General features: G+C 44.9%; 2 protein-coding genes across 2 annotated transcripts in view; one reads left to right on the forward strand and one right to left on the reverse strand.

Moving 5' to 3' along the window:
* Positions 1–12,215: 12,215 nt before the first annotated feature.
* On the reverse strand, positions 12,216–48,945 carry LOC142495252 (lamin-B1-like). The gene is made up of 11 exons (XM_075600473.1): positions 48,127–48,945; positions 28,026–28,182; positions 26,952–27,077; positions 24,943–25,113; positions 24,487–24,612; positions 23,543–23,763; positions 22,496–22,721; positions 22,219–22,323; positions 21,861–21,980; positions 21,425–21,532; positions 12,216–12,839 (listed from the first exon to the last, which is right to left on the reverse strand). Exons 1-11 carry the CDS (start codon positions 48,483–48,485, stop codon positions 12,807–12,809), a joined length of 1,752 nt encoding a protein of 583 aa, XP_075456588.1. The 5' UTR covers positions 48,486–48,945; the 3' UTR covers positions 12,216–12,806.
* An 18,491-nt stretch (positions 48,946–67,436) lies between these two features.
* The window catches only part of SPMIP10 (sperm microtubule inner protein 10), a 6,446-nt gene continuing 1,793 nt past the window's right edge, over positions 67,437–72,089 (forward strand). Inside the window, exons 1-2 of the mRNA XM_075600487.1 lie at positions 67,437–68,573; positions 69,701–69,809. Of these exons, the coding sequence (XP_075456602.1) occupies positions 68,152–68,573; positions 69,701–69,809 (531 nt within the window). The 5' untranslated portion in view covers positions 67,437–68,151. The remainder of the gene's footprint in view (positions 68,574–69,700; positions 69,810–72,089) is intronic.

Here is a 72,089-nt window from a genome sequence, read left to right on the forward strand (position 1 = left end):
GATTCCCAAGAGGGGCATAATGCTGGTTTAATTTTTGGAAAATGTGAGTGCACATTCATTTGGTACTACATTTTGCAAGTCAGTGCTCACCATACAACAGTATTGCACTATTTTTGTGTTTTTCTGTGTTTTTTTTATGCACCTACCGGTTCGTTGAGCTCTCCGCATTCTTCATAATCAGTATCACTAAAAACCTAAGAGGAGGATTGTAACAGGGGACTTATCCCTTTTCACAAATGTGCCTCTAATCCAGCAGTGTGGTGGTTAACTGCTGGTAGGCAATTAACTAACACCACCTGCCTGATTGCTTAGAAAAGCCTGTCTTTTGAGACAGGAAGTGACTCCTTAGCTCACACCTGAGCTGAACTTTGGAGAGAGCAGAGATTCCTTAGTCCACAATGGGGTTGAACCAAGAAAGGACAGATGTCTTGAGCAACAAGCTGACCACAAGACAAAGGGGACAAGATTCTAAACTTGGAGCCTGACATTTTCTGTGCACACAAGGGTGCGGTTCCAGGAGAGCAGAGAAGCTTCCCCTACAGCAGCCCAGCTAACACTTTTTCGTATAAGACTATCTATGTCTATTTGTATTGATAAATGTCTCCATGATTTGGGGCTGGTAAAGAGCCTAGCTAACCAACCCAGTCAGAGAGGGCTGAGCTACATGTGTAGATAGTCTCCAAAGCAGAGATAGGTTTTCTTTGTTTGGCTCACTATTTCGCTTATGTTGATTTTTTTTGCTGTGTTTTAAGCGACAGGCACAATAAAGCCTTGTTATAATTTCACCTTACAGCAGTCTCCATTGTGTACCTCTGCACATGTCCTCCTACAAGGATTCATCGTGGGTCGAAGCGAACAAGCCATCGGTCATATTATATATTTATTTATTCTATATCACATTGAATTTACATTTGTATATTTCATCACCACTATATGTCACTTTTACTTTTCACTTATTTATATGATTTCTTTGAATCTAATTGGTATTATATTCACTAAATATCACTAGAGCGCCGGGTGATTTTCGGTTCACCATCATGGTGATGTCACTTACCTGTCTTTCCAAGGCATTGACTATGTGACACTAGGAGCGAGGAAAGGTGATCTAGATACAGCCCTATTAAGAAAGGAGGTGAGGTGGATATATACCCTAGGGACACTAGCACCCAAAGACCGCAATGAAGGATTTGTCTACTCCGCCTTTCCTTTGGTCCCCAAAATAATATGGGATTTACCTGGGCCTGGACATATGCATATTCTCAACCAGTGATCACAGCCTGCTAAGTCTAGCGTTAATCTGCTTAAATAGAAATCATGATCAAATCATCATGATTCCTTATATGAGAACTATAATCAATTATAGTTTGCTTTTTTTGCTTTTGCAAAGTTTTGCAAGTTTGCTTTTTAGTGTTTATTCTTACTTATTATTTCATATACCAATAAAGGTTAAGTTTTATTCTGAATATATCATACTATTATCACGAGTGCTAGTCATATAGGGGTCTTTTTCACTTGTTTAGGCAAGTAGTTTTGTCCAGTATTCTTCCACCCCTGGCACCATCCCAGACTGTAGCAAGAGCTAGCCTTCTTCCCCCCTTCCCCTATTTCCCAGTCTTAATTTAAGTCTATATAACCATGAGAACTAGGCCGTTTCATTCACATTTTAACTTACATGTATTGATCTTTAGAATACCTCTGTTTTAAAGGGTATACACGGCATGGTTTGTCAATTTCTTTGTTGACATACCTTCCTATTGGCTGGCTCCTTCGCGCTAAATTTATCCTGGTGACTCACTTGTTTATAGGTAACTATGGCAACAGTGGAGTTAAGTAGCCGCCGGTAGCAGTGACCCGCCCACCCCCTAAGAAGTTCCGAGTAAGGAACGAAACGAGCGTCGGGTGATGACGTCAGGACGTCAGTAGCGCGACTGGGACACAGGTCTAGTCAGATGTGTGTGTAAACACCGGACAACTTGCTCTGTGCACGTGTACTATATATCCTAGTCAGCTAAACCATGATGTGGGCTGATTGAGGAACCCACTAGATTCAGAGAGACACCGGTGCCTATTTATAAAAAGAACCATACTATACGAATCCATAGATGCTCTAAGGCAGTAAATATACAGTATGCCAATACTCTGAGGATTCACATGAAAATAGTTGAATCTTGAGATACAATATCACAGTGAATATAAGGGATATTTGTAGGCATCTTTTTCATTGAAAACAAACAGATTGTTATCCTTGTGGCGCTTAATTATAATCAGTGATATTCCTAAACATACACTCTTATTTGAATATGTCACAATATATCCATGTGGTGATAGAATAGTATTATTTAAACGGCGCATATATACTATTATCACCATATGTGCCGTTTAAATATCATGCGCCATTTAAATATTACTATTATATCACCACATGGATATATTGTGACATATTCAAATAAGAGTGTATGTTTAGGAATAGCACTGATTATAATTAAGCGCCACAAGGATAACAATCAGTGATATTCCTAAACATACACTCTTATTTGAATATGTCACAATATATCCATGTGGTGATATAATAGTAATATTTAAATGGCGCATGATATTTAAACGGCGCATATGGTGATAATAGTATATATGCGCCGTTTAAATATTACTATTCTATCACCACATGGATATATTGTGACATATTCAAATAAGAGTGTATGTTTAGGATTTGCATTTAATCTGGATCATATCTCAGTAAGAACACCTGAAACAAATCTTATTGATCAAATGTTAATTATCAACCAATGAGATAGCTAGCCGGGGTATATATATATATATATATATATGTCTGTGGCAGGCCACTAAAATCATTCCTGATGAAACCTCAGCAGAGGAGAAATGCGTTGAGTGTATTCTGAGTACCGTGAGGGAAGCTGAATTCCAGTGCGACCTGTTTGTTCGTTGTACCCGCCCCTGCACGTCATCCGGGGATTGCACCGGAACGGAAGGAGACGGGGACGTGAGCACAGCTGAGCGTGCAGACGGAGCAAACCACTCGATTACCAGGCTCCAAGTTGCTGGTGTGGATCATTTTTGATCAAATTGCTGTTAACCTACTGACACCATGTGAGTGTGTTTTACCATATTTTTACTATAAAGTTTATATTTTTTGATCGCACTATGGTCGGTTCTCTTGTTCCATTTTCCATTAAGGTGATCACATCTGTGGAGGCGTTCGGCCCAGTGCCATAAAGATACCATTACATACACTATCTGAGGGGGAAATTTGTGCGTACACATTTCATCAGACTTTGAAGAAAAGAAACACTTTATTTAAATCACATACATATTGCACTATAGTATAGTATATGTGTTTTGTTTTTCATGCATCTGTGCTCCCTTAAACAACTGGACATCTACATCTTTTTCATTGCTGGCATTAATATTTGCTTAAACATCTAGCATGAGTGCTACATTCCAGCAATTAGCAGCAACATCAGGCACCTATTTGCAACTCTCCCAGTTTAATTCATGATGAGAACCTAAACACACTAATTATATATGCTCTAAGGGAGTAGCAATATACCATTACTCTGAGGATTCATGAGAACAGCTGAATCTTGAGATACAATGTTGCAGGAAATACAAGGGATATTTGTAGGCATTCTTCTCATTGCTGACAGCAATATCCGTCTAACATCTATCATGAATGCTATGTTGTAGCCACTAGGAGCAACATCAGACATCTTGTGGCAACTCTCAAAGCTGCATCCCTTGTGCACACAAACGTAGGGACTATATTCCCCTTGGTCTGCACTAAGCAGGATGTATATTCATATAGGACTTAGTCCCGTGAACTAACGTAGGATATAAGGTTATATCCTTTGTATATGAAAATTTTTCGTTTCCTTTTTCGCTAATGGCGAAACACACAGGCGCTTATTTCTGAGGTTTTCAAACTAGTTGGTGTTTTCTTCAAATATCATTAAAATTTATTTATTTTCTAATGTAAGTGCAACACTAGGGATTCGTTCTCATGTTGTTTATAGTTATTTATCCCTGATAGCACCTTTTCAGAACGTTGAATAAAAGCTGAGCAAGGATCCCCCCTCCCCTAACAGATGAAAAGACACTCACAGTGTAAAAGAAAATATATTTGCCTGGTTATAGAGGGGATAATACTCCCAATGGAAATGACTACTATAATCCTCCTCTCTGTCCACCACAATCACTGGGATGCAGATGGAGTCGATGTGTGCCACTAGTCGCCAGTCTTCGGTGGAAAAGGTAACCTCTGGGGATTCCCTGGGCGGCAGCCTCACTGGTATTGCGTATCCAGGAAGTGCGTCACTGTGTGTACCGTCGGTGGAAGCGGGGGCGATCAAGCAGGCGCACAAAGTCAATGTAACTGGTAGCAGAGTCTCTTTTCGTTCAGCTATGGGGAATCCAACGCGTTTCACCCTAGACTATGGCTTTATCAGGAATAATCTACACAGTGACCACCCCTTACTTTTAAACCGAATTGCACAACTAACTGATTGAAGAACTTAATTGATGTAGCTTTAATATGTAGCCTAATTCTGGGGGGTAGTCACTACCAGTGATTCAGATGGAAACAAGAGAAACATATGTACATATACACTGCTTCTCAACCAACAATCAAAAAGAAATGAATGTAAATAAATACATAAAATAGCATGTGTAGACAAACAATGTATGAAAGTCTAAAACTTATATAAACAGTTTTAAAAAAAAACGTATATACTTTATATATAAAAAAACAAAACAACAGGGTGAACCCCCAGGCGAATATAAAGCAAGATAAATATTTCCATGAATAAATAATCTAATGACAATCCTCCCAATCAGCAAACCATATGGGCAGCAATCCTGGAGGACAAAAGAACTCTGAAATCACAGCTGCATTCATTCTGAACCCCTTCAGTCTACATCCGTGTCGCCCCAAAGGCAGACACCCGATGGGGATCCCAAGAACTGCTCCCCTCTGTACATAACCAGCATGCCAAGAGTTCAACTCTGCGTTTGCTTACTGCCGTTTTGTCTGCCCCACCCTCTGAAATTCTAATACCCTGGAGAACAAAAGGACTCTGATGGGGATCAGAATGAATACAGCTGTGACTTCAGTCTACATCTGCGTTGCCCCAAAGGCGCAGCAAAAGGGTGTGAGTAATTTGCTGATGTTTGTTGGTGTTAAACTTGCTGTATTTCAATCTGAAACTCTCCAACCCTTTTATCCTCTACACCGAATTCTCCAACTGTAACTGTCCATGAAATGTCTGTGAATTGACTATATAACCCTGTTCAATTAATGTAACTATGTATTGTTATAACTCTGTTCCCAGGACATAATTAAAAACATATATATGTGTGTGTGTGTGTGTGTGTATAGACAGACAGACAGACAGACAGACAGACAGAGACACACACACACACACACACACACACACACACACACACACACACACACACACACACACACACACACACACACACACACACACAATGTGCCACTGCCATATGGTTCCAAGAAAAGAAAATTATGGAAAGTTCTATACATTTTCTCTTCTCCTGTTCCACATGGCAGCGGGGACACATACCCAAGCAATAAAAGGGAGGACAATAATAAAGAACACAAATATCAGGTTCAACTAATTTATTTTGTTACTACAGACCCAAGTACTTTGTGACCAAAGCTTGCGTCAGCTGACGCCTGAATGCCCAGTCTATAATATTTAATGAATGTGTTGAATTACATTACGGCTGCCTTACAGATCTGTGCAGGTGATGCCTGTGCTTTAAATGCCCAGGATGTGGGCCTTTCTGAAATTAACCTTTAGACTTAAAAGTGCATTATCTCCTTTTTGTTCATACGCTTTCCTTAAGTATGAAACGATTCATCTGGATATTGTTCCCTTGGATGCTTCTTGACCAGTCCTGGGTCCTTCTGGAAAGATAAACAGTCTGTCCGACTTTGACAACCTATATCAACTGGGTGCAAGGTATCAAACATCGAGATTGTGCAATTCAAACGCTTCTTTCATGGTTTGGGGCAAAATGTAAAAAAAACTATTCTTGCGGAAACTGTACCAATATCAGAGGTTGGTGAGAAGAAATTGTGTTTCCGTTTTTCACACCAGTCCCTGAAACAAAGCCAAATCCTGTTGTAGACCGTTCGACTTTTTTCTTGTTTCGAACAGAGTCCGTATAGTCCTATCTGAACATCCTTCATTTACTCTTAGGACTTTCCACTCATTCTCCAGGCCATCATAACTAGTCTGTGTGTTTCAGAGGTTCTTGCTGTAGTAACCCTCGTACATTCTGCAAATGCCAGTGTCTATTGCAGTGTTTATTATACCAAACCATGGTCTCCAGCATCCTCTACTTGGTCGGTTTTTATTTTCCTCAATATCTTTCCAATAAGAGGGATTGGAGAAAAGTTTAAACTGAAACTGGGAGTTTAAGTTGAAACCAGTGTTCATCTGTCTGCATCGAACAGAGCTAAAATCATTTTGTGCAGAAACATTCCCCCTTTTTGTGGCAATGTTATACTCATGCAGGTCTACTTTGGCTTGACCCCAACGCTTCACTATTTAGTGAAAATACTTGGGCGTCCAAGGTGCATTTTGTGGAGTGAGAATGTCGTGTTTTGTGGCCCTAGTATATGAATGGCTGTGATATTTGAGACCACTTTCTGCCCATGACAGGATTTCTGATGTCAATTTCATCAGCCTTCCCCTTTGCCCGACTATATACTTCCCCACGGTGCTGTTGTTGGATCGTATTTGTATGTTTCCACGTCATGTGTTCTTGAAATGCTTCTAGCTCTGTCTGAACTGCCGTGAGCTCTAGCAGATCTGCTGATCTTTTGCTGACCAAGTACCTTTCGCCACTAGATCACTCATCTGCGCTGCCAAACCAGCGCTGCTGGCATGTGGCAATAGGAGTCAAGCGAGCTTACCATTCATGCCATTTTGCTTTTGAGAAAGGCCATGTGTGGCCAAAACGTCAACTCATTTTGTTGGCAATAAATTAGTGTATTAAAAATCCGTTGAGGCCTGTTCTTTAAACCTTTCGCTGAATATTGGATTATCACAGAGAATCCTGAACCAGGAGCACCGCGGTATTTGTATCCTTTTTATTTCATATATTTTGGTGAGCAGCAGTTTCCCTATATTACTTGGCTAGATACCAACATGGTTGCTATCGCAGGTTTGCACGCTGGATGGGACAGCCGCCAGATAAGATTTCTTAAGAAGGTTATCCATCACATCTTTGAATGATGCTGCATCATCAACTGATAGGGTGGTTTTCCTTGTAACTAGATATTGCAGGCTCCATTTTCCACTTTTGTTCAAAAGGATACATTTTGTTGAATTTCTTGAGCATCATTATTTTTTTTGTAAAGTTTTTTTTTTTTTAAATCAGGCTGAGCCCATTCTGAGCACACTGTGTCCATAATCACTTCGTGGATCAGACAACATCGTTCTTTGGCTTCCAACAAATTATTTATCTGCTCTCTTACCTTCTAATTCCAATGTTTTCCTCTGCTTTTATTAGAGGTTCAACCACTTCTAGATTGAACTCTGATTTCTCAGCAAGCGATTCAGACAAAAGAATCACAGTATTTAGCTTCTGAGAAATGCTGATATTTTACCTCTGATTCGTCTGACTGAGATCTTTATCACTTTTGTGTTTAGTCACTTGTTATGCTGCTGACTCAGAGTTACTGTATCTTTCATCCATGACAGAAATATGTGTAAGTTTTATTATATTCACATCAGGGAATTTGTGCATCCAGTTCCTCTACAGTAAGGTAACTATGATGCAATTAAAAGCTGGCAAAACCTTGTATTACTCACCAAAGCATATGCTTTATTTAACCCCTTCGGGGCCCATTTTTTTTTTTTTTCACTAGTCAATTTTTCACAATAAATTACATATATTTAAGTGTAGGTACCTGAAAAATGTGGTTATGCCTTGACGTGGCTTGCAGGCTTAACGCTTTGGCAAAAAGGGTTTAACAAAATAACCTTATTCATTAGATCACTATTTTTGCCTAATTGGAAGGAGTGCAGGAATCGTTCTTTGTTCTTCTATAATTAAGACCTCTTTTTACCAGCAGCAAACGTCTATAGGGAGGAGCGCAGTAATATGTACAGTCTCATCCATGACATCTAACATGCTATTCAAACAAGCGAGAGACCCAAATAGAAATAGCCAGTGCACAGCCAGAATAGCAAAGCTAGGATGTGGTGACCAAAAAGTTAATTGGTAAAAAAAAAAAAAAATATATATATAAATATAAAGGTACTGGTAATCCTCTAACATGTTTCACACTGGAAGTGCTTTATCAAAGAGTGGTTTAGTTTGCATATATACCTCACATACCTTCACGATCACAGTGTGGACACAACGCTGCGCTATCCGTTTATGGACTTTGTGATCTCTGCTGCTGCAGCTGAATACAGGTAAACCCCGTTATAGCGCGGTCCTCGGGGTCCACCCCGAGACCACCGCGTTAGTAACGGGGTCGCGCTAATTTTTAAAAAAAATTACCGCCGCGCGCCTGTTCGGGAGGGAGTGAGGAGGGAAGGAAGGTGTCCGGAAGCCCTACACCAGGCCTGCACAACATGCGGGCCACATGCCTCCTCCCTCCCTCTCAGGGCAAAAAGCCGTGCCCGTTAATTTAATATATGTAAAAAAAAAAAAAAACTGCACCGGCACTGGTCTCCCTATCGACAGTGCCGGAAGTCAAGTGGCTTAAGCTCTGGCGCGAGAGGGAGCAGAATTGTGGAACAGGTGCCTGCTGTGATCAGCCGCCTGGACCCCCGCAGCACCAACCCCCCCATCCCCAGCACCGTCACCTCCCCTCCCCCAGCACCATCACCCCCCCTCGCAGGACCGGGCCCCCACACAGCAAAGGATCTCTCTAGAAGACCGCTCACCCCCCCGCCGCAGCACAGGCTCTCGCGCCGCAGTACAGGGCCCCCTCGCCCCGCCGTAGCGCAGGGTCATCCTGCCACTCCGCTGCAGAGCAGGGCCCCGCCATCCCTCCACAGCACAATGACGTCCCACCCCCCGCCCCGGGCCGTACCGCCAACCTACCCCCACCTACCTGCCCCCCCGCGCTGCACCAGGCCATCCCACCAGCATCGGGGCCCCCCGCAGCCATCACCCCCACCGGCACGCAGCGCCCCCCCCCCCCCCTGTAGCCACATGCCTCACCAATCATCCCCAAGGTAAGGCTGATTTGTGTATGTGTATGTGTGAGCAGTGTGCAGTGTCAGTGTGAGCAGTGTGCAGTGTCAGTGTGAGCAGTGTGCAGTGTCAGTGTGAGCAGTGTGCAGTGTCAGTGTGAGCAGTGTGCAGTGTCAGTGTGAGCAGTGTGCAGTGTCAGTGTGAGCAGTGTGCAGTGTCAGTGTGAGCAGTGTCAGTGTGAGCAGTGTGAGCAGTGTCAGTGTGAGCAGTGTGCAGTGTCAGTGTGAGCAGTGTGAGCAGTGTCAGTGTGAGCAGTGTGCAGTGTCAGTGTGAGCAGTGTGCAGTGTCAGTGTGAGCAGTGTGCAGTGTCAGTGTGAGCAGTGTGCAGTGTCAGTGTGAGTGTGAGCAGTGTGCAGTGTGAGTGTGAGCAGTGTGCAGTGTCAGTGTGAGCAGTGTGCAGTGTCAGTGTCAGTGTGAGCAGTGTGCAGTGTCAGTGTGAGTGTGAGCAGTGTGCAGTGTCAGTGTGAGCAGTGTGCAGTGTCAGTGTGAGCAGTGTGCAGTGTCAGTGTGAGCAGTGTGCAGTGTGAGCAGTGTGCAGTGTGAGCAGTGTGCAGTGTGAGCAGTGTGCAGTGTCAGTGTGAGCAGTGTGCAGTGTCAGTGTGAGCAGTGTGCAGTGTCAGTGTGAGCAGTGTGCAGTGTCAGTGTGAGCAGTGTGCAGTGTCAGTGTGAGCAGTGTGCAGTGTCAGTGTGAGCAGTGTGCAGTGTCAGTGTGAGCAGTGTGCAGTGTCAGTGTGAGCAGTGTCAGTGTGAGCAGTGTGCAGTGTCAGTGTGAGCAGTGTGCAGTGTCAGTGTGAGCAGTGTGCAGTGTCAGTGTGAGCAGTGTGCAGTGTCAGTGTGAGCAGTGTGCAGTGTCAGTGTGAGCAGTGTGCAGTGTCAGTGTGAGCAGTGTGCAGTGTCAGTGTGAGCAGTGTGCAGTGTGAGCAGTGTGCAGTGTCAGTGTGAGCAGTGTGAGCAGTGAGCAGTGTGAGCAGTGAGCAGTGTGAGCAGTGAGCAGTGTGAGCAGTGTGCAGTGCGAGCAGTGTGCAGTGCGAGCAGTGTGCAGTGCGAGCAGTGTGCAGTGCGAGCAGTGTGCAGTGCGAGCAGTGTGCAGTGCGAGCAGTGTGCAGTGCGAGCAGTGTGCAGTGCGAGCAGTGTGCAGTGCGAGCAGTGTGAGCAGTGCGAGCAGTGTGAGCAGTGCGAGCAGTGTGAGCAGTGTGCAGTGCGAGCAGTGTGCAGTGCGAGCAGTGTGCAGTGCGAGCAGTGTGCAGTGCGAGCAGTGTGCAGTGCGAGCAGTGTGCAGTGCGAGCAGTGTGCAGTGCGAGCAGTGTGCAGTGCGAGCAGTGTGCAGTGCGAGCAGTGTGCAGTGCGAGCAGTGTCAGTGCGAGCAGTGTCAGTGCGAGCAGTGTGCGCGAGCAGTGCGCCTGCAGTGCGCCTGCAGTGAGCAGTGCGCGTGCAGTGAGCAGTGCGCGTGCAGTGAGCAGTGCGCGTGCAGTGAGCAGTGCGCGTGCAGTGAGCAGTGCGCGTGCAGTGAGCGTGCAGTGAGCAGTGCGCGAGCAGTGAGCAGTGCGCGAGCAGTGCGCGTGCAGTGAGCAGTGCGCGAGCAGTGAGCAGTGCGCGTGCAGTGAGCAGTGCGCGTGCAGTGAGCTGCGTGCGTGCAGTGTGCTGCGTGCAGTGTGCTGCGTGCAAAAAATCTGGAGCCACGGGAAAACCGCGTTATAACCGAATCGCGGTATAACGAGGCGCGTTATAACGGGGTTTACCTGTATATGTAAAACATTGAACAGGACTAATCATCACTGTATTATTTGTTTGTGTGGTATTTTGAGTACCAGATTCTGGATTAGCCTTAATCCTATCCATCAATTATTCAAACAAGTGGGGCACCATGCAAAAAGCATCATGTCCCCGCATCAGGTGTTACCGCTGGGTACCGAGATGCATCTATGGTCAGCCCGGTCGCATGGGCTCCCTGGATTAACTGTACTAGCTGCAGTCTGGTAAATCCTTTACAAAAGAACAGCTTTTATGGTACTACCTGCAGAATTCAATTTCCTGTCCTACTCAAGCTAAGGGTGGACTTAATCCTACAGTGCCCACTACCATGGGCAACCGTAAAACAAATGGTCATGAGCTTATCTTCCAAGTTCCCAAATGTAGAGCGTTTAAGCTAAATAAGACATTCCAGGTCATACAAATAAATCCATCAACAGGGTGCTACAGGTGGCTGGCTCTAGGAGTTGAAAGTTCAGCATGATGTGGTTAAACCATTTCAGTAAGCCACACCAATAACCAATAACCAATTTAAAACTATTGTAGTCACATGGTGGAAATATATGAAAACAAAACTTGCTCATAATAATAATAACAATAACAGCATGTTCTTGTATAGCACTGCTAGTTTTACACAGCGCTTTACAGAGACATTTCTGCAGGCACAGGTCCCTGCCCCGTAGAGCTTACAATCTATGATTTTGGTGCCTGAGGCACAGGGAGATAAAGTGACTTGCCCAAGGTCACAAGGAGCCGACACAGGGAATTGAATCAGGCTCCCCTGTAGCAATCTCAGTGTCAGTCAGTGTCTTTTACTCACTGAGCCACTCCTTCATTAAGTCAATTGTGTAATGTTATGGGAAGCAGTGTAAAGGGAGCAGCATAAACTGCAACGATGAACCCATCAGCACCAGTTCACATGGAGTAGAGCTTCAGTTTTATTCTGTTGACAAGGGTACGGCAAAAAAAAATTTGGGGTGACATTTTATGTGCATAGCAAGTTAGGCCCTTCAATTTCAGGTCTAATGTCATGCAAGCACTAAAAGAAACATGGGACAAACTACTACTCAAGCGGCAAGCTAAACAGGACTGTGCGCAAAGTCAGGTCCTGTCCTTCACTCTGCTGTACAACAGCGCATTTGTTTTTTGTTTTTAAAAAAACAACAATTTCATTCAAAATACTCAACAACCGCAAACAAAGCAGTATACACACTCCATTAAAAACATTTTATTTCTGTCATTTTACGTAGGTAAACAATGGTTTCATTATCTTTAAAAAAAAAAAAAAACTACAATAATCACCCAACACACAAACCTAAAATGTTCAATAAAACAGCTGCATTTTTTTCTCAATTCAAATAACTCCTTAACAGTTTTATAGAAAAAAATTCAAATTTTGATTTCTTGGTAGTAGAAAAAAAATAAAAGTGAGTCAGTACAAAAGTTGGAAGCATCGACATTCCATATTGCTCATATGGAACAGCACCGTTGTATAGTTGTATACAACCGACAGGTGGCAAACAAAAAGCAGTGTGGCTTTAACCACATTGAGTGACATGTCACTTCCAGGATCAGTCCTCAAGAGCCAGACAGTGCACAAACTAGTCGTCAATTCACATTTTGCAAGTTACAGGTGGTTGCTAGTACAAAATGTCCTTGCGTTTTTTTTTATTTTTAATATAAAAGAAATTAAGGCAGTCAATATTGACATGTTAAAAGTGTACCCCGATAGAAAAATAATGTTGTGCTTCCAGAAGGCTCAGATCTGTAGGCCACGATCAGCTGAAGGGATGATGATTCTACATGATTGCACAGTTTCTATTCTCTGCTCCCTGTAAAAAACAAACAAAAAAAAATAAAGAGTGATCGTTTTCCTTCAACACTGCATAGCTTTTATGGTGAAAACATGGTTGGTTCCCTCTGGTAGAGGGCAAGTAGCCATGTCGCTGGTGCTAGCCTTTGAAGTAGAGGACCAGTGGGAGATGTGTAGAGGAGTAAAATGTGTCAATGGAAGCCACAAGTTATTAGCGGGTCTAACAAAATTAAATTTGCAGATTGATATTTGCAGGCAGTTTAGACATTTGAAACTTGAGCAAATGTTACTGAAACCACCATAGTTTTCCCTTTGTGTGAATTTTGATAGATTTTCCCCAGAAGTTCCAGACCCTAAAATAGGGGGTGTGGGGGCTAAAGAGGGAGAAGGAGCCTTAATTTAGTCCTAAGTGAATATATATTGCACCGGCGCTCAATGATATTTGAGATACCTGGGCGATTCAGCTGCCTTCCTTTAGAGCTATATTCAGGGGCGTTGCATAAAGATATTTATCTTATATAATGTACTCCTCACAATCCATCAACTTTTAAGCGCAATATCAGGTGGAGCTTTGTGAACTCCGCTTATTTTCATGGGAGGATAACTATTTAGTCACTTGCAGGGCTCGACACAAACCTGGTCACATGCGGAGGTACATGGATGATGTCCTTTTAATTTGGAAGGGAGGGTCAGAGAGCCTGAATGACTCAATCTAATGAATGAAAATAGTTTAAACTTCAGATTTACCTCCAAAATGAGCAATATTGAAATAGATTTTTTGGATATCATAATATATGTGACCAAAACTTTTCTAAATGGTAGACAACAATTTTATATTATAATCAAGTTGTCACCATCCCAAATGAGTTGAAACCATTCCATTTGGGCAATATAGAAGGATAAAAAGAAATCCTGCAACAGTCAGAAATCCCAACAATGGGGTTCTTAGAACGAGACGAGACTACAAGAGAACAAAATGAGATGAAGCCATGAACAAAATAGCCCTGGGTAGACAGGCATTTTTGAAAGCAGGTAAAGCAAAACAGTCAAGTGCCAAAATAGGAGGTATAGCTTTTATTAATTACACCATACAATGTAGAAGCCAGCAGTATAAGGAGGATTCTGAACAAACACTGGCATGTATTGAAAAATGATCCAATTTAAAAAAAAATTACATATGAAACAAACCAATTTTTCAAAAAGACCCCAAATCAAATAAACTAGCAACAAGTGCTCTAAAGATGGATAAAATAAAAAAACAACTGATTAGATGTGCCCAAAAGGTTGATTGCAGAACATGCAAATTCAGTTTTAAAAACAAATTATTTAAAGTCAAACGCAACAGGGAAAGAATTCAAAGTGGCAACAAAAATGGAAGAACTGACCATGATGCCTGTGTTGGCCCATGTGGACACTAATATACAAGAAAAACCGCATGCCTTTGAGAATAAGTAACATCAGGAGGAAAAAAATAAAGAAAAATAGATGACCATGTGTCAAAGCATTTTGCCGTCTGCCATGAGTCGGAACCCTACGGGACTTGAATACATGGGGATAGAGAATGTTTTGCCTCATTGGAGGCGATCGGCACACTGAACGACACCTTCTGGATTTACCAATTGGGTACACATTCCAGCAGGGCTTCATGTAGACTTTGAAATTAGGGCTTTTCTTGTGATATAGCATTTATTTTTTCCTCAAAATTTGAGGATTTTTAAACATGCGTTTCATGGCGCTGTTAGTGAGGAGCAGGTAGGTAGCTGGGTGACAGAAGGGGAAGTAGGGGCAATAGGGAGAGGCAGGTAGTTTGTGAGCCGACACATCCCAATAGATTTGCCATGTTGAGTGAAGATATTGGGAATCTCGGGGCAGAAATGGCAAGGCTGGGGGAGACTAATTCCTCTAGCAGCCAGGGGAATAGTTCCTCCAGCACAGTGGGGACTCAGGATGCTCAGATACAAGGAAAGATTGTGGTGGTAGGGGACTCCATTATTAGGAAGGTAGATAGGGCAATCTGTTGCCGGGACTGCATGAACCGAACAGTTTGTTGTCTCCCGGGTGCGGCACATTGCGGATCGGGTAGACAGATTGTTGGGGGGACTGGGATTGACCCGGCGGTCTTGGTACACGTTGGCACCAATGACAAAGTTAGAGAAAGATGGGGGGGGGGGGGGGGGTGTCTTAAAAATGATTACAGGGATCTAGGCCAAAAGCTTAAGGCAAGGACCTCAAAGGTAGTATTTTCTGAAATACTACCAGTGCCATGTGCTACCGCAGGGAGACAGTCAGAGATCAGGGAGGTTAATGCATGGCTAAGAAAGTGGTGCAGGAAGGAGGGGTTTGGGTTTTTACAGCACTGGGACTCCTTTTCTGAGAGGTGCCATCTATATTCTAAGGACGGATTGCACCTCAATGAAGAGAGATCTTCTGTGCTTGGGGGAGGAGAATGCTAAAAAGGTTGGAGAAGATTTTAAACTAGGATGGAGGGGGGAGGGTAATGAAACAGATAATGAACTAAATGGAATAGAGGATACAAGGTGGTATGGGGCAAATGCGAGTTTGACCAGCAGTGAGACACCCATAGTAAATACAGATAATACTAGAAAACTTCTAAAGACTAAACCAAGTGGGCGCAGAAAGGAAGGAGCAGATAAGATAATAGTACAGGCTGAAAAAAACCTGAAATGCATGCTTGCTAATGCAAGAAGCCTGACAGATAAAATGGGGGAGCTTGAATTAATAGCTGCAAGGGAGCAGTATGATATCATAGGCATTACTGAAACATGGTGGGATCATGACTGGACAGTTAATTTAGAGGGCTATTCTCTTTTTCGGAAGGATCGAGCAAATAGAAGGGGAGGTGGAGTATGTTTATATGTTAAACCGGATCTAAAACCTATTATAAGGGACGATGTCTATGAAGGGAATGATGAAAATGTAGAGACTTTGTGGATAGAAATTAGCAGTGAAGGTAAAAGTATAAAGAAAATGTTTGTGGGAATATGCTATAAACCACCAAATATCTGTGAGATTGAGGAAGCTAAAATACTTTTGCAAATGGAGAAGGCATCAAAACTGGGTCATGTTTGCATAATGGGGGATTTTAATTATCCAGAAATAGACTGGGGCAATGAGATTAGCGTTACAACAAAAAGAAACAGGTTTTTGAGGGTGCTTAAAGACAATTATATGACCCAAATTATTGAGGAACCAACCAGGAGAGGGGCAGTTCTGGATTTGGTCATAACAATGTAGAAGTAATAACAAATATTCAAGTCCTGGAACATTTGGGTAACAGTGATCATAACATGGTCTCACTTGAAATAAATTATAAAAAAAACAAACAGATTTCTTGGGTTCAACAAAGACCGTAAACTTTAGAAAGGCAGATTTTAATAAACTGAGGTCTAATCTAGTAGTAATACAATGGGATGATGTTTTTGCAGGGAAAAATGTAGAAGATAAATGGGCAGTCTTTAAAACATTGTTAGAAAAACACACTTATCAGTGTATACCCTTGGGTAATAAGTATAAAAGAAATCAGTCAAAACCAATGTGGCTAAATAAACAGGTAGGGGAGGAAATGGACAAGAAGAGGAAGGCGTTTAGATTCTTTAAGTCAGAAGGGACAGAGACATCGTATCAGAATAAGGAATGTAACAAAAATTGCAAAAGGGCAATCAAATTAGCAAAAATGGATAATGAAAAAAGGATTGCAATAGAAAGTAAGGTCAGCCCTAAAAAGTTCTTCAAGTACCTTAACAAAAAAATGAGAAAAGAAAATATAGGACCCTTTCAGTGTGAGATGGGTAGGCAGATTATTGGAGATAAGGAAAAAGCTGAGGTATTAAACAAATTCTTTGTCTCTGTGTTTACCAGGGAAGAATCAAGTTCAATAGTAGTGCCGCAGGAGGAAGCCACAACCTCCATATTAATGAACAATTGGTTAACTGAGGAAGAAGTTCATAAGCGACTTGAAAAAATTTAAGTAAATAAGGCACCTGGCCCTGATGGCATACATCCAAGAGTTCTCAAGGAGTTACGCTCAGTAATAGCAAAACCATTATATTTAATATTCAAGGACTTCATTTCCACAGGCTCAGTACCACAAGATTGGCGTAAAGCAGATGTGGTGCCTATATTTAAAAAGTGAGCTAGGTCACAACCGGGAAATTACAGACCTGTAAGTCTGACTTCAATAGTAGGGAAACTACATGAAGGTTTAATACGGGATAATATTCAGGAATACCTAATGGAAAACAAAATTATTAGTAATAGTCAGCATGGATTTATGAAGGATAGATCTTGCCAAAATAACCTTATTTGTTTCTTTGAGGAGGTAAGTAGGAATTTAGACCAGGGTAATGCAGTTGATGTGGTCTACTAAGATTTTGCAAAGGCATTTGATACGGTTTCACACAAGAGGTTGGTGTACAAAATAAAGAAAATTGGACTCAGTAATAATATATGCACCTGGATTGAAAACTGGTTAAAGGACAGACAACAGAGGGTTGTCATAAATGGAACTTTTTCAGGTTGGGCTAAAGTCGTGAGTGGAGTACCTCAAGGATCGGTACTGGGAACCCTGCTTTTTAACTTGTTTATTAATGACCTTGAGGTTGGGATCGAGAGCAAAGTCTCCATCTTTGCTGATGATACTAAATTGTGTAAGGTAATAGAATCAGAGCAGGATGTAATTTCTCTTCAGAAGGACTTGGAGAGACTGGAAACGTGGGCAGGTAAATGGCAGATGAAGTTTAACAGATAAATGTAAGGTTATGCATTTGGGATACAAGAATAAAAAGGCGACTTACAAATTAAATGGAGATATATTGGGGAAATCCTTGATGAAGGATTTAGGAGTGCTTGTAGACAGCAGGCATAGCAATAGTGCCCAAAGTCATGCAGTAGCTGCAAAAGCAAACAAGATCTTATCTTGCATCAAACAGGCAATGGATGGAAGGGAAGTAAACATAATTATGCCCCTTTACAAAAGCACTAGTAAGACCACACCTTGAATATAGAGTACAATTTTGGGCACCAATCCTAAGAAAATACATTATGGAACTCGAGAGAGTGCAGAGAAGAGCCACCAAATTAATAAAGGGGATGGACATTCTAACTTATGAGGAGAGGCTAGCTAAATTAGATTTATTTACATTAGAAAAGAGGCGTCTAAGAGGGGATATGATAACTATATACAAATATATTCGGGACAGTACAAAAAGCTTTCAAAAAGAACTGTTCATCCCACAGGCAGTAAAAAGGACTCAGGGTCATCCCTTAAGGTTGGAGGAAAGGAAATTTCACCAGCATTACCCATGGAGACTGATGGCAGATACAATAGATTTGTTTAAAAAAAAAAAAGTTGGACATCTTTTTAGATGGGAAAGGTACACAGGGATATACCAAATAAGTATACAAGGGTAGGATGTTGATCCAGGAATTAATCCGATTGCCAATTCTTGGAGTCAAGAAGGAATTTATTTATCCCCTTATGAGATATTATTGGATGATATGATACTGGGGTTTTGTGTTTGCCTTCCTCTGGATCAATAAGTATAGATATAGGATAAAGTATCTGTCTAAATTTAGCATATGTTGAACGCATGTCTTTTTTCAACCTCATCTAATATGCAACTATGTAACTAGATTTTAAAATTGTTGGGATGGAATGTGGCAATTATCTTCTTCCACATTGTTAGATTGTTTTTTTTTTTTTACATTTCTGGATTTGCCTGGATTTTATTATTTGATGCCTACTTTCTTATTTATCCTTCCCCTTGTTTCTGTTTTATCATGATGTTATTAAGAATCCTGGTTTGAGAAATTGAGAATTTGAGTGAAGCTGGGCATATGAGAGACATTTGTTCAGATCGCCTAGTGTTCATTCACAAATAATTTTAGGATATTTTTTTGTAACCATGTGTAATCCTAGTATATTGGGTTTTAACACTGTAGTGCACACATTGCATTTCTTTCCTATATTAGACAGAGTTATGGTAAAATATACTGTTACTAGATTTTTCTTGCTCTAAGAATAGTATATAAAATATGATGCTGATCCAAAGAAATGTTGTGATGCATCTGAAATGTTCACTTTCTGGACAACTGAGGTTTGCACAGATGATTGGTATACATTTGAACTATTATATATTTATATAAAAATGTTTATACCCTTATCAAGTCCAGCTATATAAAACAATAGCAACCTCATAATTATAGAAATGAGTTGCAGTTTTTGCATTAAACCTATCAATTTCAAGATAGAATGTTATGTCAAGAATTGAGATCTGGATCTGATATCTTGAGGGGCTGTGATTAAACAAAGCTGGGAAATTAATGCGCACACTTGTGTCAATAGGAATCTCTGACCAAAGAGATAGAAATACAGGGCATAGAAGAAAAGTTTTAAAGGATGAGGCTCAAACACTGACAAAGCCATAAAGCTGTGAAAACGCAGAGAGTGGTTCATCCAAATCCAAGAAGGGAGAGACTCATCTGCACCAGGGAGTGAGACATCTGGGACCCGTACCCAGAAGTTGGAAGCTTGACCACCAGATGCCAGCATCCACGCGAGAGGAAAGCCTCCGATCCCATGGAGTTCACCGTGCGCTCATTTTAAAGATCTAAACTGAACGCTTACAGTATGCAAGGTGTTTTTTTTTTACGGATAGAAGAGATACTTTTACGGTCTGCACTAGTGTTATTTATTTCCCTACAAAAAGATACAAGATGCAGCCTTTTGGTCGGCCACTGTCCTCATGAAATTCGCTATGGACACAGTATTTATGCCTGTGTGCTTGCAGAGTGCCAGTAGAGAGACTAATGGCCAATCAGAATTAACACAGCAGGCATCCCTGCATCTGAATGTGACGCCCGCTGTGTGAATCCTACCGGGCTGTGCCAGTGTGGAAGAGACGTGCAGCAAGACAGAATTGGTCCCTTTCCCTGCGCGCCTCTAACAGGCGATCGGGCGGCTTTTATTTTATCAACACATTATTGAAGGGGGTCTCCAGAGCTGAACCACATTAATTCAGCCTCAGGGACCCCCTGCTTCCTGAGTTACAGGCCCCGGTATGGGGGTGCTGGAATCTCCGCCATGTTCAAATCTCCCAGTTGGAGATTTAAACAATGCAGAGATACTGACACCCCATACCGGGGCCTGTAACTCAGGAAGCAGGGGGTCTCCGAGGCTGAAAATAATGTGGTTCAGCTTTGGAGACCCACTGCTTCAATAATGTGTTAAAATAAAAAGCAGGTTTCCCGGGTGGGGGGGTGGGTGTTAACCCCTTAATTACCATAGCGGTTAATAACCGCTACGGTGATTACGGGGTTGCGGGTCAGTAGTTCATTTTTATTTCACGTCTGTGTCCAGTGAAGACTAGGACTGATTTCCTCCTGGAAGGGGCAAGTACAGCTTCTATTTACTATATGCTGGCTGGGTAATGTTTTATTTTTAAACTGGCAAAAGCGCTATTAACCAGATCTGGATAATACGGATTTTGCCCATTAATGTACGTGTTTGGGTGGGTAGTATGCAGCCATCGGGGTTCTTTGCGCCCATTGAGGGCATAGGTAACCACACTGGCAATCATTGGGTGTATTTGTATTTTGTTTATTGGGAGTAAGAGAAAGGGGTAGTTGCCCTGGGGTGGGTGGTTAGACCTCTCAGGGAAGGGGGGTAGCGGGGTTACTACCGTCAAGGTAATGAAGGGGTTTAAACTCCTCCCGCAACCTTCCTGGTAGGCCTAAACGCCCACCCTGGGGCAACTACCCCCTTCACCCCCCCCCCCCTCTATCCCCAATAAACCAGGTACTTTGTTTAACCCCTTCATTACCTTAGCGGCTAGCTGCTAAGGCAATGAAGCCGCTTTTATTTTAATAACAGTATTGAAGCAGGTCTCCCGAGTTGAACCACATAAATTTCAGCTCCGGGGACCCCCTGCTTTTTTGAGTTACAGGACCGGTCTCTCCCTGCATTGTTTAAAATGTCCCAGTCACGTGGGCCATGACGCGGGAGAATGTAAACTTGGTGGAGATACTAGCACTCCATACAGGGTATGAAGAAGGGGTCCCCAACTTAAATAAATGCTGTTGAGCTCTGGCGACCTCTTGCTTCAACATTTAAAATAAAAGCAGCGCGATCACCTGTTGGAGGCGTGCAGGGAGTGTGACCGATTTGGTCTGTTCTTACCGCAAGTCTCTTCCAGACTGATGCAGTTCGGTAGTATTCACACAGCGGGAGTCCCATTCAGAAGCAGGGACTCACTGTGTTAATCCTGATGGACCATTACCCCCGGCTATGTACTGTGCCGCGGATGGTCAACTCTGCACCAGTGCATGCTCTGCGGTAGCCGATACATACAAGATGCTGCATCTGTACCATACAATCCAGACCACCATGGACAAATGTGCCACTGTTTTGGATACGTCCGTTTCTTGGGGGAAAATGGGAGTTGGATTTATTACTCCAATCACATTCCCTTGTGTTGTAGGCATATTACATTAGACTATTTTGCCTCCTATAGTAAAGTATACAGGCAGCATAAGACAAGACTATAGTATTGAATGGATTCATGCTCTATAAAAAAAAGCCACTACCTGCTGATGGTTAAATTCTTCCTCAGCTGCTTCCACTCCCTCTTCTTCCTCCAGTTCCTCCTCTTCAGTTAAAGTGGTTGTATAGACTGTTGTTCTCTGAGCTACTTCCTAAGATACAAAGAGAAAAAATAAAAAAAGTGTACCTTTCCACCCCGATCATGAAGTCTTCCGGTTTGTGAAACGTCCAATAGTCCAAATAATTCTTAAAGCCCATCTTTCTACAATTATAGAAATTTCTAAAAGTGACATGCCACCTACTGGCCTTACAAACAAAAAGCAGCAAGTGATTTACAAACCAAGATATTACGCAAGGTCTTTAAATGTGACCAGAAATTTCAAAACCAGGTGCTGCATTATAAGTGGAAAGCGGCCCTTAAATACAACTGCATCTGTGCATACACCTCCATATTTTGGTGTAAAGAATGGTGGACCATACCTCTCTTTGCGGATTTTTAATGATGACCTTCACATCTTCACCAGTGCCCCAAGAGTTCTGGTTCTTCCATATGAGGTCAGATGGGGGACTTGCAGGGACTCCAGCATTTGCAGCCCAGATCTGTTTTGGTTTGAAGATAATAAAAAATAAATACAATTTCAAATACACATACCATCACTAGGAAAGAATATGGAATTAACCTGGTCAAATATTCTAAGGGTCAAATCCATTTCAACCCAACCAAACATTGTAATCTAAACCAGCAACCAGCTGCCAGTTTGTTACACTAGATTTACATTTCAAGCAGACAATGCATTGCGACCAAGAGAAATGCTTGTTAAAAGCAATATGCACTTACTGTAACAGTCTGGCCGGCTTTGAGTACATATTTTGAGGTAAACTTGTAATTCACAGATGTTTCTCCAATCGTTCTGGTCATTTCCCAACCTCCCATGGGTTGATCCTGTGAATAAAACATTAGATCAGGTCAATAAAGAATGGAAAATGAAACCACACCAAAAGTGTTAATTCTCCCCCCCGGCCAAAACGATCACCTAAAATAGCAAATACTTCCTGTCAACAGTACACAGTGGTGGTAGAAATCCAGAGAAACCTGTCCACGCAACAAGACTTACCTGCTCAGAATTGTTCTTAAGTCTGATAAATTTGCCATCCACATCCAGCTCATCGATGCACACGTTCCCAGTGGCAGAGGCAGCGTGAGCGATGCTTACGCTGCTGCTGGCCTCCGATTCCTCCACATCAACCCGCTTTCTCTTCCCTTTAGTGGTGCGGACACTGCGGCTTGAAGACGCCCGAGACACGGTTACACGGGAAGATGGGCTAGGAGATAGCTGCAGCCTGAAGACATTTTAGGAATACAATATGAATAAAAAGTCCTTGCATATTAGTTTCATTAAAAAGAGATTGCATAATTAATGTAAAATTCTTCAGACAATGTCTATTACAATTTAAACCATGCTACTTGCAACACATTCACTGGTTAATTATAGTAAGCTTGTATTTATTTCAAGTACAGACATTAGTATTTCTTTAGCTGTGAACCTGCTGGCTCCAGCATATATTAATGCGGCACTTTATTTCGATAGCTTAGAAGTGGCAATAAAATCTTAATATTCCTCATACATCAGTTGAATTAGATTTTTGTTTATTTGGTCCCAGACTAGATTTATTCAGAGTACTACACTAATCTTTTAAAAGTAGCCCTATACTTTTGTATTTCATTATTTTGTCAATGTTCTAGCATTTCTGGGGTCCCTTTTGTATGTATATCAACACATGGGTGGGAAGCAGGGGGTCTTTGGAAGAACCACGTTAATTTCCACTCCGTGTGACCTTCTAGTTCCCGAAATACTTAGCAAGGTGCCCGCCAGTAACTCCTGGTTTAAATCCTCTGCGTCACAGGTGCCAGTAGGAAGTCTTGGCTAATCTCACGGCTTTCTATTGGCCTGTGTGACGTGGGAGCTTCAAATCTCCATTTTGATTTCCCTGAGAGAAACCAGGAGCCCCTTCTTTAGTAAACTCCGGAGCCAGGATGTTCCCAGCGCTAACATGCAGCAGAGACCCTCGCTTCCCCCTGTGGTAAAAAGGGAGGAGGAATTTTGTAGGGAAAACTGCTTTAATATACAACTGGTTCACAGGCCAAGCTCACTGCAGCTTACCTTTCTTCTTCACCTTCCAGCAGCTTCCTATATGCCATAATTTCCATATCCAGTGCCAGCTTGACATCCAGAAGTTGCTCATAGTCCGTGAGCTGCTGCTGCATCTGATCTCTTATTTCAGCCATTTCCCGCTCCCTGTCTGCCAGCATCCTACGACAATTATCCTTTTCTTTAGCCAGCATTTCCTCCAGCTCTTGCATCCGATCGTGCCATGCTCGGGACTGCCAGGAACATTAGGACATTGTGTTATCTAAGCAACTTTAAATCACCAGTTTGAACACCCACCACCATCAACGTCAACACAAGCAGCACCTTGCCATACAGAGCAATTACAGGCAGCTCGACTCAAGAGTAAATTAATTGTAGTGCTAGGTAAAGAATAAGGCTCGGTCCCCAGTGGCTGCGGAAGCGTGCGTGGCGCACACAAGGTACGGCACAATGCGCTGACATTTTGCAAAGACCGATTTAGTCTTTGCTAGTGGCGACGTCACAGCGGCGATTCAGCCAATGAGGGCGAAACAGCCGGGTGACGTCATGGACGTGCCCCCGCAACCCCATGGCGCGCTGCCTGGAGTCCACCAGGTCACGCTGCTCAAGGGAACAAGCGTCGCAGACCAAGCTTTGTTATTGATTCTTGGAATATTTCAAGCAAATTGAAGCTGTGAAGTCTTGAGGGAGGTTGTCATTTTTTATTCTGCTGCCTTTGTGAGTCACGTTATAGAAAACCAGCAACCCAGGTCACACGTTCAGTCATCTCGGTAATTCATGCTCCGTGGGTAGATTACCAATAATCAATGCACTACCAATATTGCACATTTCAGTTTCAACATACATAAAACAAAGCCCAATAGAGGTTTTTCTATTGTACCCATGGAAGTCATTCCCTACAACACTGTAGGGTTTGAAAATAAATGAGCCCACTGTTTAAGTATATAATCATTTACCTCTTTATGCAGCTCCGAAAGCTGGAAGGTGAGGCCGTCGATGCGCAGGCGACCTTCCATGAGCTCCTCCCGGGTGCTGTTGGCAGCAGAGCTGTTCATTTCAGATGACATCTTTGCGTTTGCCAACTGAAAAAGGGAGGGTTGTGAGAAAGAAAAAAAAAAAACTGTAACGCACCTCAAAAATGAGGAAGAGCACCAACCCAGGACATTTTACTAACAGATGGTGTAACAACCGCACCGGAATTGAATACTTAATAGGGAAATGCAATCATACCTCAACTTTAGCAATTTTCCTAAAGGCTATGGGAAAACATGAAGACAGTTGTCTAAACTAGTAGTTCCCATTGTTTTGAGCCAGTGCTTTAAACCCAAAGTCTGTAAGAACATAGCAAATATTCCCCTGGGAGTTCAGACAAAATCAAAAACACTAATTAAAGGTGTGCTTCATAAACCAACCTTAGCATGGTAGGTCTGCTCAAGTTCTTCTTTGTACAATTTAACTTGTGCATCGTGCTGCTCCCTCAGGTCAATAAGTGCCTGGGCAAGTTTATATTCATAGTCCACTTGGCGACCAGAATCCACCTCCACCAAGCGGGTCTCCTGTCTTCTCCTAGTCTCCTTGCTTTCCTGTAGGGAACACCAACCATTCAGACCGCATAGAAATCAAGCACATTCAAAGCAACTTCTTAAATTCAACATGAAGCGCAACTGGGATGTCCTTATACAATATACCCAAGCATGCAAGAATGAATTGTGCTTTGAAAATACTGTTACAACCCGAAGGAAAAACAAGACCTTCTGTCAGATTATAACAAGGCTTACATGTAATAGGGTTGGGAGATTAACTCCCATAACACATTTATGGCAAAATGTTTGAAAGTCAAAAAAGATTTTTTTTGCAGCTATAAATACAATGTTATCAAAATAAATGCTCTTTAGATTTACTAGAACAAACGGCCCTGCCTTCCAACACATCCCATGTCTGCACGTCACATTCTCACCTATACTGCTCCATCACTCTCATCCCATTACACTTGGATATTACCTCAATTTAATACAGCAAGGCCCCAGTCGTGCGGCGGGTTCCGTTCTAAGGACGCGCCGCAATGCAAAATCGCCGGAAAGCGGAACCGGCGATTTTCGTTATGTGCGCATGCGCAGACCGGCAATGTGCCGTTCTACGCATGCGCAACATCGGCAAAAAAAAAAACCCATTCTGCGCATGCGCGACCCCGGACCGGCCCGTTCTGCGCATGCTCGACCCCGGACTGGCCCGTTCTGCGCATGCGCGACCCCAGACTAGCCCGTTCTGCGCATGCGCGACAGCAGACTAGCCCGTTCTGCGCATACGCAGAAATGGCGGCCTCCATCTCTATACGTCGGATCGCCAAAAAGCAGGGCCTTGCTGTACATTCTTAATTGTGTAAACAAACAAAAAAAGTCGTAATTTTGTAAATGAAATGTGTTCTTAAATGGAAGTATCTGGGTGCGAGGGGGGGGGGGAGAGAAGAGGGAGATGTTCGGGTGATGGAAGCAGTGTAGGCAAGTATGGATGATGTGTAGACATGGAGGGAGGGGGGGGGGCGGTGGTTAAGGGAAGACAGTGTCGAAACAAGTGCAGAGAGGATCTCATGCACTCGCACTGCCTAATGTTCCTCCTGCGTCAGTATGCATCCAGAAGCAAGAATGGGCGGGAGGCATGGAGGAGGGGTACATCAGAGCTGTGCTCACTGCACATCCACTGACCACAGGAGTCAGCACCCCGAAATACTGCGATAACGGGAATCTCCCATATAAAATCGACACAAAGGGAGATTAGGTTGTCGCAGTTAAAATATATTTATTGGTAATGTTCCATGTTAAATAGGTGGAAATTAAATAAGATACCAGAACACCAAATGTAAACTTACGGCGAAGTTTTATACTTTTAGATGTTCATTAAAAATACAGAAGTTGGAGCTACACATTCTAGGATTATCTAGTACAGGTCTGCACAATCTATAAAGTGAAACGGCCCAAACTGCTCAAAGGAAAGCAGATTTGGGCCACACTTTAAAATTACGCCCCCACCCTCACAACTCTTATCGGCGGCGGGGTGCGGCAATCTCCGTCTTCTCCCCTGAAAATTGTACTGTCTCTGCTGCAGGTCGTGGGGGGGGGGGGGGGGGAATTGCGTTGCGGTGGCATTTGACACCGCGCAGCCATTTTTTTCAGGACCTGCAGGGGCAAATGTTTAGAGGGGGGGGGGGGGGGAAGGGAGGAGAGAAGAATGGAGATCGCCGCACCAGCCGCCGCAAAGTGAGTCCGGGCGAGCCACATGTTGTGTAGGCCTGATCTAGTTCAACCCCTTCTAATGAAGGTAAACGTCAATTCAAAATCTATAGCCAGCTCATTGAAATTGTTAAAATACTTCTGACTAGGCAGGTTTTGGCTTCACACGGAGATAGGCGCGTCACAGAAATTACCTCCGCGTAGATGTTTTTACGGAATTCAAGCTCCTCACTGAGGCTCTGACAGCGATTTTCAAGATCTACCTTGCACAAGGTTTCTTCCCCACACTGTTTCCTCTCAAATGATAAAGAGGATTCAAGCTGAAAGACAGAAATATCCAATAACACACTACAAAGACAATAGACAACTTGGTTAACAAAATTCACTGTACCAAAACAAATTTTTAGGATTCCCTTGGGATGCATCTTTTCAAGTGTCACATCCGCTAGCTTGTACATTTCTAGGAGCACTTCTGCCCTCACACGAGCGCAGTTGAATTTTTTTTGACTGGAGCGATCTAGAATTAGTGATACGTTTATTTTGTTAGGCTAAAAAACTGGGCAATTGTGTATTGTCACTGATCCTCGCATATGGTGTGGGTGTTCAACAGTGTGGATCAATTAGGAAAGAGGGGTGAAGAGCACAGGCACTTCGGGTTTAAATTTCAGGTTACATGGTTTACAATTGTCAGAACACTTAAAGTGGATAAATGACAACAATGATCTAATGTTACTTTTTAAAGGCAAATCACATAGGTTTAAATCTGAAACTTATCACCATTCGCAACATTTGGTTTGGTGAACTACAAATTTAAATAAAAGGGAATGTTTATGTATTGCTTCTTCCCGTTTAGGCTTATGCGATAATTTTCTGCACCTTAAGAAAATTCAGAACTCTTAGCACTTGCCGCATACAGAATAAGGGGAAATAAATCCAGCAGTAAGCCTATTCTCTACCCATTGCCATTAGAGAAATACCCACATGTATTGCTACGAGACTGAAATTTTTTTAACCATGGGTTTTAGAAATGGGCAAGTTATACCAGGGAAGCAAAAAAATATTTGTATGCAATGTATTTAGCCAGAAAAGGGCTTCAGACGTATTTGACTTTAACAAAGTTGCAAAATGGCATTTTGTATTTTTGTGCTTCATGACACATACAAATGAATGCTGGATTTACAGTAACTGGATTAAGAGAGCATTTGTTAAAGTATCTTCCTATACAAGATCTCGGCTGCAAAGCAGTGACAAGGCTGTAACAGACCCACCTGTGCAATCTGAGCCTGCAAGTCCTCCACTTCTCCCTCCAGTGATTTCTGGTCACCCTGTGCTGTGGCCAGCGCAGCATTTTTGGAGTTGAGAAGACCTTCAATTTCTCGAAGCCTGGCTTGGGCTGCATTAAGATCAGATTCTCTTTTTACGTAGCTATTGAAGTAGAAAAAAATAAATAAAATTAAAAAAATAAATAAATAAAATCAGTGTGTACAGGCATACCCCGCATTAACGTACGCAATGGGACCGGAGCATGTATGTAAAGTGAAAATGTACTTAAAGTGAAGCACTACCTTTTTTCCACTTATCGATGCATGTACTGTACTGCAATCGTCATATGAGCAAAACTGATGTAAATAACGCATGTGTAACAGGCTCTATAGTCTCCCCGCCTGCGCACAGCTTCAGTACAGGCAGGGAGCCGGTATTGCTGTTCAGGACGTGCTGACAGGCGCATGCGTGAGCTGCCGTTTGCCTATTGGGCGATATGTACTTAATCGCGAGTGTACTTAAAGTGAGTGTCCTTAAACCGGGGTATGCTTGTATAAGGTTAAAAGAATAGAATGTGCATAAAAACAAAAATTCCTTGTGTAAAAAAGGCATGAAAGTTTAAGTTCTTACAATTTATTTAAAAATCTAAAACTTAATTTTCAGAATCTGTTAACTGACACAATTACCAAAAAATGGTTTCAAAGTAATGTTCCATGGGTTATAGCTTTATATATGTAGAAGGCATCATTATTCCCACAGATAAAACATCACAACTTCAGAATAAGTTTATTGCATTTGATAGCAGTGTTGATACAGAATGACATAAAAATAAAAGTCAGATCTGCTACATTGATACATGTATTAGATTGAGCTCCAGTCCATGATTTGGGTTATATTTAATAAATATTTTTTTTTTTAACAAAAACACACATTAGAAAAGTTTTCAAAAACAATTTCAAAGCTTATGGGGCTTGTGCATCCATAAAGTGATTTATTGGGTTAAATCAGAGCAAGCATGTACACATGTGTAGGCCTGTTCCCCTTTTCTACAAGCATTGTGCAAGCTCCATTGCTTTCCCCTACCACATCACAGGGAAATTATTATTTCATAATTTGTCAACCTGTTAAAAATAGTGACCAAGATAATGAATGCATCTCACTGAAGATCATTTTTCATGACAAGATGGACATTTTAAAGAATGGGATGGAGGTAACGGGAGTTTTTCCAAGTGAAAGTCACTTTAGTGTAGAGTAAAGGCTGTCAGAGTTGTTCATATTAGACAGCCAGACTCCAAAAACAGCAAGGACAAATTCATTGTGTTGGTGCAAGAATCAAATATTTATATATCTCCTTGAACTTTTTCTAGCACAGGAATGGAGAGGAGTATTTAGGATACACCCAGATTCTTCACATTCCTCTCAACCTGAACTCCAGATGTTCAATGACCCAAGTCTGTTCCAGCTACTCAAGCAATTGCTGCATTAAAGCACCATTAGAAACTTAAACAAACGGGAACTGCGAGGGTCCCCCAGAGCTTCTGGACCATTTACACGTAGAGGTGAAGTTTCCAGTATTGCTGCTTTTTATTTTTTAAATTGAAGTCTCATGGGAAGCTGCAGCTGACTGTTATATGCTGCACACCATAAGTAAATAATATTAAATGATACAAATACTGGTGCAGGGAAAACTTGTTAGTAATCTAGTGACTGCAGAGAGGAAAAAAAAAAAAAATAAAAAAAAAAAAACACCCAACACAAGTGAATCAGAGCACTACAGATTTCTTGTAAACAAATTTAGGCTACGCTTATAGTGCCGGCGAAAGCGACGTCAGGCTATGGTTGCTGGAAAAATCGTATTGAGATGACTGCCATCGATCACGACCAAGCCGTCACGTCGCGCTTACTACAAGCGCATGTGACGGCGGCACTACATTTGTTTTGACACGATATCGCGTTGCCGGCACAATAAGCGCAGCCTTATTGTGCCAAAGTTGCTGTGTTTCGGCCGATGCAACGGCCTCTCAAGTGTTAGTGGCACTGACACTTGAGGCCATTGCATCGGCCGAAATGTCACAACTTTGGCACAATAAATTGTTTTATAAGTAATCTGTAGTGTCCTGATTCACTCCTTTTTTCTAAGCTGCACCTGGCGACACTGCAGCTTCCTACGGCCACAGGGCTCATGATATTTGGTAGCCATTCTGTTTCCCCTGGAGCCAAGGTTCCCAACTTTAGTCCTCAAGAACCACTTCAGTTTTAAGGCTATACTCATTAGCACAGGTGGTCCAGTCATTGACTAAATCACCTGTGCTCAAGCGTGGTACACATAAAACCTGATCTGTTAGTGATCCTTGAGGACCAGAGTCGGGAACCTCTGCCCAAACTCAAAACCCTGTTTCAATGTTGGCAAAGATTGACAAGATCTCCCCGATAACCCACACTAAAATGGACAGCAGAGGACAGACGTCACAGGGGGACACCAACTAGAAGCAAGGCAAAAAAACAGTACTTTTTTTAAATTATGCCTACTAGGTGCTCAGCTCTATATGTAGGTTTGCAGGCACCATTAGTACCTGCTCAATAGAACTTACAATAGGAATTTGTTTTCAGATGCACAGGGAGATAGTGACTTGCTCAAGGTCACAAGGAGCCAAGACATGGATTTGATTAGACTGGTTCAAAGTTAAGCTATTTACTCACCAAGCGATCCAATGCATTAGAACAGGGGTGCGCAAAGTTTTGAACCTGTGCCCCCTTCCTGCTTACCTCCCAGCTCGCCCCCCTCCCCTACTGCTCTGCTTCAGCGTCAAATGACGTCGCTTTGCCATGGCAACGTGATGTATCCCCGTGGCGTTATTTGATGTGGTTACCATGGCGTCGCTGAAGATCAGGTAGGAGACGCTGCAGAGGCCATGTGCGGTCCCCCGGCATTTAAATGCCTTGGAGTGCAGAACCTCTGTAGCTGCCGCCCCCCTCCACCAACCCCCCCCCACTTTGTGCACCTCTGCAATAGGGAATGGGTCAAAGTCAAATTCAAGACATTTGTGCTGCCTTTGACAGTAGGGGGGGTAGGAGGGAAGGGGGAGAGAAAACCAGGCTCTCAAAGGTTAACCACATTTGGTTCCACAATCTGTAATAAGGGTTCAAGAGGAGGCAGCTCGAGCCCAGTACTGTGTAATGCATAAACTGTATTGTGCGACAAAGTATTATGTGTTTTTACCTTTTCAAGAGTGCCAGCAAGCACAGATTGCTGTAGTATGAGTTTCAAGTGAGGTTTTGCAGAGAAAGTGCTATCAGAATGTGCCTAGGTAGTCAGGGCCTAGAGTTGCTGGTTCCCCTAAAAATGTACCCAGGAATCAGATCTGATTCCTGGATACATGTAGACACATTTCCCGGCAATATCTCCACTTGAAAACGCTTTCGCGACTCACTAGGAGTTCCCTGCTTCAGCACATACCAGAAAAGGTAAAGGGGGCATAGGGATGTGGTGTCTCTGAAGCAGTCAAGGGGTCCCTAGGTTAATGGAGATACCAAGTAAATGCCCAGGTCACGGTCGGTATATGGGTTCTGAGGTGCTCCAACCATACATAAAGGTTCTTAGGCAGAGCTTAGTGCCGGCGACAGCGACCGATTAAGTCACCCATCGCCACTAGCGAAAGTTAAACTTTAGTTTTAAGCGACGTCACGAAGGGGGGCGGGCAGCGCTCCTATTGTCTCTTAACCAGTCACATGTGGCGACTGTAAAAACAAATTTACCCGGCTTCAAAATTGTCGCGACGTCACCCTTACTATAAGCGCTTGCGACGGAGTAAACGGATTTGTTTGAGCGACATCACATGGCACTAAGCACAGCCTTAGAATCCATACTAAGCCTATGCAATAGTGTTTGGGGAACATGGCTAGTGAAAAATAAAGTAAATTTTTTTATTCTATTTCCCATACCAGAAAGACTTAGTCTTTAAGGGTATATTTTATTAACAAGGTGTGTCAAGTACATGTATGCTTTGTGCACAGTAAAATGAGACACAGGGATGAAATGTATCCCTGTAGCTGAGGGAATCACCAGTTAGTGCCCAGGTGTCCCAGAACCTGTATTGGGTTTGTGGGTTCCCAAACCGAATATGGAGGTACCCCAACCTGAACTTCTAACTCACCCAGACAGTTTACATTATGCTCATAGTCTGTCTCCACCTACCTCATTGCATCAGATCTCTCCTGTGTTGCAACCCAACTCTGGTAGTCGGCATAGTATACAATTCCAACCACATCAGAATCCCAGAGTTGATACCAAAACTCCTTACTTGGCGTCTCTGCTGCCGACCTAATTGATGCTACTTTGGGCAGCGAACTTCCCAATGTCAGTTAGTCTTGACTTAAATGTACTGCAATATAATGTTATTGTCCTCCCTCACTGCATGGTGTAATATTTATGATTGGATGAGGCAAGTATTTTAGCTAAAAGTTATGGTAATTAAATGGGTATATTGAACAGCAGCAATATTAAGGCATTCAGATGGTGGCAAGTTTAGCACTAGGCCATCATTGACTTTTTGGTGCTTTATGCCAAGTGTTTCCACTTAAAGATGTGTGTGTAAGAAAAAGGGCCTATAACAATGTCCTGAAATTGCTCCAGTTAGCTGTTCTCATGGCAAGTAGTAGGGAAATTAACATAGTACAGTGGCAAGAAAGTTTGTGAACACCAATTACAGAAATGCCATAGTTTTTCCATGATAACCTTTTTGAATCAAAAACAGTCCTTTAAATATCCAATAGGGTTTATATTAACCAATTCCTCATCTCTAAACAAAACGTATGAATTAGACATTGAGTAATTAAGAATCAGGGCATGTGCAAAGGTGAAACCCTGGTTTTATCAGCTAAATTAAAGGGGATAATTAGAATCAGGTGTTTAAATAATTAGGTGGATCTTCAGGGGTGCATTTGGGAGGAGATAGGAGATATGAAACGTAGTGAGTTTGGTCTTCACCATACAGGCGTGTGGAAATGTGTCATGCCATGATTAAAAAAAATATGAGGTCATCAGAAAAGCACTTCTTGGTGCTCAGCCTAAAAGGGCTACAACCCCATTTAAAAGGAGTTGGGACTCCATCAATGGAGACAGTACAAGACCAGTCACTACCGAGGAGTCCTACCAAAATCTCCAAGAAGGAAAAAAAATAAAACTAGCAAATCATGCAGAAAGTCAAAGAACCCCAGGAGTAACATCCAAGAATCTGCAGGCCTCTCACCTTGGCTTATGCACTCAACAATCAGAAAAGACTAAACAAGAATGCTCTACATGGAAGTATAGCAAGGAGGAAATCACTGCTCTAAAAAGAACATTGCTGCCCGTCTGAGGCTTGCCAAGGAGCACATAGATGATCCACAAGACTTCTGGAACAATGTTCTCTGGACAGACGAGTCAAAAGGTAGAACTTTTAGGCCTCAGTGAGAAACGGTATGTTTGGCAAAAACCATGTTCGTATAGAAGAACCTCATCTCAACCGTCAAGCATTGTGGCGAGTGATTGTTTGGAGCTGCTCTGCTGCCTGAGGACCTGGACAGCTTGCCATCATTGACACATGAATTCTGCATTGTATCAGAAGATTCTAGAGGACAATGACGTCACCCGTCAGTGAACTGAAGCAGCAAGATAATTATACAAAACATTCAATAAGATCTATAAAAGAATGTCTGCAGAAAAAATACCACGTTTTAGAATGGCCTAATCAAAGCCTGAACCTAAACTCCATTGAAATATTGTGGCAGGACCTGAAGCGAGCTGTCCATGCAAGGAAGCCCTCAAATGTTACTGAGCTGAAGCAGTTCTGTAAGGAGGAATGGGCCAAAATGCCTCAAATTGATGAGACTGACAAGCAGTCACAGGAAAGGTTTAGTTGTAGTCATGGCTGCTGAAGGGGTTCTGAATCTAAAGGTTCACATACCTTCTCAGAAATGGATATTTAATGTTCAATCATTTGTGGATAAATCTTGAAGTATCAGGTTTGTGTGTAATTTGTTTGATCAGGGTTATCTATTAGGATTTTCACATATTTTAAACAAAATGTTGTTCAATCTTAATTTAGGGGGCTCACAAACTTGCCACTGTCACAAAACATGGCACCACACTATTGTCTGAAAGCATATACCGTATGGGGCACCACCACAATATGCACTAGTCACCGCTAGAAGGGCATGCAATACAGACTTCAATAAAGTCAAGCAAATAATCTCAAATTCATTTATATGCTGCAAGCAGGCTATGGATAGACGCCAGTATGTCACATGTGGTACCCCACTGACAGAATTGTGGGCGAGGACAAATAGAAAATGTTCCAGTCGCCGAAGGGAGGTGGGGGGGGGGGAAGGAGGAGTGTAATTTGTAATGTACATCAAGCAGATATTATAAAAACCTCTTACCTTTGTTTTACTGCAGACAAAGCTCAAAAAAGGCATCAGGCTGTTCCTGATATGAACATTTGGTTCTCAAAGCTCAATATATAGCCACAAAAATAATTACAATGATTACAACTACAGAGCAACCCACAGAAGTAAACAATGCACATTAAGCGAAGTCTACTTCTGTAGCTGAAAGGGGAAGCAGCAGCATAGAACAAGAGGGAATAGTGGCATGTTTAATAGGTTGAATGGCACCCATTTTGTGGGAAGTACCCCATTATAGTTCAGGTATCACCTAATACAACAAGCAGCATGTGGAACATCAGCATCACCATCAGATATAGCAAATAGGTGTTCAAACCTCAATTACATGAATCTTTTAGCTTTTGTTGATCTAGATAACTGACCAATGAGAAGGGGCAGGACTTCAGGTCCCACTGACAAGTCCAGACAGTAGCTGTATAGCAAAGCACCAACTTGGAAGGGGAAAAAAAATAAAAAAAAGAAGAAAATGAACCCTTGGCACACCAAAAACTGGTATATCCCCCTTATAAATGTTCCCAGTGCAACAAAGTACAGAAGGGGGAGCATTACACATCTGCACACAAAGGAAATGTTGCATTGATGGGTATTATAGGTGCAATTCTGACTTTATAGTCTACTTGATGAAATGCCTGTGTGACCTAGTAAAAGTGGCAGACATTAGAAAGAATAAAAACTAAAATTGATACGCAAGCATAAATTCACCATTAGGTGCAGCGTGGTTGAAGTACACGTCACACAGTGTCTGCAAACTAAACTACCAAGTAACTGAAAGTAGCTAAAGTACACAGGTGGTGACTGGGTTAAGCTAATCAAAAGGAAGGCTTACTGGATCCAGAAGTTGGATACAATGACAAAGTATAGTCATGTGTATTTAATGAAAAAATAAATAAAAGAAACCACCCCTTCCATGTCATATGTAACTCAGTCATGTTAGTGCTACAGTCCAGGAGGAGGTATCTGAAAAGGATATTATGGCCACAGGTTGCCCTCGATTTTACTGTGTAGATGTGTTGAATTACCTACATGATACCCCTTCGATTGGCATTCCTTTGTGCTCTATTATGGTATATTATAACAGTCATGCAATGCTCTCCATGCCACATACAATACCCTACTACAGTTCAGGATTCCCTATAGCAGACCATGTATAGATGTTATCATTAGGTTATTATCCTCAGGGCATTACTCACCACCCTGCGCAGTCTTCTGCCCAGCTGAGTTAAGACACTCATAATTGCACACTAGTTACACTGCAACCGCTTTACTTCGCCGATTCTTTACTTCCAGCAACGCATGGCAAACATTACCATCATTAATGTCTAATTGAAGCTCCTTTGTGACGCACTTTAGTTGACGCTAAATTACTTTTATTCTTGCCATCTCAGATTAGGAAATGACAATCTATACTACATTTCTAAGTTTGTTATTCCGTTTGTATGTCCGAAGCATCGAAATCTCAGATACGGCACGACGTAGCACACCGAAACTTTTACTGGACATTCTGCTGCGGATTTGTAGGTCAACGCAACTATTTTGAGCTTCCAATGTCATTCACCTCCCAAATTATGGACATTCTAAGTTTCCATCGGGTGTCCTGCAAAAATGTTAGAGCAGGAGCGGGGGGCGTGGCTACTCAGGGAGGGGGGGTGTCCTTGGCTGGATCAGGGCGGTGTGTGTGTGTGTGTGTGTGTGATGTGAGATGTGCGGGGGAGATGTGCCAGGAAAAAGGGGAGGGGAGGGAGATGTGCCAGCCAGCTGGGGGGCACTATAGGTTTTGGGACAATATCATGGGATATTGGAGCTTCCCATCTGATGGCTTAGTATTTGTACGGAGATAACCCCTATTGTTACTTCATTGACAAACCGGTACAATTCCGACTGGTGGGGACTCTGTTTAAGACTAGTTTTAGGTGTATGATTATATGTTGTACATACCAAGTTCTGACGCACTAGTGCTTCAATTTTGCACACCATTGGGTCATTTACTGTGCTAGGCTATGTGACGTTACTACGCGGCCGCATGCCGAGTGATGCAACAGGCAGTGCCCACCAGGTGCGACAGGAAAACACTGAAGAGAAACTAAAGTGCAGTGCTTTAGCCCAAAATCCCCAATTAGTGTGCAGATTTCCAGCTAAAATATCCTTTTTAATTAGCGTCAATTCTGAAGTGCTGTTTTCACCCAAAAGTGTAGCTAATTAACATGCAGGTTAGTTTAGTTTTTAGCAGGTAAAAAAACCCAAACTAATTGACTAACAGGGTTAAGACAGTAAATTACCTTAAATTGAATGTTATTTAAAAAAAAAACAAAAAAAAACAAGTCTTAATGAGCTTTGGAACAATTCATCTTAAAAAAAAACCAGTAGTATCGCTTACAATTCAAGTATAGCAAAAATGGTGATCACAGCAAAGGATTGGGCTGGAGGCTGAGATCCAATAAAAAATATTTATTAATCAAATAAATATGAAAGAAGACAGATGCAGGGTCCTCTGACGTGTTTCTCGCCCGACAGGCATCCGTTTAAAAATTTTTTTTAAGAGTGTAAAGTGGTTAACAAGTTTTGCAGATTTACAATCTCTAGTTTGTGTCTCTACGGTTACTATAGAATTGAATAAGTAATCACTAACATAGTAACAGTGTTGGACTCCTTTCCTGAATGTCAATGGCTGCGCTTAGTGCCGGCGACGTCGTGTCAAAACAAAAGCATTGCCGCCGCTGCCGCCGTCGTGTGCGCTTACAGCGGCTTGGTCTCGATTGCTGGAAGTCATCTCAATTTCCTTTTTCCAGCGACCGTAGCCGGCACTATAAGCGTAGCCTTATGAAGTGCGTATTCCTATGTCACGCGTATTACTGCTGCAAAGCACCATGTGCATGGTTAGAGCTATAAAAATAAACAACAATTTTATCAAGATGTAGACGAGTAAAACTTACTTTAAAGCAGATTGGCTTCCTATGGCTGAGTCCATGGTCAGCGCTTAGGCTTGTCAGTGAGCCCCTGCAGCTGCAATGAGAGCGGCTTCAGCAGGGGCTCTCGCCCACAGGCCGTAAAAAAAATTCTAGTTTGAGCGCTCACGGGAACGCAGGGCCGGTCACGTGGGCGGTTCGCCCAATGAGGGCGAACCAGCTCCGTGACGTCACTGGCCCGCCCCCGGACGGCGCACGAACTAAGGCCAGGGAAAGCACCCGCTTTCCCTCAGCGCCCTCCGCACGGCTGCAGTTACCATGGACTCAGCCTATACAAACAGTTTTACAATAAAAAAGTGCAATGTGGGACTGCCTCTTTAAATGGCTAGATGCTATAAGTGGGGAAAAAAATGACCAATTAAGCAATGATTACAATAATTGTCGAGAAGTTTTGACTCATCTTATGGTGGCATAAGGTGTTTGATAACATCTAAGGATATTGTCCACCACATGTGCAATGAATATTCAACACACTTTATTAAGTGCCATGCATCACACTACTCATTTGTCAAAATACTGCATCACATACAACTTGCACTAAAAGCTACAACATACATTACACTTAAACATGAAGTCTCCTTTTCAATATTGGAGTCAGCCCCAATGTTGCAGAATTGTTTTTAAATATCTTCAATGTAACTGGCTTATTTTATAATTAAACTTGGGTTTGTGAATTATTTTCTTCATGGTCACTGGATATTTGGCAATTCAAATCGCATCTAAACATAACATATCCTAGTGGATAATGACAACTATAAAAGGTCAAATACAAAAAACAAAAAAAACAAACAAACCTGGAAACTTTTATATACACACAGGCAAAATTGTAAAAGGAAAAGATATTTCCATAGTAAATTTCTGAATTGTAACTATTTTTAAATCACTGACATTTAAACATGCCAATTGTTTACTTTGATCCAAGAACTTCAAGCAGTTCATGCATTAGCCAACTACGTTATATAATGTCACATGGTTTTAAAAACAATATTGTGAGATTAATTCATGGGGAGACGAATCCTAATCCGCGAGAAGAAAACTGATGTTTGACTCAATAGGTGCAACACATGGGTAATCTGTAGATCAGATGCCATTCAAGTTACTAAAGGAAGCAATGTCAATATTTAGCATAAACTCACTGCATATTTGAATGAGAATTTATGCAAGATTAATTCTGCAGTGTCAGAAGCATAATCACAGGACCATATAGTAAAACATTCAAGGGTACAGGCACGTCTCACATCTGTTCAAGGCTGTCAGAGAGTATTTTAATGTAGGCTTTTGGTGAAGCAGTAGCTCTTCCTGAACATATTTGTAGCATATGCAGCACTCCATGCATACCTTTCCTCTGGCTGAAGAAACCAGCCAGCTCCAGTCCTTACTCTCCCCCCTCAGTACCTCAAAAAGGTCAACTACTAGGGCACATGGCAAACAGACTCTCGCAGCCCTGCGCATCACATGCTAGATAGAAGGGCTCAAAATCTCTGGAACACAGCATCACTATACTATTACAAATACAACCCTTCAATCCTGTGTATGAGCAGGGTAGAGACCAGCACCCACTTCTGCCATTACAAAGCTCGGCAGTAATGGTTCGACTTGAACAGATAAAGATAGCCCTCACTTTCTATGTGCCTACAGAAGAGTGCACATAGGACACAGGGCAACAAGCGATTGGATTATTTATGAAATGAGCTTTCAATCCCCACATTACAAGTTTAAAGGCTGGTATTAGTGTTACCTCACATAATGGTGTCATGGGAGCTCACAGGAACTACATATACATCCATGAGGGTTCGCCACACGCACGTCATCACCAAGAACGAAGCAATCACGACAGTCAAGGGTAATGCAAAAATATATACCTTTACTGCAGTGATACCAAAGGTATAAAAACAAAGACCAATTAAACACAACCTTAATCCGATGGACCAATATATATCCAAGCATAATGAATACAAGAAAAGAAAGAAAGACACAGCATGATGAATGTCTACTTAATAGAACATCATTGGCGGAGTCTCATACAGTCAAGTAATATAAGGGGGCGATGTTCCAGGGTGAGAACCCCTTCTACTGCCCCGTTCCCACATTATAGGAACGTAGTATTTTTCCTTCTGTGTTCTCCCAATGGTAAATAGTCTAAAGATCAACCAAAGGGAGAAATGTAGAATGACTTGGCATGTGCCCTGGGGTCTCCTGTCTTACAACTGTGCCAAGCAGCTGTGGAAGATCTTTGCAAAACGTTCCTTTTTGTGATCATTTGTTGCAAATGTTCCCATCAGTTTGATATGTAAACGGTAACAATAGATAATGCTACCTTAGTAATATCAGGATACATTATAGTTGTTGAGTTACTGACTGAAGGATAGATTGCCTTTCAGTTTCAACCACTAGGTTAGGCCAGGCCTGCACAACTCCAGTCCTCAAGGGCCGCAAACAGGCTGGGTTTTCAGGATATCCCTACTTCAGCACATCTGGCTCAATTAGTAGCTCAGTATAAATTGAGCCAGCTGTGCTGAAGTAGGGATATCCTGAAAACCCAGCCTGTTTGCAGCCCTCGAGGACTGGAGTTGTGCAGGCCTGGGTTAGGCACACAATAAGGATTTTGACCGATTTATAACAGGAGCAGCAAACGACTACCAGATTAGATAATGTAGAATTACACACGGACCCATCTTTAAATGCTGTGACTGACTTTACAAAAGCAAAATAAACTAAAATGCAGGGAATGTAGTATTGCTGCTTTAAAAACAGCATTTATAGTTCAATAAAAAAAAATATATATATACTGTATCTATATCCCAAAATGGATTGGCTTAAATGCTTTATTCAGGCATGTGATGGTGAAAAAAAAAAACAAACACAAATGTGTTCACCTCAGCAAATGCTTGCAAGGACAGACTGAATAGATGTTGGACAAAGCTCCAATAAAATTAGCTTGGTGTGAGGTTACTTAACCCTTTGAATGCCGGCAGGGCCAACAACAGTGCCCTTCAGCATGCCACGATCCCAAGACCACTTTTGAAAATGGGCATGTGGCTTTTGTGGTCCTTAACCCGGAAACAGGAGAATCTAACAGAAACCTAATGGATTTTTGCGGACATGCAATGTTGGGGGTGGGGGGGATGGGATAACACCATTTGTTTAGCACTACTAGTGTCGTTATAGTGCACTATGCTCCATCAGAGAAATCCTGACACTGTTACATTGTCCTTTCAATATACAGTTAGACATGTTAACGTTACTGTAAGTTTAAGTCACAAAGTGACATTAATTATGGAGCTCAATCTTAGGGGCATATCCCATAGGTAAAATTGGCTTCCCAAGAGGTTTAAATCACCTTTAAAACAACGTTACTTATTTGCATTCTGTTAAGATGGACAGGTGCCTTTGATCTGCTTCATTGAAGAGTAACAGCATGAAGGTTTGTACAGCAATTGAGAAGCTATAATTAGTATAAAAAAAAATGGCCAAAACGAATATTTCACGCTAGTGGATCACAAAATTATTTTGATAAAACGTGTCAAAACAAGCATGAACAGATGCCAAGGTGGCCTTATTCAGGACTCCTTCCCCCAACTTCAGACAATAGAAAGAACCCACCACACCACACACCAAAAATTAGACAACCACGGTACAAATACTAGTAGGATGTTTTATTCCCAGGCCTACCCCTACCCAATCCCCTCCAACCACAACGCAAACTAGACATACCTAGACAACCATGGTGACAGATCATAAAGGTATAAAGTAGGTTGGTATGTAATACAACATCCTTATGCTTACACCCTCCTCCCACTGAACTTACACAGCAGGACATTGGGGTAAACGTTTGCATGGCAACTAGTTCCATAACCCCCCCCCCCCCCCCCCCCCCGGGTCTTTATTTTGTACCCAAAGCCCGTAATATAGTGGGTGTGCGCGCGCCTGTGACACAATGTGTGTGTGTGTGTGTGTGTGTGTGCGGTCCGTGCTGCTGGGAGTGACAGGGGGCACACACACTTTGGCAGAAGTTTGTATTCACAGCACCCAACGTGTTCCTATCTATTGAAGTAATTAGGTCTCTGCTGCCCATTATCAGAGGGAAGAATGTATGTTCTCAGTATAATATTGACATGCTCCAAATGCAATTATACAAAAGCATTTGCTGGAGACGGTATGTATGTATGTCCAATACTCTTCATAAACATTAAAAATAAATTTAAAAAAAAAAAGTTTCCTCACAGGAGCAGCATGTAAAAGTATCAAGGTGTTCTTATTTTAAACAAGAATATTTCTTCCTAATGATATATAACTGGCCTTTAAAACTCCTCATATCTCAATGTTTCCACTGAGAAAAGCACCCACAAAATTGTTCTTATAACAGGGATTGAAATTATTCCTAAATAGAAATAATCATAGTCGTCTGAAGAAATCCTATGTACACGCATGCGCACGCACACTCGCGGCCCTAGTACACAATGGGTGGCTAACTACAGCCAACTATAAGTGCCATGCGTGCACGCTCACTATATTATGGGCCTAACGGGGCAACGTTTGCCCCCGCCCCTTAATGTATTTACTTTTTAAAGTTCATTGACAGAAATGTATTAACAAAGAACCAATATGTATTTGGTGGTCCGCCATCCCTTTTTCATTACCCTTCCCCAGTGTAAACTTGAATAGATAATTTTTTTTAGAAGAAAAAAAGTTTTTAATGTAAGTGATTTTAGTCAGCTACATGTAGCCCAAGCCACTATCCTTTGCTTACTTCAGTCCTAGGGGGATTGCCCCATAAGAGCCTCCAGTAAAGTTTAGCATTGCAGAGTTCAGAACTTAACCCTTACTGTACAAGCCGTTTCAAAGCAATACGAATCAAAAAGCCGACAGCACCTCACAGGACATAAATTCAGATGCCAACATTACAGCCAAGTATTGCTGGCACAATTCCATTTGAAAGAAGGTGTGAGGAAGGTTAAAATGAAGTAGAAATTGCTTGACGATCACGTGTTTGCCTCACTACAAACGTGCTTCAGTTGTAAAAAATAAATAAATAAATAAAGAGCACATTAATAAACTGGGCCTCATTCCAACAGCAGCTGCCATCGCAGTTAAAGCAGCAATACAAGTTTCCAACTTTTTGTATATAATCAAGTATGTGGCAATATATAAGTCTACATTCTTACCTTAACTAGAAATTGTTTGTTCTCCTGTTCCAAATCTGATTGTGAGCCTAAGGCCCGGGCCATAGAGGGGGGGAGCCGTGCTGCACCGCGCTGACGTTGAGGCTCGCCTGCAGAAGCTGTGCGATTCCATGCACATACAGGCGAGCCAGCGTCCGCGATCGGAGGTGGGGGGAGACTGAGGGAGGCGGGGCAGTGACGTCGCTGGGCCAATCGCCCGCGACGCACTGACGTCAACGTCACGGCGCCGTGACGTTGACGCAGCCCCGCTCTCATTGGAGGTTTTCAGCCGACAGCGCGCTGAAAAACAGCTTGGCGCTCGGCTGAAAACTCCAAAGCCTGAGCACGCCTGCGGACGCTCGCGCGAGCCCCCTCTCAAGGCATCCTCATGCCTCAGCACGGCCTGTCCTTCTATGGACTCGGCCTAATGCTGCGGACATGGTGCCGCAGCCCGTGCGGAGATGCGGTGGCTGAGGGAAAGCGGGTGCTTTCCCTGGCCATAGTACTCGGGCCATGGGGGGCTTTCCTAGTGGTGTCACTGAACTGGTTCGCCCTCATTGGGCGAACCGCTCACGTGACCGCCTTGTCGCGCGAGAAATCAGTTTCAACTGATAACCATGGATGAAGCCTCAGGCTACGGTCCCAGTCATCACTGCGGCACACGCGCCCGCACAGGGCTAACCGCGATCACCAGGGAGAGAAGGAGATTGCGACGGGAGGGGCCGTGTTGAGGGTTTTGCGGGGCTGTGGTCATGACCTCATACGGCTGGTTCACCCTCATTGGCTGAACCGCCAGCGGGGGCGTGGCCACACCTCCATCGCAAGTTCCACATACAATTTTTTTTGTATGTGAGAACTTGCAGTACAGCGTGGCTGCTAAATGCGCGCCGACGCTTGTACTTGACCCAGATAGATTGGGAGGCGGCGCTTGTCCGCACGCCTCAGCGTGCACTGTGGAACGCACTGGGACCGCAACCTTAGGCCGCGCTTAGTGCTGGCGACGGCACAGATGACGTCACCACCAGCGAAAGTTGCAATTTGATTTTTAGCGACGTTGCTGGCGACAAGGCCAGTGACGTCACTAGAAGGGGCCGGCCGCGCAATTTGGCACTATAAGAGCAGCCTTAGGCCGCGTCCATGGTTACCGCGCCGGCACGATCAAAAGCAGTGCTCTATGGAGGCTGTCCTTAGAGCACGCGACAAGCGCCGGCGCTCACCATGGGCGAAGAAAAATACATTTGCTGCTGTTGTGCGACGGCCGGGTCACGTGAGCGGTCCGCCCAATGAGGTCGAACCAGTTCCGTGACATCATGGCCACGCCTCTGGCACGTTGCCCACCCTCCCATCGCATCTACATAGAAGGTACAAATTGCTCCAGCTGGAGGCCCGCGTTAAGTCAAACGCACGGCCGCAAGCACCCACCATGGACACGGCCTAAGGCTGCGCTTATAGTGCCGGCGACGCGATTCCAAAACAATTGACCGACGCCAGCGCTTATAGTAAGCGCGACCCAAAATTTGATGTTTTTTTTGTTTTGTTTTTTACAGACTGTCGCCAATCAATGACCCCGTCACTAGCGACGTTGCTGAAAGTTCAATTATAACTGACGCGGGGGGGCGACGTCAACGGTCGCGTCGTCAGCACTATAAGCGCGGCCTAACAATGTCTGCGTCAGTGTAACTCAGCAGCTACAATGTATCCTTATATTACTACGGAAACCCTCTAGTGTTACAGTTCACAGCTCAAACTGCTGCGAATATTGGCAACAATTTATCCCAACCAATAAAGTGTTGAAAATACCTTATACTGCTTGGGAGGTGGTTTAAAACTTGCTATAAAAATCAAAGGAGGCTTTAATTTTTTTTTTATAAAAATTGCATTAACAGTTTAATAATAAATAATAACCTTAAAAAAGAACAGAATGACACACACTAAGTTATGAAGGGTGAAAAGGGCAACAAGAAACCTTCACCATAAAGCATACAGCAAATGAAAAGATCACTTGTGAGCACATTCACATGTCAGACAGGTATGCAATACTGCACGGTGTGCTCATTTGCATGCCATTTCCCAGAATGCCTTGCTGCAGTTTAAGCACTATATGCTAGGTGATAATGGTGAAAGACAGGGTAGCAGACCTGTCTAAGGCTGCGCTTATAGCTCCGGTGACAGCGATATTGCGTCAAATCAAATGCATTGCCGCGTGTGCTTATAGTAAGCGCGTCGCGACAGCTTGGGCTGCGGTCCCAGTAACTGCCACAGAGCACGACACGGTGTGCGCTGTGCGTGTAAGCACCGCCCCTCAATGGGGCTGGGCCCAGTAGTCACCTTCACACTGAAGGTGCAGCCGCGCCGTGCTGCAAGGATTTTACAACTCAATCAAATTGAGTTTAAACCTTGCGACGGAGGCGTGGCCACGCCCCCACCGGCGGTTCACCCAATGAGGGCGACCCAGCCGCGTGACGTGATGGCCACGCCCCGCAAATCCCCAACCACACCCCCTCCCATCGCAAGCTCCCTCTCTCCCCTCAGACCGCAGATCGTGGTTAGCGCTGTGCACGCCCCCCCCCCCTCGCCGTGCGCGCGTGTCATGACTGGGACCGCAGCCTTGGTCGCGATCACTGGAAGTCATCTCAATTTGATTTTTCCAGCGACCGTAGCCCGACGTTGCGTCGCTGTCACTATAAGCGTAGCCCAAGACATGTGAATGCGCTCACAAGTGATCTTTTTATGAGATAGATATATTTTTCACGTTTTGCTGCTTTAAAGCTGCAGTTCAGTCAATATCCTGCATGTGGGTTTTTTTTAATAAATCAGTTCTGTAGTAAGAAAAAATAATTTTAGCATTTTCTGTTTTTAAAAAAAACAAATTTTAAAGACCAATTTTCTTGTATTCTATTTTAACAGCTATTTGCTAAGGCACTGCCCCTTCATGTCCTGTCACAAGCCCTGGCACACCCCTTTGTCAGCCCTGCCCTCCCTCTAGCACATGTCAGTGCAGGAGTGCTCATGAATATTCATGAGCTTCCACTGACAGACAAGCAGATTATAAACAGATCCCTTCACTAATTATGTCACCAAATTTCGACCTATCAATACATGGAGAACGAATTGACCTGCAGCTATACAGTTCTTTAGGTAATTAGAGATTGCACACATAAAACTATTGAAGTTAAAAAAATACATTAAAAAAAAAAAAAAAAAAGACTGAACTGCAGCTTTAAGTAGCCTGACCCTGCACTGAAGCAATTTAGGCTGATATTACAATCCCTGACTTGGCAACAAGTTATTAGTAGGTATACTATGCATTTGAAAAGCAGCATGTTTCAGTTTGGACTTCTTGCAACAATGTCGTGTAAGGTCTCCTGTAACCTTGAAATGGAAACAGATCCCTGCTGAACAACATGAAGCCAGGGTCTCAATGGTTAGGCCATGTGTGGCTTTTGTACCATCTTTCTGGGAGATCAGAGGGAAACCAATGCACATTCCTGATCACATCCATATTAGGAGACAGGCTTTCTGCGGGCGGGCAAGGTAAAAGGGGACTGTGGTAACTACCAGATTAACCGGGACAACTGCACAATATGGCAAATCTCAAACAAGGCAATATCTTTAATTTAACAGGCAGCCAGATAACACCGACTTTTTAAACCCAACCCGCACTGTATTGTATGTCTATTTATATAGCGCCAAAAGTGTACTCAGCGCTGCCCTGAGTCCTGCACTGGCAGGAAGTCATTGTCAGGTAAATAAGTGGGAGGAGGTTATATAGAAGTTACACAGACACGTTGATCTTGTAAACCTGCAAACTACCAGCAGTTTCCCACCTCTATAAAACATCCCTTGGGACAGAAGGGGTTTCCTGGGGACACTTGTGCTTTATCCATCTGTTCCCAGTGCGACCTGTCTGACCTCTTACCCTCTAATCAGAGAATAGGGGGGGGGGGCTGCCTCTGCACCCCCCCCCCCCGGATTTACACACGGGGGTTATGCAGGTTACCCCCATAATATACTTCCTGCCTCTGATTACTTAACGCTGGTACGGGACTCGGACACACGGAGAGGCGCTGCCTGGCCATCGTAACAGCCAGTGACACGTATTTGCACCTCTGCGTGTTACTACAACCCCTCAGGTCGCGATAAGACAGGTGTGGGGGTCGGACAGCGGGCAGGCCGTGCCGTTTAGCGACAAAAGCGGTGCGCGCGGGCCACACACACACACACACACACACACACACACACACACACACACGGTGCGCGCGGGCCACAGAGGGGTGCGCTCGAGGGCCACACACAGAGAGGAGGGGTGCGCGCGGGCCACAGATAGAGGAGGGGAGCGCGCGGGCCAGAGAGAGAGAGAGGAGGGGTGCGCGCGGGCCACAGAGAGACAGGAGGGGTGCGCGCGGGCCACAGAGAGACAGGAGGGGTGCGCGCGGGCCACAGAGAGACAGGAGGGGTGCGCGCGGGCCACAGAGAGACAGGAGGGGTGCGCGCGGGCCACAGAGAGACAGGAGGGGTGCGCGCGGGCCACAGAGGGGTGCGCTCGAGGGCCACACACACAGAGAGGAGGGGTGCGCGCGGGCCACAGATACAGAGAGGAGGGGTGCGCGCGGGCCACAGAGAGAGATAGAGAGAGAGGAAGCGGTGCGTGTGAGTCATGTGCTGATCCGGCCAGCGATGAATGAGCGGGGGGAGGGGAGAGACAAGGGAGAGAGGGGGCAGGGGGAGAGAGCCCAACAACGCCCTGCTTAGTTAACAGCGGCGTTACCCTGAAGGATTAACCCCATCCCTCCCGCTGTGATCTGCTGGGGGAGGAGATAAGTGCTGTTACATCAGTCTGATCTCACACGCTGTGCCCCGCGAGGTCTCACTCCCAGATACAGGATTCGCAGCCTCTTACTTACTTACTACTTTGCAGATACATTTATCACTTCACAAGATGTTTAACACATCAGCAGCGCTAGTTACACAGAGACCTCTCCCAGCACGGGTCCGGGGTGCTGGAGGACAGCTGCGGATGGGTTATCTCGTGCTAATAAAAATGTCACTCCAAGCAGAGGCTTGAAGCGGATTGTGATACCACCTCCCCACCAATCAGCCTCCGCTTCAAACGGCCCCAAAATGTCACCCCTCTGCATCTCCCATTACACCCATGGGGCTGGCACCATATATATATATATATTCCATATGTACAGCACCCCCGCCGCAAACACTTCCTGCACTACTGATTACACCAACAGCTAGTATTTTAGGTCTCCCTACTCTTGTACCCCTCCCCCTTATACTAAAAAAAGCACAATGCTCCCCTATACAAGAACTCCCCTTATATTAAAAGCACAATGCTCCCCTATACAAGAACTCCCCTTATATTAAAAGCACAATGCTCCCCTATACAAGAACTCCCCTTATATTAAAAAGCACAATGCTCCCCTATATGAGCAGCACACCCCCACCCCCCCCCCCCCCCATATTAGAACCCCCATTTATATTAAACAGCACAACGCTCCCCTCTACGCGCACCCCTCCCCGGGACTGACCTGTGCTGCAGCTGCTCGTGCTCCGCCCTGACCGTGCCCAGGTCGATCTGCAGCCGGGCTCTCTCGCGCGCCGTGTCGTCCAGGGAGCGGCGTGCGTCCGCGAGCTCGCTCTCGTACAGCTCCCGGAGGCCGGTGAGCTCGCGGCTCCGCACGTCCTCGCGCTCGGTCACCTGCAGCTGGAGCACGCTGTTCTCCGACTCCAGGCTGCGCACCTTGTCGATGTAGACGGCCAGGCGGTCGTTGAGGTGCTGGAGGTCTTCCTTCTCCTGCAGGCGGGACATGCGGGTGGGGCTGAACGGGGTGCTCACGCTGCTGCGCCGGCCGGACATCCTCTGACCGGTCGGGGTGGCGGTCGCCATGTGGGAACGTGTGGTATTAAAAATAAAAAAGGTGCAAAAAAAAATAGTAATAAAGTCACTGGTTTGCCCCGCGCAAGGGAGATGAAACCGAAACAAAAAGCGATCCCTGGGATGGTTTCTTGTATCACTGTAAAAGGGGGTGGGGAGGGGGAGGGGGGTGAGGACAATTAAAGGCCTTGCAATAAGGCGATTTAAAAAAAAATAAACGTCTATAAAAAATATTTTTTTTTGCAATTAAGCAAAGGTACGTAAAACTAGTATTTAAATTGTTTAAAAAATATATATATATCCAGAAATTAATGAAGGTGGAAAAAACACGCTGGTGTCCGCGATCCAAATAGGTGGGGGTGGGGGGGAAATGCACGGCGCAGATAAAAGAACCAAATGAACACACAATAGCGCTGCGTTTTTGCAGCGTCCTCCCCACCAGCGATCACACTTCCAAGCGAATGAAAGAGAGAAAGGGGCTCGGTCTCAATATGGCGCGAGAAGCGGACATGTGACGCCCTCGTGACCAATAGGGACGCGGGACTCCCAGGTCAGCGTTCCACTGGCTGCGCCTGAGACTAAATTCAAACTAGCCAGCGGATAGGGGGATGTGCATGTTACTATACATGTGTGTGTGTGTTACTGTACATGTATGTGTGTGTACAGGGAGTGCTGACCTGCACATGTAGTGGGAGGGGGTGACAAGGAGGTGATATTCAGGCCATGGATTGTGGCGGGTGTAACACAAACAGCTGTGCCCATTCACTAATATCACAATAGAGCAACATAGTATCTGAATGTGTAGCAGAGTCACTGGAGTGTGCTACACAGTATGCCACAAAAAGGGATACACGCTAGAGACGTTTGTAGCATTTTACCACTAGGAAGTTACCTCGTCTACAAACATTGATATCTCCTCCTAAATTAATATACCGTTTGTGGTAGATGCGTATGATTTATTTTAGTATTAGAAAGTCTCGGCGTTATTCACGAAACCAAATAGGGGACAATACAATGGTTATGTACAGTACAATGGTTATATAATAAAAACTATTTTATGGACTGTTCAATCCACCTTTGTGTATATTTATATGTGTATGCCTGGTTATTTTATCATTAAAAAGAAATTAAGAAACGGTCAACCATTACATACCCTCTTTTGCAGGTACACTGCATGTTTTTTGGGCTCCAATAAGTGAGCATTTGGGTATAAATAACACCATATGATCACTATCATATTGCTCCCTGATGAAGCTCCCTATGGACCGAAACGTTGGATTGATTTTGTGAATGTAATACAATATATTTTGGCTTTTGCAAACTCGTATGCTTTTTTTTTTATTGGCCTCCTGTAAGACCAGCTATACCTATTACACAGAAAGATTTGTGTATGTGTTAAGCTGCATAGCGTAGGTTATTGTATGTCTTTATTTGTATGTCTTTATTTATATAGTGCCATTAATGTACATAGCACTTCACAGTAGTAATACACGGGTTATGGGACTTCCATACAATAGGGATTGCTTGGAAGTACCTCCGTCTTATATAGTGCGCGTGCTTGTTCGAAGGCACGCGTGTGTGTGTGTGTGTGTGTGTGTGTGTGTGTGTGTGTGTGTGTGTGTGTGTGTATGATTTATTATTTATTTTAAAAAAAACATTGGTAAAAATAAAATATTTATAAAATTTGTGCAGACACAAATACATATACATACATACACATGTATACATATATACACACACACACACACACACACACACATATATACATACATACACACATACACATACATACATTCAGCGCCAGTAGCGTCGCGAAAAGATGATTTTCCCCGTCTTCCCCGCTGTCTGTCGGCTCCCTGCTCCCGGTCGTGCGCTCACGCGGCCCTTGTTTAGAAGGGCTGACTAACCTCAACCATCTATAACTGGCGTGCGCGCGCACGGCGTAGCACCCGGCCGCACTATAGAACCAGCCTAAGGCTGGGGCCATGGTGCTTTCGCCCGCGCGGAGGCTGTAAGGTAAGCAGGTGCTTTCCCTGGCCATTGGTGGACGGGTCGTGGGGGCCGTTCCTAGGTGCGTCACGGAGCTGATTCACCTTCATTGGGCGAACCGCTCACGTGACCGGCCTGTCACGCCAAGAAATCAGTTTGAACTGATTTCTTGTGCAACAAGCGCCCGCTTCCGGACGCGGCATGGACGCGATCACTGCCTTAAGGCAGTCTGATCGCTCAGCGTGCAGACGCCTCGGCACGGTCTGCGGTACCATGGCTCCAGCCTAACACGAGTAGAGGAACAGCAGTGCGACCTATTTTATACCCACCAAATGGTGGAGAGTCTGCTATTATTATTATTAATAATAATAATAATCAATATGAAAATGTACAATGGCATGTTCATAAAATAAACAATTCCTTGTTTAGAATATTAAAACATATCCATAACGAATTGTGTAAGTATTAAATGTTCACTATTGTATTACTTCTGTACTGCTGCAGAGGTAAATGCTTCATTCTTTTTTTTTAACACACAGACCTGACAATTAGGAAACCAGTGTTTCAAAGGCAAGTGCAGGTGTATAATCTTACTGCAGCCTGTAATAAATATATCCTTTTGTGTTACAGGAGGTACCTGTAGTGCTGAGTAGTCAAAGTATTGTGATTGGAAAAACGTAGGTTCCTGGCATACAGATCACATAACGTTTCTTCAAAGATATACAGTAGATGTACAGTACTGTATACAATCTTTTGAGACCTCAGACATCTCTCTTTCAGATGTTTTGCGTTTTCATCGAATTCAATTAAATATTGGCAACATTTTTGGGGATTTCACTAACTTGTATTTTCACAATTGAAGATACCAGGTTTGTAATATATAGCTGGCATAATTGATAAGGAAAGGCAGGAATGATTAACCCCTTAGTAATGAGTGGTCATGAAGGCGTGCATTATGTAATTCATCATGTTTGCTATGGTTATTAAAGGTTAATAATCTTGATACCTGACCTCATCCTATCTATCCATTGAGTGCCATAGCAGAAGATAGTAAAGTGTTGCCATGCAACGTCATACTAACAACTAAGGCAGGGATGCGCAAACTGGGGGGCGCAAGCTTTTTTTTGGGGGGTGGGGGTGCTTACAGAGGCTCTGTGCTCTTCCCCACAACATTTAAATTACATGCCGGGGGAACACACGAGGCCTCCCTTACCTTATCTCCGGACGCTTCTAGGGATGCGTCGCCATGGCAATGTGGAGTCAAATAATGGCAATGTGACGTGGCGACGTCGTGACATCAGATGATGCCAGAGAAAAGGTAAGGAGGGGCGCGAGTAGGGGAGGAGAGCAGGCAGGGGGGCGCAGACAAAAAAGTTTGTGCACCCCTGTAGCTAAGGCATATAAGGGGCCAACCCATCCCATCTCCTCCACCCCAACACACCTAACACCCTCCATATAAAAATGTCTGTGTGCTGAGCACGCGCATTTTAAGTGAAACTTCTTTGTATTTTGTCACAGAAATTGTATTTGTGATTGTGATGTTTTAAATCAAAACACAATTTCAGTACCAAAACGCAAAGAAGTTTGACTTAGAATGCGCGTGCGTGACATACACCCCCTGTTTTACCTATTTGGACCTCTATATGTATAATAACTGTGAACTCATCGTGTGTGTCTCGGTGTGTGTGTGTCTCTGTGTGTATGTGTGTGCGTGTGCTGCGCTTGTGGTGTGTGTTCGTGGCTCCGGCGGCTAATGTGAAGGCACGCCCAGCCGGCACCTACTGCGCGGGTGTGCCCGAACGGTGCCTAATGCGCAGGCGCGACCGCACGGCACCTACTGCGGAGGTGCGCCGAGCCATCGGCAACTGCTCTTGCACATGCGCGCACCACCCGCCGCCTCACACCCTAGCAGGACCCCCACTCGCAGACAGCACTCACAACCCACGCGCCACCCGCCGCCTCACACCCTAGCAGGACACACGCCTCACATTTTTACATCACTTATGGCACCAAAATATACATTGTACTGTGGTGTGGTTACAATAAACCATTTTTATACAACATCGTATTACATTTTCTTCCATCTTTCTTTTCAATATTATTATCCAACCTTTACAACAAATAGTCACCTATTGTTCCACAATTTATAAATAATACTACCTATTACGCATTTACATCCCGGGCAACGCCGGGTCTCTCAGCTAGTACATATATAAAATACACCCCTAATACAAATAAAAATACAAATACAAATAAAAATCAGATTTACCTTTTCGGTGGTCTCAGGTCAGGCCTGGTGTGGGGGGGCGGTGGCTGGCGGTGGCGTGGCCCGGCGGTGCTGCAGGGGGGCGGGGGGCGGTGCTGCAGGGGCCGGTGGCGGTGGCTGCGGGCCCGACAGCTAGCGGTGCTGTGGGGGTAGGGTGGTTGGTGGTTGGTGGTTGGTGGCAGGGGGGGGTGGCAGTACTGCAGGGGCCTGGGCGGTGGGGGCCCGGCGGTGCTGTGGGGGGGGGGGGGGAAGGTGGCTGCAGGCCCGATGGCTGGCGGGGGAAGGGCGGTGGCTGGAAGGTGCCCGGCGGTGCTGTGGGGAGGGGGGGGGGCGACCGGCGGCGGGTCACAGCAGTTGCCGCCGGACCTGCCCCGCTGCAGACATCTGTCCCACACTGACACGCGCACCGGGCCTCCCTCTCATGCCGGCGCGCTGGAAGCTTAGCTCAGCTGACTTCTGCCGCTGCCTTGAGAGACCCGGCGCCAGGTGCAGCGTTTGTTTTTATTTTGATATATATTTATTATTATTATTATTAACTGTACCGGCCGCGCAGGGGGCCCGGGTGGCCAGGCCCCCTGACACACGGGGCCGAGGACGCCAGCACCGGCTGTCCCCCCCTGTTGGCGGGCCTGCTCTTTTTAATGTTGTTGTTAAACCCACTAATCAGGAGCTGGGTGGTGATGAAAGCATCTGGCCTTATCCCTCCCTTAATGTTTCCCTATTGCATGAGGTATAAAGGGGAGGAGGGAGGCCCAGTTCATTCCCTGGCTAGAGGAATTCCAGCCAGTGGCAGTTACAGGTCTCAGAGATCTGAGCACCTGAGTGTCAGTTGGTGTGGGGCTTCGGAAATGGTAACTTCTTCACACGGTGTGGGAGCAGAATGGGGAAACGGAGGGTCCCCGCACCTAGGTTATAGGGTGCTCCCAGTAACCACCGTTAAGTATGTGTGTTGTCTGTGTATTTGTACGGTTGTGAATACTTTTTTCCAATAAATGAATGTTATAAACTCTTGTGTTTCTCACTGGTGATATTGATCCCTGGTATTAGTCCTGGTCTCCCGTGACAGTGGTAGTGGATAGATATCATTGCAATCGAGTAAGGGTGTAAGTATTAATTAATTGAAAGTACCTTGCGCAGGAGAAAGGTGAGTTGGCTAGCGTAGCCGTGTGTATAAATCCTGGTTGAATATCTAAGTTATTTGCTCACAAGTGTGCTGTCTGTGACAGGTGGTATATTGGGATGGAGTGAGAGGAGATATTGTCCATTTGAGGGACCTTTGTGGAAGGTGAAAATTGGGTTGGCTCGGTAGCTGTTTATCACCCCTTGAACCCATATGCAGGTCACGTGCTCACCGGGGTGCCGTACATGACACAGAGCGAGCATGATCGGGACAGTGAGAACCTCCGGGTCATATATTTTATCTACCAAAAATGTGTTTAGAACCAAGATCCAATCCAGGAACCTGCTGCTGATATTTCTTTTGTTCAGTCTGAGCTCCTGACAAAAGCAATATGCTTTATATATTCCGTGACATTTCCTATTGGGCTTTTATGGTTAAGCTTTAAGGTGAAGTTAAGAAACATATCTTTATTAGTACAGAACCGGAAAAGGAGCAGTTCCACCTACACTGGTTTTTTCTTACATCGATAGGAAGCAAGAGGCCTCTGGAGCTGAACCACATTCAATTGAGCTCCGGAACACTTGCTTCCGGAGCTCCTTACCAAGGAAGGTGCTGCCAGAATTGTCCTGTCCAGGCAAATCAAAATGGAGCATTAAAACTCACACGTGACACGGGCCAATGGGAAGAAGCAAGGTCATCCATTGCAGCTTCCCAATGGCCGGTGATGCATGGATTTTTAGACCTGCATTAAGTACCGGCAGCACCTTCTCTGGTGTCTTGTGAAGCTGGGGATGTGCAGGGTAGAAATGAACATGGTTACATTCCATAGACCCCCTGCTTAGGTAAAAACGAAGGTGGTACTGCTGCCATAAAATGGCAGAGATGGTGTTATCTAGTTGCAGGCGTTCTAGTCAATGCAACTACAAGATATTTAGTATGTTGGCATCTTTAACCACATCAACTCCTGGTTGGCTGTTCTCTCACCTCTGTGGTTTTCTGAAGGTAGTAGATAACCTTTCAAAGATGCGTCTCAGTGAGGATCCCATAGGTGTGGGTTGGCTGATGTTTTTTTCCTGTGGGAGGGGACCCTGCTGGGCAGAGCCGGTCATCTTAACTCGGGTCGGGTCAACGATGAAGGAGGAGACATTGGACTGGACACTGGAGATCTCGATCTGCAACCAATGGTCAAGGGTGGTATGGAAGAATAATATGTTCATATTATTTTCTTGTATAACTTTAACCAGGTTTTGTGTTTTCCAATAACGAAGATCTAAAGTCCTGCTTTTATTACAGTGTATTGTGGGTAAAAGTGAGACAGCATGTGAGTAAAGGAATGTTTTTTTTTCCTTCCTTAAATTTGTTTCACTTTTATTAAAATGCGGAAACTGTTCTTTCTTTTTTTTTAGCTATGGCCTATTACTTTTTCCTTGTTACTCCCTCTTGTAAGGTAGGCGAGAGATGTACAACTGACAGCTTTGAGAAGTGGGTGGAGAGGAGGGGTTGTTTGTGCTTAGTCTGCTAAAATATATAGGAAATGGTATAACCGGTAACTATGTATAAACAAGATAAGAAGTGAGGTGCTCAATGAAGTCCTATGAACTGACGTGAATTTATGCATGCCCGCCCGTTTGTGGGTTATGAGTTAGTTTGTTTAGAGCTTATACTTCATTGTTCATTCATGTTAGATCAGGCAGATGTTTGACTGTATGTGAATGATACTCATGCAAGCAGATGCTGCAATAAAAGTTTTCAAAAGATTGTTTTCACCTAAAGAATAAGTGTTGAACTCAGTTTTTCCTCGACAGTAGAATAAGATATCTGCATCCTCCTCAGTGCTGGTATCATATTTACATACATAGTCCATCAAGTTCAACCTATGCTAAATTTAGACAACAGATATGTTATCCTATATCTATACTTACTTATTGATCCAGAGGAAGGCAAACAAAAAACCCCATTAAGGGGAAAAATAAATTCCTTCCTGACTCCAAGAATTGGCAATCGGATTAATCCTTGGATCAACATCCTTCCCATGTATACTTATTTGGTATATCCCTGTATACCTTTACCATCCAGCCCTTTCTTTCACCTGCTCAGTTAACTGGGCCCTGGCATTCCTTTGACAGGACCAATACAAGGTGACCAGTGGTAGTCTGGTCAGAAATCTATTATCCTTTATTCCCATAATGTATATCTGTGCCCATAGAACTCCTAAACACAGAACTGGCATCCATTGATCTTCCCAACAAAGACTCACTGATCTCCCATCTACAACACAGAACTGGCATCCTGCCGTACACACGCAGAACATCACAACCCCCACAGAACAGACAGCCGCCATCACTGCTGAACAGGATGGTCCTGTGGAGCAGAATACGGTGCTTCAAGGCATCTCCAGTTTACAAACACTGTCATCACATATACGTCCTGTGGGACAGTACCCTAAGCCAGAGGTGATTTTAGAGCCTAAAAACAAACTAAACAATGGTATATATAGGTGATCGACACATTTAGAGTAATGTTGTACCGAGTTTTCTAAATTGCCGGGTACCGGGTAACCAGGGAAAACTAGAGATTTAGCTGCGCCGGGTAACATTGAATTACCTGCAGCGGAGGGTGAGGAAGACCAGTGAGGAGGACCACGGCGACATCGTGGGAGCAGCGGCAGACATCCTGGTGGCGGTGGCAGGTGTTTCACATTATGCGATAGTTAAGCCTTTTTCAACTGGCCATCTTTCCCAGAATAACATCTAAATAATTGCAAAGTATTCTAATAAATGAAAATCCCCATAATTGCAAAGTATTACAACAAATGGAAATATCAACATCCTGTAAAAATCTTATCGATGTATTACAATAGCCTCTCGAAAAAACCTAGCTTTACTATACGTGCCAACTGACCTATAAAATCAAATACATAAACAAAATCAGAGATGTATAAGTCTAGATCGGCTCTATTTTTCAAAGAATATGTTTCAAAGTAGACCAAGATCCTTCTTCTAACTATAACATAGATCAACTATTATATGAAAAAGAATCGGTTAATAATCATACTAAAATATGGAACAAAAGAATTCTGTTTGAGCTTAATTTTTACCAAAACACTGGAATGATTTTTTTGCTATGTATGAAATGCTATATAGTGTTTATCACAAATCAGTTGTGGAATACTCTATTTGTATGTTACAAAAATACTAATAGAAAACTTTTTTCATGTATTAACTATTTCCTTAGTAAGATAGATTAGCTCAAGAAATGCTCCCTTTGAGTCATTCTCCTCTTTGTTACTCTAACAAATATGTAATAGAAATTGTACTTTTTAGATGATAAAGATCATAACATCTATAAATATCGATGATGTGCAAAGAATATATAAGTAATGCAATATTAAAGTTTCATAGATTAATACTTTTCTGTGCTAAACACTGAAATTTTAGTTAATAACAATGATGGATATATATCCTTGGAAAATTTTGAAATACATAAATTGTCCCTTCTCTACCTTTTCTTTTTATGTAATCTGTCCAGAGGGACAATAAGTTTACACACTAAGCAGTTATTAATATAAGGCTTCTAAAAAATTACATTGTTTTAAATCTTTCTTTTGTTTGTGTCCTTACAACATAAGGAATTTCTGTTTGATATCCTCATTGACTATTTTAACATATTGGAGTACAGCTCTGAATAAAGATTATTTTAACCAATCCATTACACACTCATTTTATACTTTGTTTGAGGCACCAATCCAAATTCGTCAGATACCAGCGTCTCTCTAGCCATCAATATTACATTACTGAGTGCTCTCGTTGAGGGGTTCTTTTTCTTTAAGGTCGTATTTTGGTCACCCCAGATTGCAGCACCGTATACCCGATTGGTACTGAGCAGTAGCTAGGTTTAACTTTCCCAACCCCTCCCCCCTTACCCTTTGTTGGCAGCACCAATGGGACTAGTAATAATGAAAATATATTTATCCCATGTATGAGTAACTATTTATATTGATATATTGTCACCAATGTACGCAAAGCTTTACAAAAGAGAAAATAAACTACAGAGAATTATAACACAATAAGTTCAACAAATATAAAATCAAAGACTAGGAAATAAAATCTCTGCCCCAGGGAGGTCCCCCAGAGTCTTCAGAGTCACCAACTCCAAGGAACTAATCAATTTCAAGAAAATCATAACCCAAAATGAATCGATTTGAGTGAAAATGAAGGTTCATAGCTTCACTTCTTCATAGGCCCCACCAAAAAGGTAAGTGAACATAAAAATTCAACTGGTGCCTAATTCAAGGCCCAATGGACAATTGTAATTCATTGGCACCTGTTTCCGTCGACACCCATTCTTAACATTGTTTGAAGGCAGGACCACTGACAACATTCCTGGGGCCCCAGAACTGAACTCTTAATCGTTGCTTCCAGTTGTTGAGCATGAGGGGACAACTTCTGAGTGCGGGGAGGAGGGTATCCACCATTTGTGTGCTGGAGTGTGGTAGGGGCAATGTGAGGTGAGCCTGTTTGTTGAGCGGGGGGCTTTATACAGAGTGCATTAGGGTGATCCCAGCAGAGGAAATACTTGGGCAGCCAACTGGAAGTCAGCTTTCAAGATTTGCTGGCTGGGCCTCCTCTGGTGGCCCTGATTAGTGCCCACGATCCTTGGGCTGAGTCCCCGCTGGTGCTGAGCGCGCTTATGCTTGGAGAGCACTCCAAGCATGAGCGCCGGTGTCCTGCTTATAAGCGTGTGCGGAGGGGGGCATTGCGGCTAGTTGAGCGTGCGGGAAAGTATACATTTTTTGTTTATCTAAGTGCCGAGTGCGGGTGAGCGTGTGTGCACGAGCGCGCGCGCACAGCGTGAGCGGGGACTTAAATATATCTATATATGTAAGTAACCGCCACAAGTGCCGCCCGCTCAGCGCTAGCAAGGATGCAGCCTTAGTAGCTAGAAGAATACATCTCTTAGGAAATTATTTAAAATGTAAACTTTTCTTCTTTATTTCATTATAACGGGAGCCATTCCAACATTTTGGCCGACCACTTGGCAATTTTGGCCATTTGGCCATTTTGGACGACCACTAAGATGGGCTTGCTCGCTTGCTTTATACTGTGTTTACCGCCTTTACTGATGATGTCAGACATTGGGGAAAGTATTTCCCTTTAGTACATCATTGATTTCTTATACGTATGATATGCACATCTTCATGCCCACTATGGCCATCAAGGGCTTAATACATTGTGATATTTTTTGTGTGTGCAATTTTCTTTTCCCCTATTACAGGCAGTGCAATTAGGTTTTCTGTATGCTCAACACCACATAGATTTTAAAATCCACCCTAGACCAGCTGGTGAAAAAATTGTGAACCGGAGAATGGTAACTGCCATAGTTCACAAGTTCATCATAGTTTTTTGAACAGCACGTGAATCATTTTCATGTTGATTTTCAAGTCGGATTTTGCCTAAAGCTATGTTGGCTGCCTCTTCAACCTTTATTGAGTAGGATGAAGTGAGCTTTGGCTCTTTTCGCTTGGTTTGCCAGAAAAATTACAGAAGTTGCCTCTTCAGAGTATACAGTATTTAACACGGCCCTATGTGAATCTCTTAAGTTGATGCATTAAAGCATCATTAACGGAGCTGGAGGAGGGGGGTGGTCACCCAGAACTGCTTCGTGGTCCTCCAATGTCGGGGAACTGTCCAGTTTATGCGGTGAAAATGGATAATCTGCTTGCCAGACGGCGAGCTACAACCAAAAATCTACCTCAGTTGCTTATGTGAATGGCCGTGTAAACCAAGATGGCGGCTCCCGCTTCCCTGGGAGACCGCGTGGGCCGAGTGCAGAGAATGCTGCAAATACACAAGTTGCAAGGAGTTGGCCAGGATTGGCGCCAAGCAAAGAACCCCACCCTGCTGGGGGGTATGGCGCGAAAGCCGTGGCCGCGCCCTCATGGTCTGTGACAGGCTCAGAGCCAGTGCTGGGTCACCCAGTGAATCTGTGGGACCCTCCCCTAATATCTACCAGGGGGAGTGGTTTCCAATTGTGCCAAATGAGAGTGGAGCTGGCTGAGGGACGAGTTAACAAACCGACCCCTGCCCTTCAGATTCGAGGAGCTGGTGAACAGGCAAGACCACTACAGAAAGTGTCCCCTGTAATCAGCACTATCGGCGGGAAGGAAAGAGAGATGGACATCTCAGCTCACCCCTACTCGCTACCAGGAGGCTCCTGGTAATCAAGGTGGGTGACACCGAAACGATAAGGTGCCTGTGCATGCAGTGCTGACTGCCGGGTGGTGTAGCCAGCACAACGGCTAGGTGCCCCCAATGTGGCATCCACTACCTATGGGCCGTGCAGCCCTTTGTGCTGGGACAGACAGTGGAGGTGGGAGCGGAAACAGCCCAGCTGACGGCTGGAGCCTCGCCCAAGATCCAGACAGAGAAAGCTGATCCCGGAGAATGGGGATCGTTGCTGATGATTGCTACGGAGCAGAAAGAGTCTGGGGCCTGCAACCGCAGCGAGAACCCGGAAACGCGCCGTCAGTCCCCTACGGGAGTGCCACTCCCTGAGTCGGAATCTGCATCTTTGGACGAAGAACAACCCAGCCCGACATCGGTGGTGATGCGCCTACCGGCGGACCACTACAGCGGCGCTGTAAAAGAACCAGGCCTTACCTGCCAAGCGGCGGAGCTGAGTCTCGAGGTGCCGAGCTCGCCTGTGCGGAGACAACCAGAGCGGAGGAGTCCCACGGCCGTGGTGACTTCCAGCGCGGAAGGCGGAGAAGACCCCATCCCAAGCCGACGGAGAGGTGAGACACATCCTTGCGCTCCACAGGCGCTGGTGGCGGCGATGGCGGCGGAAGGCCTAGCCCAGGCCCAGACGGAGTGGAGAGCAGAACCTTCACTTCTGGTGGCGGATGTCGTTGTGGAGGAAGAGGTTCCGGTGGGGAACCCAACCCAAGCAACTGGAAGCAACCAGCGTCACCGCGACCACCGTGCAGCACTGGGCTGCCAGAAGAAGAGGTGGCCCAGTACCGGCAGACCCTGCGGAGTCTGGGCAAAGAGAAGATGGGTGAGCCTGAATTGCCCAGCAGTGACACCGGCCAGGGCATCGCCCAGTTGCGGATCATCATCTCGCAGAGTAAGGACACTTCCCCCTTCCCTTTGCCCAAGGCCAGTGCCCAAATCCCTGTCCCTGTCACGTCTCCTTCGAGGTCCCAATCGGGCCAAGGGTGGTCTGGGGAGTCATGGGGTGCCTTAGAGGAAAAGCCTAAGGACTGGGGTGATTGTGTGACCTCTGATGATGAGGGATCGGGGAGGGAAGTGATAACATATGTGAAGTCTCCGGTGATGAACATGTGGCTAAAGGGAAATTCAAGCGTTATGGTCTGCGCCCTCATTCCAGTGGAAAGTCTGGGGATTTGGGTAATGTTGCTCCTATTGTGCCGGTTGCTCAGGTAAACCCCTATGTACCTCCAGTGTCTGACTGAGTGGCCAGGAATCGCCAAAGGTTATTACTTTATTTTCACCATCCATGGGAGGGAGAAATTGAGTTTGAGATGGGTTCCACTGATGAGGATAGGGGATATAGTTCTGATGATGAGGAAGGATCAGACGAGGAAAATTGGGATTCTGATAGTTCCATAGAAAATTGGGATCGTGAAATATCAGATGAGAATTGGTAGAATGAGACAGAAAAGATAGCTTACATCTCCAGAAGATGCCTTAAGGACGTGTATGGGCATGATCCTATCAGTCCACTAGCATCCAGGCAGGAATTATGGGCTGATTGTGGGTGTCCAGTATGTCACCCAGAGTGTTATAGCATTGCTGCTCTAAACCCAGTGGACCATGCTGTGCGCAGGCCACCTTAAGAGGGTATGGTAGTACCAGAAATGGATACTCCATCAGGGAGTAATCCTGGTTGTTACACCACCTAAGTTAGGATGTTTTCTGTTGATATGTTTCATGTGGGAAGATGTATTCTTATGATGTATGGTATGATAATGTATTTCTATTCTAACGTGTATTGTGTAATGTTTTGCAGTGCTACCTGAAGGAAGGTTCCGCAAATTTAGATCCCAGCCGGGACTTTGGGTTCCACCAGGGAGAGAATGTAGCCATGTGTAAAATTGGTGTACATATCTCCTTCATACTGGCAGTAATCCTGGTAAGTATGCAGGTTTGCCAGTAACGATCATGGAGGTTTGCCCTCACACCCTGGTGAGGTGTCATATGTAACAAGGGAAGTGACAACATGCTCTGTGTCCACTGTTAGTGACACAAGAGGTGTGTCTATTTCTGAGTCTATATAAGACATTGCACTGCCAAAAGATAGGAGTTCCAGAGTGTTCAGTCTGTGTTCTGACTGTGTTCAGGAGAGTCATGTGGAGGTCTGCAACAGTGTTGCAGTGTCTGATGCAAGAGCTGTGAGTCTGTGCAGCTCAAGGGCAGAGAGAAAAGCTGGTGCATCTCCCTTAGGAAAGAGGTGGAGAACAACTCTATTAGGAGAGGAGGAACCTTCCCAATGGAGTGCAGCAAGAAATGAGCAGCTAGTACGACCGCAATGAGGGGCAGTCTGCCTGAACGTGCAATAAAGATGCCCAGTTTCACAAGACCCTTGCTGTGTGTGAGTGAAGTTCTTACACAGAAGGAGGTAATCAGAAGGAGGTCCCCATCAGGCACTTCTCCCTGCAGCCGCAGAGATCCTGATGGGGTGGAGGCGCTGCATCGTATGTGAGTAAGACTCAGAACACACTACCTCAGATGCCTGTCATGCTGATATCCCCATACCAACCCAGCGGGAGACTCAGGAGTCCTGTAAGCCAGCAGGTGCCCCACACAACATACAGACATGTAATGGGGCAAGTAGACCACAGGGGCCAATGTGAGATTGGGTGGGGGCCCTTAAAACAGTTACAGGTAAAAGATGCAACTCCCCCCCATACATATAAAAAATTCATCCGCCCAATACATATAAAAAAAAATATACACCCCCCAAACATATAATAAAATATACCCAATCCCCAAATACATATAAAAAAATACACCCACCCCCCAGTACATATAAAAAAATACACCCACTCACCAAATACCTATAACAATACACCCACCCCCCCAATACATATAACAATACACCCACACCTCAATACATATAAAAAATACACCCACCTCCCAATACATATAAAAAATACACCCACCCCCAACACATATAAAAAATACTCCCACCCTCCCAATACATATGTAGCCAGGTCACCTCTGGCTCCCCGGTTTCCCTTTTCTCCCTCACTCACCCTCGCTTCGGTAGGGGATGCTGCGGGGGCGAGTGCGTCGCTGGGGGCTCCCGGTGCCATTGTGTGTAGGGCGCCGCCATGTTTTCAGTGTTCGCACATGCGCAGAGGCTTCCGCATGCACAGAAGTGATGCGGCAGCCATGTTAGTGTTGGCGTGCAGAGTTGCGCGTGTACAGGGCATCGCGCATGCGTAGACGCGTCAGCGGTGGCCATTACATGTAGAGCCTGAGCAGTGGTGTGTCAGGGGAGTAGCGGCGGCCATTATAGCATCGCGCAGGCGCGGCAGACATAGCGCACGCAGCCCCAATGTTAAAGAGGTCCCTAGGGGACTACAACTCCCAGCAGCACATGTGATGCCACAGCAGCCAATAGGCCTCCTGTGAGCCTGATAGGTAAAAGCACCACACACATAGTTATACATATAGATTCCCCTCACATGCACTCTATCTTCGATTGGGAGTGGGGAAACGGTGTCCCCTTACCTTCCGGCGCGGTCGTACCTGACAGCGGAGGCAGGGACAGGTGCAGGCAGCACTGCGGGGGCATAGGGCGGCGAGCGGCTCGCCGGAGGTTCCGGCGGCGAGCGGCTCGCCGGAGGTTCCGGCGGCTCCCTCTGCAGGGCACCGCCATCTTGGATTCCATTGCGCATGTGCAAGATGCCGCGCATCCGGAGTGGTAGGCAAGCGAGGTGGCTATTAGGTAACAGACTCCGTGGGGAACTACAAGCCCCATCATGCAAAGGGGCTGGAAATCACATGGCACAGATTAGCCAATAGGGATGCAGCAATCCTCTGCTCCCTGCAATTGATATATTTCGCACACTGCAGCCACTCCAGTCAGAGCTGGGACATGGAAGGGGTAGGTTGTGTGTGCAGGTGTCTGTGACATCTGCAGTAGGCCAGATACCCCATATTAGGCCCTAGCTAGGACACCCACTCCCCTCAGCTTGTGGTTGCTGCAGGGACAGGCTCATAGATTGGGACACTGCCCCTGTAGCGTAGTAGTGAGGGACACAGCCAGGACACTCTGCATCCTGGCATCCAGTGGTCTGGGACCAGACCACCATCTCCAGCAAGGACACTCTTCATGGTGACACCGTCCAGGCGCGACACCACCCAACGTAGAGGCGGAGGCTTCGCGGATTACGGCAATGTATGCGTGGATCCCATCATCAGTACAGCATCAGCGCGCCTGGGTGTGGACACACCCGGCAGGTACCCAACTAAGTGCACAAACTCACCTTCACACATTAGTGGGCAGCGCTGTACCACACATTGGGTGGGGGGATTTGACTTTTTGGACACCAGGTTGGTTGGGTGCCCAAGGACCCCTAGGTACTTTGGGAGGTACGGCCGTGCGAGACCTGGTGGGTAGGCTGTACTATATTAGTGTGTATAGTAAACTGTTCCGTTATACCACGTGTATATTATTTCTTATGTGTCCTGTAACGGGGTCATTCTACACCATAGAATCCCGCTACAGGTGGAGGCGCTACCGAGCATCATTCCAGGACACACCATAGGCTCCCAGCAGCGGAAGCTCAGGCCTCCTGTGAGCCACCAGGTATTGCACCATACACACACCGTAGCTACACATCTCCCAGGGGGTGGGGGAAAGTGCGTTACACTTATAACAAATACACCCACCCCCCAATACAGCTGCAGGCCTCTCCTTCACTGTCTGTCCCCCACCAAGGTGTCTGATGCTAATGCGCGCTGGGCCTCCCTCTCACGCCTGTGTTCACCTGAAGCTGAAGCCAGCTGACTTTCGGCGCTGACGTCAGAGAGACCCAACGCGCGTCAGCATCAGACACCTCGGCGTGGGACAGACATTGAGGGAGAAGCCTGCAGCGAGGGGAGAGCCAGGCCCGGCGGCAACTGCTCTGACCGGCCGCCGGCCCCCCACAGCCACCCTATATTTGGAGAGAAGTAATACTGGACCGTTCCTTTTATACCGGACACAGGTTCAAAATACCGGGCTGTCCGGTTCAAAATGGGACACCTGGCAACCAGAAGGTCACTTGCTCACAGGTGTCCTGCCCGTGACAGATGGTATATTGGCAGGGCCGCCAACAGAAATCATGAGGCCCTGGACAAATGAAAGGGGCAGCCCCCGCCCCAAACCCATAGCGCACCTCCCGCGAAAAAATATTTTTTAGCGCGCAACTTTTACTTAACTGTTTTCTTATTGTGATACAGAAAAAAACATTACAATGCAACCTGTTTATTTTTGAGTGAGTGACTGGGTGGGTGGGTGGGTGAGTGAGTGACTGGGTGGGTGAGTGAGTTACTGGGTTGGTGGGTGAGTGAGTGACTGGTTGAGTGGGTGACTGGGTGGGTGAGTGAGTGACTGAGTGACTGGGTGGGTGGGTGAGTGAGTGACTGGGTGGGTGAGTGAGTGACTGAGTGACTGGGTGGGTGGGTGAGTGAGTGACTGGGTGGTTGGGTGAGTGAGTGACTGACTGGGTGGGTGAGTGACTGGGTGGGTGAGTGAGTGACCGACTGGGTGAGTGAGTGACTGGGTGAGTGACTGAATGAGTGACTGGGTGACTGGGTGGGTGAGTGAGTTAGTGAGTGGTTGGGTAAGTGAGTGGGTGGGTGAGTGAGTGACTGGGTGGGTGTGACTGGGTGGGTGAGTGACTGGGTGCGTGAGTGACAGTGACTGGATGGTGGGTGACAATGACTGGGTGGTGGGTGACAGTGACTGGGTTAAGTGACTGGGTGGGGTGGGTTGAGTGGGTGACTTACCTTGACTGGGTGGGTGCCGCTTCCTGCTTCCTTGCCGCTTCCCCCCTGCCCCGATGTCCCCTTGGCAGCTGCCCCATTACGGGGGGAGGGTGCGGGAGGTGGGCTCGGGGAAAGCACAGGAGGGGTGCGCATGGGAGATGGGCTTGGGGGGCGCACAGGAGGTGGGCAGCTGGGATGGGGGGGACAAGAGGTGGGCAGTTGGGGGGGGGCGCGAGATGCCGGGCGGCTGCAGCATCCTCCGCGGCTGCTGCTGATGTTGGCGCGCGGGAAGTGAGCTCTGGGGGCGGGGCGCGAGGCTGGCAGGGGGCTGCAGCATCCCCCGCGGCTGCTGCATGGGGCAGGAGGCGCACGCGGGGATGCAGGGTTGGCGCTTCTCCACCCTCCGTCCCACGTTGGGAGCGGGGGGGGAAGAAGTGAGAGGGGGGAGCGGGCTGGGCTAGGCCCACAGGCAGCAGGCAGGACACCCTGCGGGACCTCGGCTCTGCGCATGCACAATCGCCGCCATAAAAAAAAAATATATAACGGCCAGGGCCGCGCAGGGGGCCCAGCGGCCGGGCCCCCCAGACTCACGGGGCCCGGGAAACCCGTACCTTTTGTCCCCCCCTGTTGGCGGCCCTGTATATTGGGATGGATTGAGAGGAGATATTGGTCATTTGAGGGACCTTTGTGGAAGGTGAAAAGTGGGCCAGCTAGAGAGCTGTGTATTAACCTTTGTGCAGTATGAGGTCACGTGCTCACAGGTGTGCGGCATGTGACACTGTAGGTTAAAAATAGCGAGAGACATTGATAAAACCAATGCAAGAAAAGAAGATAGCATATGCAGTAACATACATTTGTGTAACAGAAATCAAAGAGTAGGATGTCTGTTAAAATGCCATGTGTTTGTATAAGTAATGCTTGTTCGAGTGCCTGCAATATAGAACATGAAGAATGAGCAATAAACAGTCCGAAAAATACCAAGAAGCTAAAGTTCAAAAGGTATGTCAGCCTCTTATTCTTTCAATATTTTTGGTAACATTTTTTTAACCTTGATATTGCATTATGATATTATATGTATTAAAAAAATTATATCCACATTATACTGTATGTATACTATTTTGATAATTGTAGTCTTGTATTGTAATCTCTGCAATGCTGTATTGGATTCAATATGCCCTTTGAAGATTTATTTCGTGTCTCGTGTGTTCTTTGGACTGTTTATTATTCATTCTTCCTGATTGTATAGTATATTTGATGGGAATTTGTGTTTCTTTACATTGCCTGTAGGGAACTTTGTGATGTTACATCTTATCTCGTATATGTAATATAGAACAAGACACTGATTATAATGGGATACACAATATAATAATATAGAATAGCATTGCGAATGGAAAAACTTGCAGGAACGTCCTACAGCAAAGTTCAGGTCTAACCAAGTAGAATGTACACTGTAAACATGTTTTGTTGGTCATAGCAACAGTAACTATGTGGAGGCGGGACCACAGAAGTCTGCCTGTATTATCAATCTACATCAGAGCCGGGAGCTGCAAGGGAGCTGTGCCAGGGGTGGTGGGGACAGGGGGAGAAGAGCAGGGGGAGAAGAGCAGGGGAAAGGAGTACAGGGGGAGGGGGAGAGAAAGTAAAGAGCAGAATAGGGGACTCGTGAACTAAAATCGAGAGAACTGATGAGAAGCTGGGAACAGAGGCTCAGATCAGGCAGAGAGGGGACACATGAGCTGAGAGCATGGATAGAGGAGTTTAGGGAACAGGGCAGCTAAGACCAGGGACAAGGTGTCAGAGACCAGGGACAAGGTGTCAGAGACCAGTGACAAGGTGTCAGAGACCTGGGACAAGGTGTCAGAGACCAGTGACAAAGGTATCAGAGACCAGGGACAAGGTATCAGAGACCAGGGACAAAGTATCAGAGACCAGGGACAAAGTATCAGAGACCAGGGACAAGGTATCAGAGACCAGGGACAAAGTATCAGAGACCTGGGACAAGGTATCAGAGACCAGGGACAAGGTATCAGAGACCAGGGACAAAGTATCAGAGACCAGGGACAAGGTGTCAGAGACCAGTGACAAGGTGTCAGAGACCTGGGACAAGGTGTCAGAGACCAGTGACAAAGGTATCAGAGACCTGGGACAAGGTATTAGAGACCAGGGACAAAGGTATCAGAGACCAGGGACAAAGGTATCAGAGACCAGGGACAAGGTATCAGAGACTAGTGACAAATGTATCAGAGACCAGTGACAAATGTATCAGAGACCAGTGACAAATGTATCAGAGACCAGTGACAAATGTATCAGAGACCAGTGACAAATGTATCAGAGACCAGGGACAAGGTATCAGAGACCAGGGACAAGGTATCAGAGACCAGGGACAATGAAATGAGAGACAGAGGATACATCATAGACAGGGGAGTAAATCAAGATATCAAAGAGGCCGGGTGCCAGGGGCCAGGCATCAGAAATAAGGGAGGTGCAAACATCATGGAGGTGATGTCACAGACTGGGGAGCTGAGGTCAACCAAGAGCAGAGATCAAGAAATCAAAGATATTTTGATTGGAAATCAACGGCTAATGCATGGGGAGCAGAAATCAGAGGCTAAGTATCTCGACTGCTTAGTCTGTGATCATAAATTAAAGTCAAGAGAACAGACAGAAACCAACCAGAGGCCTGTAGTGATGACCTCTGTAGCAACCATCACTGACATTAAAGGGTAAATATGTTTATTTGCAAGTGCGTGTTTTTAAATAACTATTGTAATGACTGCTGGGAGGGACGTAAGGGCTGCAAAGCAAGGTGTGATTTCAAGAGACTACGGGCCACGTTGATGAAATAGTGCCAAGCCGTGAGGCGTAACACCCACTCAGATAAAGATAAGTCTTCAAGAGCTAAAGCTTAGCACCGATTAGTAAACCTGTCCCTCCGCTCTTATGAATGGGTCTGAAATAGTCCTCCATCAGAAAATAGCAACGTATAACATGAAAGCCCTGCAGCACAGCTAAGGGTTGGGTTTGTATTATAAAGGTTTGTGTTCATCTATACAAAAAGAAAAAATAATGTGCTGGCTGTTTGTTAAGAAAATGTATCTTTATATAAGACCTGTTCCACTGGGAGCCAGTAACATTAATGGCAAGTGGGAGTGAAGAGGTTAAAAATGTAGTGGCACTTTGCGACCACTCTTGTAGCACCACACTTTGGTCACTGACCCTAGAGTTACAGGCCGCCTCCCCAATGCCATAGGCTGAGGCCCCTCTGCGGTCGGCGGCGCGCGCAGCAGCGTGCGCGCAGGCCACCAACCCCTTACGTCAAGGATGCTGGTCCTCCTTCTGACAGGGCTGACTGCGTGCTGTGACGCGAAAGCCCGCCGGAGCTGCAAGCTCCTGGTGATTTGCAGCTCTGACGTGTCACGTGGTGCGGCAGTCAGCCAATGAGGAGGGGAGCTGTCGAGCTACGGAAGGGGAGGGAGGCGGCTACGGGATGGAGGCGGCCACGAGAGGGAGGGAGGCGGCTACCTTCTCCCCGTGTTTGCTGAGGGGGTGACGGGGCACAGATCCGCTCACTGTCTCTCCCCGGCTATGGTTTGTGGGGAGCTGCAGAGACGGAGGGGAGGGTGGGGGGGCTGTGACATCCGCGGGACCGCACAGCCTGGAGAGGGACATTACCCACTGTCATGGCTGCGCCCCCCCCGACCCATCTTGGCCACGCCCCCCACGCTGTAAAAAGTCAGCTGCAGACCGCAGATCGCGGTGCAGTGACTTGCAAGGCGGCCGTGCGGAAGCGTGCAGCGGGGCCTCAGCCATAGCTGTAAAGACTGACCGTTGCCTTTCTCCTACCCTGCAGATTAGCTAACTCGCATGTCCCTGAGTTCTCCAGGAAGAACTCGTTCATCCCAAAGCGGTATGTGATGGCATGGAAACAAGACATGGTCAACAGGAAGCTCATCCTAAGGGTAAGCAACAGGGGGCTCACTGAGTAAAGACACTGACTGGCACTGAGAGTTTGAAGAACGGGAACCTGGTTCAATTCCCGGTGTCGGCTGCTCCTTGTGACCTTGGGCAAGTCACCTTATCTCCCTGTGCCTCAGGCACCAAAATCATAGATTTTAAGCTCAACGGGGCAGGGACCTGTGCCTGCAAAATGTCTCTGTAAAGCGCTGCGTAAAACTAGCAGCGCTATACAAGAACATGCTATTATTATTATTATTATTATCATAGGGGTAAGCAACAGGAGGCTTATCATAAGGGTAAGCAACAGGAACAATTGAGTAACAGTTTCTGATTGTTTGTGATCCAGACCTTAGTAGTTAACTCCCCTTTTAAAGATATGCTTGATTAACATTTTAGACACTAAGCACATTGGGCCAGATCCTCTCTTCTCCCAAAGTTTACTGTGTGTGACGCCATTGACCTTGTTTTGTAACACACTTCCTTGTGTCGTGTTGTGTTATAGTGTTGCCTGGTGTCCAGTATTCAACTGGACTGCACTGTATTTGGACATTCTGTCCAGTAAAAAATGAGATGTAATACTGGACATGTATGTGTCCGGTTCTTACCTTTCTGGACATAGTGACATGACCAGCTTGGGGGGGCCGCAGGATTTCCTTGAGCAGGGCTGTTCTTAGGGGGCTGGGCATGTTGCTCCATCCTCATTGGCTGCATTACCCAACAGCAGCCAATCAGGAGGTGTCAGGAGCCTGGTGTGGGGCCAGAGAGGAGGAAACAGCATGGAGCGGTGGGAGGTGTGTGTGTCTTGAGCGCATCACACCTTTCAACATTGTGTCCAGTATTTTTGGAGAAGCCACCTGGCAACCCTTGTTTTGTATCACAGCCTTGCAGATGCAAAACTGGAGCAAAATACAGTCATTTCATCAGAATAAGTTCGTTAAAGACACAGTGGGATTTCTTGCTTGGATAAATATAGTGCAGATTTTGATTCAATCCTTATTTTGTCTTTTTTAAATAGTTTTTTTTATTGGGTTTCCAAACATTAAACAACATTACAATACAGAATAAAATAATCAGATACATAGAAAAACATACTTTTACACAAAATTATTTTTGGTATTGCTCACCATACTTATAATGTCAAAATCCAACACATTAACATAAATAATAATAAAAAGAAAAAACAGATAATAACATTTTCGAAGATTAACATCAAAGCTATCACCACACAGCCTCCTAACAGAATCTGGCATAAAGTTCTCCATTTACTATCTTCCCCATCAACCCTGTACTATCATATTTCCTGACGGGCAAAATTATCTGTGACCCATCACAATCAGTCTGAGGAGACCCCAAGAGGTATTCTCAATTGTCTGTATGATTGAATCCCTATCTTGTTGTGACATAGTATCAATACACTTTTCCCATTTAAAATTTTTTTTTTCTCGGTTCTTAATTCTTTATTCGTTTCAACTTCTAATTTATCCATCATCATCATCATCATCATCATCATCATCATCATCATCATCATCATCATCATCATCATCATCATCATCATCACCATCATCATCATCATCATCATCATCATCATCATCACCATCACCATCACCACCACCACCACCACCACCACCACCACCACCACCATCACCATCACCACCACCATCACCACCACCACCACCACCACCACCATCACCATCACCATCATTTTATTCAGATAATCGTTTAAAATATCTAAAGTGGGGGGTTCAGGCTTAATCCATTTCACCATCACTGTTTTCCTTGCTGCAAACAAGACAATCTCTGCTAGCCTTGGGACATTGTTCCGTACATTGACCTCTTTCCAACTTTTCATATTTCCAAACAGCAAGGCTAAGGGCTCTTTTATTGTAGTTACCCCAATAACTTCTTGTATATACTATACCCAGATAATCCCATAAACAGTGTTTTAAATCTGCTCTTTCCTGGGAGCACTTATTTTTAGATTTCTCTATCCCCTTATAATTGATATCAAAAGCATAACAGGCCCTATGCAGTATCTTATATTGCATCTCTTTCCACTCCTCAGAAATGATAGTAATCCTTATTTCCTAACTCTTTTGTTCTTTTGCCTTGTTCTGTTCCACGAGAACCTGCTTCTGGAGATAATTTAATGTTGGTTGTAGGTAGAATTTTCCGTAAATAAATATGCCCACTTTCCACATAAAAGCTTACCAAGCAGTATATGACATTTATCAGAAGTAACATATTGAGTTGTTTCTGAGGATATGTGCTTGTGTTTTTTTCCT

The sequence above is a fragment of the Ascaphus truei genome, chromosome 1, assembly GCF_040206685.1.
Source record: "Ascaphus truei isolate aAscTru1 chromosome 1, aAscTru1.hap1, whole genome shotgun sequence".
NCBI lineage: Eukaryota > Metazoa > Chordata > Amphibia > Anura > Ascaphidae > Ascaphus > Ascaphus truei.

What these genes read in the sequence shown, in the direction of transcription:
- LOC142495252 (XM_075600473.1), bottom strand. Translation starts at nt 48,485, where the DNA reads ATGGCGACCGCCACCCCGACCGGTCAGAGGATGTCCGGCCGGCGCAGC. An exon ending in TTTCGGAGCTGCATAAAGAG is followed by an intron (nt 23,764 to 24,486) that starts GTAAATGATTAT and finishes TGTTCCTGGCAG; the next exon opens with TCCCGAGCATGGCACGATCG. An exon ending in CTGGAAGGTGAAGAAGAAAG is followed by an intron (nt 22,722 to 23,542) that starts GTAAGCTGCAGT and finishes AAATGTCTTCAG; the next exon opens with GCTGCAGCTATCTCCTAGCC.